A 72,089-nucleotide genomic window follows, 5' to 3' on the forward strand; every position below is an offset into this window, starting at 1 on the left:
AAAGAAATCTTACTCACGTGCACCACAGGCACACTCCAAACCACATCAATGCACAGTAAAAGAGGACAGTTGTAAGTTCTTGTAAAAATCTACATATTGTTTGGAACCAGAACACTGGGGTAGATGCATCTTCATGTCATTCTTCAGATTTTGTAAGAAGCAATGTGGACCATAAGTAAAGAAATAACTGGATCATCAATTCAGAGTTTAAAAGTATATCCCAGTGCAAAGAGTGTTTGATTCTTTCCAAGTTTCATGTACTATTTCCCCAGGCATCTCCTATTTGGTTTCGTCAGCCCTAAGTTTCCAGACACTCAATCTGAGCCAGCCATACATGGTATTATGATACCTGCAGCAGCACGCAGACTATTCAAATATTAATACATATTTACAATACTGAAGACAATTCCAGCAATCTAGCACTTTATTATGGGATACTGTACACCATGTTATTTAATTAGTAGTATCCATGGGAACTGTGCATTAGTTTAATTAGTGGACAGGATCAGATTGTCTGGTTTTGTCATCAGTCCCGTGGAAGTAAGCAAAAGTAGTTTGTATAAGACTAAGCACTGTATCACCCTCATTTGAAGTTTCTGAGAGTGAATGACTAATTTATCTTTTTCCATTTAGCATTCAAGCAGTGAAGAGCATCTAGGGCAATGCAAAACAAAAACATAAAATGTTTGTATGCCAGGGTAAAAATCAATTACAGTGATTTTTTTCTTTTTTTGCTTTATTTCAGATAAGCAGATACATGAATCCGCCCTTTCAAAAACTTGCTGAGCTTTAAGGCACATTGCAAGCAGTTTCTGTTCTCAGTTTGCCCCTGTTCACGGAGAGAATGTTTATAAGCCAATACAACTGCCTTGGAAAACACTTCTCCTCATCACAATCTATGATACCGATCTTTGTGAGTTTCTCTCAGAAATGTCAGCGTTGTCAGTACATCTCTATTGCGATGTTCTTGAACTCTGGGGTTAATATTCATTTATGAATCTTCAAGGTCAGGCAAAGCCAGACAATTTATATGCACATTGGTGGTTTGGTGTTTTGTTTTTTTTTCTTTTGCTTTGTTATTCAGTGAATGAATAGCTGAAATATCTCTCGGCTGGTAAACAATCTAACTTTGTCACCCAGTCCAGGATGTTTTAAAACAAGACTGGTTCTTGTTCCATTCCCTCTTAGCAAAAACTTTTCCCATTTTTGAAAGTAAGTAAGTATGATAAGGAAGAGACTGAGTTTGTCCTTTTAGACAATATTGTACAAGTTCCCAGTGCTGTGTTTTTGCATCTGGGGGAGGCACAAAGTTTCTTCACTGAAGAGAATAACTTAGTAATGTCACATCCAGAAAAACTTTAACAGGGAAGTAACAGATGCCAGAAAAATGCATAAGAAGATGCTGTTGCTGGAGGATTATATTAGAAAAACAATCTAGAAATGAGAAATACATTTTAAATTAGGTGCAGTTACATAACAGTAATGATTGTCATGAAGTAAAGAAACTTGCATTATAGGGACTGACTATGTCCAGTAAAAGCTGAAATGCTACTTCAAATCTCCTTGTCTCAATTACTGCTTTTCCTATTGAATCTTACAATACGTGGTAATTTCTGAAAACCATCCATACCAAGGCCAAGTGATTAAAGTAAGGTCTCAGTTTTCATTAAAAAAGAAAGTTTTAAACTTTCAGCTACAGAGGAAGATTTCATGTACACACCCTGTATTTTCTAAGTTTTATATTAAATGCAAACAAGGATCAGACATTTATTGTGATTATTATTGTGTTATTAACATATTTGGGGATTCTAAGATTAATTGCATCTCTTGATAAAAGAATGCTAGAAGGTTTCTGGACTCTCAGGTAGGCAGTTGCTCAGGGTGGCATTGTTTCTTGCCTCCTGCAAAAGGTCCTCCATCTCCTTCAAATTTTTGTCAAGCTGGTAATGCGTATAATAAATATTAACAGGAACATATTCTCTTCTTCCCATCCGTTTATGGCCCCCTTTACAATTTAATTATCAACGCCAAATGTTTAAAGTCATTAGAGATTTTTATTACAAATTTATGTCTGTAAATCAAAACTGGGCAATTTTAGAGTCTATTATCTCTAAATGAAAGTAAGCACTTGGTACAGGTAAGTACCACCTTAAAAAGAACAGCATCCCAGCGACTTCCTGCAGTGCAGAGCTGCCCTGCTCTTACTGCAAATACTAAAAACACAAACACACACAAATTAAGCTATGACTGTATCATTTTATCATTTATTCCCACTTAGCCATATCAAGAAGCTGTCCGATTGCACAGCCAGGGAGGAAACATGGAGCTCTGTTAATGTGACTTTGACTTTGTCCCAAAGAGCTTCTGGTATGACACAGGGGCTGTGTGTTCTTCCCTAGCCTCACATGTCCTTGCAGTGTGGGCTTGTGTTCACATGGTGCCTGCTTCTCACGCTCCTGGCATCGTAATAGCAGCACTTACTGACATCAAAAGAAAGACATGAGAGATGACAACAATTCAGCCTTCCTGTCACTAGATCTAGGCAAAGGTCTTCTGACCCGGCTACAAGAGGCAAACTGCTTGCTGAAACATCACCTCAAACAGGCATTTCCAGCTCACAGAGCTCAGCACATTATGTGCTTGAGCAGATACCGGAACAGCAAAATGCTCTGCGAGGTCTTGAAGACCTTTATCTCCAAAAAGGAGACGTTCTCCTGCTCTTTGAAAAGTGGCATTTTGGCAGCTGCTCTGGCAACTGTCCTTGAGAAGCCAATGATGGCTGGAAGGGCCAAACACTGAAATCCTGACTGATCTGCACACATTCTTATTACAGACAAGCCCTCCATGAATTAGATGGAAGTTTTGTATGCAGGACAGGGGGAAGGGATTCTTTGCTCTGCAAGTGAAACACTGAGAACACATTTGCAGAGAAAGAGATTGGATTACTGAAGATGTAGACTAGTTCAGAAACAAAGAAAGGCTTCCCCAAAACAGTTGTTTTATATTTATGGAATGATTCTCATTCTGGAGATCGAAAGTACAGTGACCCAATGAAGAAGACCTGCAAAAAGTAATCTGTTTTTTCCCCAAACTAAAGGAAGCCATCAGATGTATCAGATTAATAATTACAGCAACAGAGAATGATTTAGGGTGGAGGCTTTTTTTTCCCCCCCCATCTTCTTTTTGGCACTGTAGGGTGAATTCAGGGTCAGGGAAAATGTAATTTCCCCAACTGGAGCTTGGCCAGGACACATCTTTTACCCTTTGCTTGTGCTGCACCAAGCAACTATTAAGAACAAAATAGGACTGTTTCAATTCTTTGCAATAAATTGTATTCTAATGCTTACCAATAAATCACTTCATAACAGATAGATAGAAGTGCAGTTTTGTTTGCACCACATCACTTCCTATTTTCCACCTACAGTCTGAGTACCTAAGCACGTCTCCTTTGTCTTACACAGAGTTTGGCCATGATTAGAATCTAGTGGAATCCAGAGAAAAATCTCAGTGACCGAGTGGGCTTTGGATAGCAGAGTAATTCCATCTGATATCAATATTTCACGGATATTGAAAACACAGGTCATTTACTTTGGTGATTTTTGCAAAGATTTCATCATAAGGACCTAGCATGTAATAAACAATAATTCCTTTATGTTACTTACAAAAGATGTTTCACAGTTGAACATACATCAAAGTCAGTTGCTGAGGGCATTACATATAATATGCTAAATCTTTAACAGATGGGCTATAGAAGAGGCTGAATAAGTCCTTGATTAGTGTTGTGCCTCTATTGCTCTACAAAACTTCCAGATGCCGTCATGTTGTTAATAATCTAGGGATCTCTCTACACCATATTGGACCCGCTTGTCAGCTCTGCCCAATTAGCAAAGATAGCTCCAAGGTAGGAGCACAATTCCTAGGGCAGTGGTTTTCAACATTTTTCAATTTGTGGACCCTTAAGGATTTATCGCTGGAGACACGGATCTCTGCACAGCAAATGAGAATCTACTGGCAGTGGACATGCAGTTTTTGCTTACCTTCTGTGGTCCCCGTAGTAGTAGTGTCGGGACCCTCAGGAGTCTGCAAACACACCAGACTGAAAAAGACTGTCTTAGGATAACGTGTTTCTCATAAAGAGATTTCTGTTTTTCTTGGGTCTTGGTAGTGGAGATTTGCAGTTTTCTGCCACGTATGAGCAGTAACCTGTCCTAGAAAATCAAAGCCTGTGAATGAAGCAAAGCAAGCACGCTCAAAATGTTTGGGAATAAGATGTTCAAATAACATCTTAAATAATTAGTGCTTTTTCTTTTCTTTTATTTCTTTTCTTCCCCCTCATTTTTGGCTTGACCACAGGAAACATACAGCTTCCTTTAATGTTTTGAAAATATTTTCAGAATGTTCATGAATTCAAAGTGAAATAAATACAGATACCTCAGCAGAGCTGCCATTTAAATCAAATTAACTTTACTAATTAGGGGAAAAAAAATAAGGCATCTCAGTATCAAGCATAATTTGTGCTTATAGAACTTCACACTTCAGGTGATATACTCTGCCTGAGAGATAGCTAAGAGAGCAATGTACCCATCAAAATGGGAAATCAACCATGGCCACTAAATTTTTCAGTTCTCAAAGATTAAAACAAAATAAAAATCCAATTTGCCCAGAGGAATTTTAAGTCTTTAGAAGAAACCAAAGTCATTATATTCAAATGAATGAGTATATAGAATTAGCCACTGATATCAAAATGATTTCTTGTTGGATAGCTGGAAATAATAGATGGAAATGTGCTTGTCATAACACAGTACTTGAGCACACACATTTAATTCACATTTGCCTACACCCTCAAGTTTCTTCCTTTTTGACGGCTGAAACCGTTCAGTGACTTTACCTGCTGGCAGGAGAAAACTTTCAATCATCAGACCACGTGGGAAGAGCCACGAAGCTTGGACACAACCAGAGGCCCCTGCCATCCATCCACATCACAGGCACGTCTGCATCTGTGAGGTCTTCCAGCCCCTCTCTCACTTGGGGCCATGCTGTGCAAAGCACAACCAGTTGGCACCTCACAGCAACATGCCAAGGCATTGCACTGGTCCGTGGTGGTGGGGAGAGGCTGTGGGTGCTGTGTGTATTTGAGAGATAGAGGAGTAGTTAGAGAGAAGCATGAGCATGTGTGAGTCTTGCTTTCAGTGCTTGGGACTTTATGGGTTTTATGGCTGTGTGATAGCATAATGATGCTGTAAATCATGCATAAAGGGCCTCTCGGGAATTTACCTTATGTAAGGAATTTCTCAGGCAGTGCAAAGACATTTCCACAAGGCTTTGGCATATGCAACAGGAGAAAACAGAAGGAGCAGTATAGCTGGTAAGCCATGGCCGATGGCTGTCATTGTTAGCGAGAGTCCTCAAGATGAAAATTGGCCAGAGAACTCCAGTAGCCTGAGAATATGGTGCAAAGGCAGCTTAAAGCCATTATTAACTTCCCTTCTCATTCTGCTCTTGGTTGGTGTACTGAGTCCAGGAAAGGGGAAAAGGAGAATTAGGGAATCTTGCCTCCATAAGCGTGAGCTGATAATGATTTATCCACAAGGTTAAATAGCACAGAAAATAGCAATCAATATCGTAGGGTTGGACCTTAAAAGTGCAAAGGCCACTCATGCTTTCTGGCCTGCCATGTAGGGGGTTACAGCACCATCAATAATTGATGCATAAACTGCGCCTACTTATTCCCAAATGCTACAGTAAGTACATACATGCTGAGGCTCAACTCTGGATAGCCAAAATCCTTTCTTTAGCTTGCAGCTGTTTCATTTTGAAATTGAGCTGATTTTTATTTTTAATTCTGATGGTCTGCCCCTATATTCCTCAAATGTATTAGCTTTCCTTAAGAAACGTCTATCCGCAGTAAGGACAATTACTTGATTTCAGGCTGCAAAATCACTGCAGGTTACCTGTGCCACCCAACTGTGGAAGGCAGAAAAGACCAGACCACCTCAAAGCAGTACTACCAGCCAAAGCAATCCTTCCAACAACACACCATTAGAGACTAGATTTCTGCTTCTTGTGCCAGTTACCAAACATTTCATCGTCACGTACCTGGTAAGTGAGCTTCCCATTTTGACTTTTGATATTAATACAACATGGTAGTAAAATTTAATTATTTTTTTAAATTTTAGTTTTTTTTTTTTTTTTAACAGGAGTGACACTTGAGCTTGGCAGAGAATTTCAGTTAACGATGTCTTTTTGGAGGAAAGCAAAAGAGCCAAGAGTCGGTTACTTATTGAGCTATCCATCACTTTGATAGCGAGACCTGGCCTAAGTCTTTCTTCTTCAAGACATTAATTTTCTACCTCCCCTTCCTTGATCAGAGCAGGACTGATCCTACTCCTGTGGAAATCAATGGCAGAAATCCCACTAATTTCAGTGGATTAGTTCCAGTATCTCAATTTACATGTGATTAACAGTAATTTTGTCTACTCAGTGCCTAAAAAATTCATAATCAAATTTACAATAAGCTGTGCACTGATTTTCTAGGGATCCCAGCTTATTTTATTGGCTTCTAATTTCAACATTTAATCACTTTTGGTTCTAGCCCAACATGCAATCATCTGACCACAGAATGTGTTCTTAAAAGCTTCCCACAAAGTTGCCGGATTTGTAGCTGATGGAATGTTAATTTGTAGGATTTCTTTAATACCGAAGTGCAAGCAGAATTGCTCTGCTCGACAGATAGATATTCGTCCTCTGAACACTCACTGTACTGAAAGCATTTTTGCAGTTTATATTCATTAGTTGAGGTGAATTCAGAGTGATTCACAGCTATAGGATGAGTCCTAGGAATGCAGGGCAAGTGTGGAGCCTGGGTTTTAAGGGTGTGGAGATGTCTTTGCAAAGAACATACTTGCTTAAAATGAGAGGAGATCTGTGTATGTTTATCTAAAATCATCCACGAGACATCTCTCTGGGATGGCCATGACAACATCTTGAACCATGGCAGTCTAATCAATACATTGGCCACGTCACAGGAGTCCCACTCAGAGAGGCAGAATGCTCTCTTTAGGATTGCCCTGTCTGCAGCCTAAGTAGACCCTGAAAACTACCAGCAGGAACCTATATAGACCTGGGAGGATCTATAGGATCTATAGATCTTGTGAGGCGGCCAGAACACTTAAATACTGCTGTGAGTCGATTCCTCACTGTTCCTGCTGCTGGTGGGGAATTGGCAGCACTTCAAAGGATAGAATCACAAGGATAAAATCACAAAATTAAAAAAAGAAGAAAAAAAAAAAGATGTGAGTGACTCTGTTACTCATTCAAATGAGGGACTAATTGCTGTAGTTCAACTCCAGTCAGGTTGTTTCTAAGCAGGTGTTATGCGTGCCTCCCCTGACATCTCAGGCAGTGCACCTGCAAAAGGACTGCCATCCCTGTCTTGTGTCCCTCAGGAGTTACTCTGCAGGAAAGATCACTAACAAGCATTAAGCCTCCTTTAGGGTAGGCTCTTCAGAGAGGTCTGTCTTTTCAGAAACAGCTACCTTCCATCAACCTATGAGAGACCGCTTTCTTTTCTTACTCCAGACATTATATGGGCACAAGTTTCCATCAGTGAAAGGCTATTGTGCGAGGATCAGCAGTGAGCTGTTTCATTAAAGGCTGTCATGTTAACACACCAAAGATTCGTTTGTTATGAGAACTTCCACCTCAAGTTAGGAATTCTGGCCTTTCCATGCCTACCTTTTCCTCTGTGCTGAGCACTACTCTCTGCTGGGCAGCCCTCCAAGCTTCTGTTCCCAAGATGCACCATGGAAACAGCGAGAAACTTTCCAAATCACTTTCTTTCTCTTTTTTTCTTTTTTGCATATGCTTGCCTGGCTAAAAACATTATTTGATACTTATTCTTTAATTTATGGTTGTGAAAAAAAAAAAATATACCAAGCCCTGCACAGCCGAGCTCATTTCTGAGACTCTTTCTGATCGCTTTATCAAATAGAACCCTTTCTTTAAGCTGTTAGCTAAATGTCGCGTGAAGTTCTGAGAACAAATTGTGCTGCTTTGGGACATTAACTTCACATTAATTTGGCTAATCACTTCTACTTGATAGAAGTTTGTTTGAAAAAACAGGATAGTTGGGCTGCAGTGAAACCTGTGCAGAGTTGCTTAATAAGAGCCATCATCTCTGGTAGTGGGCAGTGAAATCTCAGGATGGGTAAATGTGGAGTTAAGTATGGACCCAGGGAGCACCCAGGGAGCATGTTTTACTGGGTGGTTGTGTGTAACAGAATGGAGGTAGGGATCAGCAGGAATTAGAAAAAAAAACAGATTCAACAGAAAGAAATGAAAGCTTCAGTTAGGCTTAACCCTCACTTTCCTGTCTTATTCTTCCTATAGAAAATTCACACAATATTGTCATATTTTACCATCAACCCCACAACACTTGTTGCCTTATTTTTTCTTGCAGCCTCAACCCTTGAAGTCAGAAGACTCATGTGAGTCTTACTCTCTGCCTTCTTCTCCAATAAAGTCTGACACTTACAGGAGACAGCCCAGGAGACCCTTACTCCTGGTGGCTCCAGAGACAGAAGGCACAAAGGATGTGCTGCTTTTCATATCCTGTGATTTTACTGCCAATGTCACGATTAATATGTGCCTGACACACTTATTTCTGAGCAACAAGGATTGCCAGTGTGGTGTGGCTCTCCTCTTTGTCCAAGAGGGAGGCTGAGCAGGAGTGCAAACTGAAGCACCTCTTGCAGCCAGCTCCTCATTGCCTACATAGGAAAGTGTAGCTAAAAGGACAAGGTAGATATTTCAAAGGTTGTTTCAGATCTGTATGTGCATCCAGGCACCCTCCACACTTAACCCTCCGCACTTCTTACCTAGAGAAGTGTAACAGTTGTAAAGATTATCAATGGAAGAGAACTATAAGCATGAGGCAGAAGAAATCTGTTACCGTGCCCAATGTTTTCAGCATGTAGAAGAAAGGAACAGTTCTCCAAAAGCATGAGAATGGCGGGTGACTCTTCCTGACTTCAATCCCCTGGTAAATCACTGTCAGCATGTAAGGGAAGAAAACAACAGCAACATTTCTGTTGAGGTGAAGGCATTTGCCCTGAACTGCTCACTTGACAAACTCTACCTTCCTAATAGCAACAATGCTACGTGATATGCTGGATCAAATCTAATAGGTAAATGATCTCCTCAGGAACACCAACTGGGATAGACTGAAAATGAAAAGAGACAGCCATGAAGAAATAGCATATCAAGGGACTGAATGCAACTCCTTTGTCCTGGGAGAAAGCATCCAAGGTGCTCCAGAACTCTGGTGGCAAGAGGATCCTTTCCTCTTGCCCTTTTTCATAACATGAGGAGCAGGCAGAGCACCCAGCTCTCTTCTCTGTGGTGGAAGGCATGGAAGAGCTGTGTCTCTTCTGAAGCTGAACTCCAAGGTATGTCAAGCACAAAATATTTTTAGAAATGCAGTGTGAGAGAGAAATTCAATTTGTTTTGTTCTTACTGATGTCACTTTCAAACTCTTCAATCAATCACCATGCCAAGGTTTTGGCACTTTGCCTTTTTTGCTTACTGCTTATCTTGTTGCTGAATGTTCTAGACACTGCTGTTATGTTTAGGAAAGTTCTGTAGGTCTCCACCCATTCTTAGTGGCATCTTCTGCAAAACACTGAAGGCTGCTCTTAATGACTCATCACTAGAAATTTCCTTTTCCCACTCACATGCTTTGCCCCCAGAGGCCTCTACTTGCAGTCGCTTTAGGCTGCCCCTGACTCAGCAGCCTGTCCCACAGAGAAATATGCAGACTTCTCCTGCCACCACACTCAGATCCAGTCAGGCCAAGCCACTGATCAAAGCAGGAGCCAGCATCCAGAGCACAGCCAAGGCTAGTCAGCATCTACAGAGTGTCATCCAGCATCTTTTAGAAGCGCCAAGGCTAGGCTCAGGCACATAATTAGTATATGTGAATGGCTCATTATAATATGTAAATGACACGCTAGGTCAGAACTGCACGCCCATTCAAACTAATGGACTGTGCACTTTTTTTTCAGTGGCACTAGTAATTGGGTGCATCATTTTTCTATCGCTGCTAGGCAGAGAATAAGGAAGCCATCTGTAACGACAAGCCAATGTTTGCAGCAATCCCGTTGAGAAGTAAAGGAAAGGACTGCTAATTTCCAAGTGTCCAGCAGGGAACCAGTATTCATGCCTCCAGTCACCATCGTCACAATTCTTAGTATCTGAGCATGTAATTATATGGTCATATTTTTAGAAGGGATCAGCATTTAAGATAACTGTTGAAAACTCCTAGCCAGAGCAGCATGCAGAGATCTGCCTGAGCACCCTCCATCTGAAGCACAGAAAACCTGCATTCTGAATATGCAGCTGCGTGTGGCCTTGCTGCAATGAAGAAAAAATTAATACCTCATTTGTGAGGCCTGTTCTTCCCTTTTAAAGATAAATTCTCCTGTAAAGACTATCACCCAACTTAGTATCACCTCCTAAAAATGGATAGACCATGAAGTCTTGCTAAAACTGATTTATTTCTACCCTAGCAATTGGATTATTTATTTATTCTATTAATTAAAATCCTCGCTTGGCATCTTTATCAAGAATTAATTAATAATCAAAGAACGATTCAAATACCGGTTCACACAGGTTTTTATTTTTAAACTTCAGATACATTTTACAAAGGGATATGACGATTCTTTTATCCCAATTTTAGATATTAAAACAAAGAACTGAAAAAAATAATGTGTTAAATGTCACATTGTAGACAGTCACCAGAGCTTGGAATAGAATTGAAATTGCCTGGCTCTCACTCTCCAGCAGATATTGCCCACAATAGCACTAGAAGTACATTGGTGCAATGTGCTCGGACTCCTAAGCTGACTCTGTACTAGACAGATCTTACTATGACTCCAATTCAGTGTAGTGTCAATGCAAGATATCCCAGACTCAAGTCAGAGCAGGTAACTCCCCACAACACTGCACTGTGTCACATCAAGTTGCTTATTCAGGTTTTTGAAAGCTCACAGATCTCTGCAGCAGGTTCTGGTTTTTGGTGTAGAGGTAACCTTGTCTTTATTAAAGATCCCATCTGCATCCCATCCCATAGAGTTGTTGGATTTGGGATTAGCTCTTTAATGCAGTGATTTTCAGATTCTTGTTTGTTATCTCTCTTGTACGAATTACCTATATATGTGAAGTCATCTGTGTCCTTTACTCTTTTTCTATCTTTCCTATGCTAGAGTGGCATTGTGGGGACACAGCCATGTTATAATGGCATCTCTATTACAACTGATTTAGAAAAGTCATTAAAAATGTCTATTAATCATGATTCACCCCCTCACATAGACATTCTGACAGTGAAGGTATTTCCCTTCTGGCAGTTTTTTGAAGTGAGAGTCAGGCAGCAGCTCTGGGCTTCAGAGTAGCTCTAGAACTGAGGAAGTGCACACCATCTTCGCTAGCCTCAATAGCTTGGTTGCTTAGAGTCCTCTCATGGGTGAACAGTCAATAATGAAGCATGATGACAAAATTAAAAAAAAAAAAAAGAAAGAAAGAAAGAAAAGATGTTTTGACAAAACTGTCTGAGTGTTTAAAGCCAGGATTAGCATTCCCAAGTTCCTTCTGAGGATGTCCAACAGACAGCAGTGAATAGAAAGGGCAACAACTTAACCGCAGTGATTTACTGATGAAAACACAGCAAATTTGACAGAAATCTGCAGATGGAGGTGTTAAACCCTTTGCATATAGTTCTTGCTTTTGATGTCAAGAGAAATATCAAAGAGATTAGGATAAGGCCAAACTTTGTATATAATATCTCTGGACACAGAGTTTTGGTATTAGCATTATAAAAAACATCTTGTGTTCCCCAAACCTAAACACATAATTTGTGAATGGCATAATGTGTTTTCAGCTGGCAGCAAAGTGTGATGTACTTTTAATGTCTTTCTGAAAATGCTAGATGAACAGCTATCAAAACTATTGTCTTCTATTGGCATTCATATAGTACAGTCTAAAAACACTTCAATCTCTCTAAACTAGAGGTTTTACTATTTTTCACATCATTTGAATTTTTATTACATCTAAATAATAAAATCCATTATTAGGATCAATCTAAATCCACAGTATTTGCAATTTTAGGATTTTCTCCACAGATTTGGCTCTACTCGCCAGTATCTAAGCCTTCACTTTACAGAAGTGAACTTTCTCTTGCCCTTCTGGTTTCAGAGGTATCTTGGCAACATTTAAATGCTGCACCTCTCCAATATACGGCTTAGTGCTGAGCACAGAAAGATTGAATTCAAACTTGAAAGCCACATTCCATTTATAAAATGAGGTCTAATAAAAAATGCTTGTTTGGCTGCAGATAAGGTAGTCATGCTAGCAATTATGTTTCAAACTCCTTAGAACATTTGTAGAGCATATTTGAAGGAAAATTAATAGAAAATGAATGCAATAAATGCGTTATTTTCCAGATTCAATGAATTTGAATAATATGTAACAATGTATATGAAAATAATTGCTGCTCTTAATCACAGGTTTTGCTTCAGCACTATCTACTTAAATGACCCTAAGTCATAGAATGCTTTTTAGCGTCTCTTACCGTTTCTTAAAAATTGAATTGCTCTTGCTAAATGACTGGTGGCTGTCTCTATTCCCTCCCCACAGACCACAGAGAATGAGAAAGGAAATATTATCTTGTCTCTATTTCAGAGCCATCAGCTAGCTTTAGAAATCTTTCTGACTATCGACCTATGAGACGCTCTTTTCAGAGAGGCTGCACTGCACCTATCAGGGTGTAAAAGCCAGGTGGATGAATGATGAACTTTCAAATTGTCTCTCTCTTTCACACAGTTTACCCGGAATGATTTGGGAGATGTGAGGGAACATTCTCCCCTTGGGAGCAAATTGCCCCATCACCTCACTAGCAGGGATCAGAGGAGCAATGTCAAATATCTAGAGTGTTGTTGTGTGAGATCTCTTCATGGCCATCAGGCCTTTGGTATCCAGACCTAAATCCTGTCCCACTTCAGCAGCAGCCAGTGCAAGCAGAAACAGATGAAGAAAAGAATGACGATATAGAGATTTCTCAGGGACTTTTGAGGAGTGAAGGGGGCTACAGGGCAGACAAGATTTCCTCTCACTGCAGATATTGCATGTATAGAGCCATCCTCATCTCCACATGGATGAATCTCAATCAGGTGACCTGGGGCAGGATACTACCCAGCAGGGCTCCTGAAGCAGGAGAGAGGACTAAAACCCTCAGATCTCCTGAAAACTCACACCTGAGCCAAAATTCTGGAGCCAAAAGTGGTAATTTCTCTGAAGATAGTATAGTCCTAAATCACAGAGAAGACGGTGCAAAGATACTTACTTAAGCCCACAAAGCTAGATAGCAGTATCAGTTCAGCAACAGTAACTGAGAGTCTTCAAATGGACAAATTTAGCTTGGCCTGGGTTAAGTTTTGCTTTGGTGCATGAGTATAAGCACATAAAGCGTTGTAGTCCAGGGTCTTTCTGCACCCACCATGGTTCTGAGTGGAAAAAGACCCCTTCCCAAACACCCACTAGTGCTCATACATTCTTCAAGATCTCAAGTCCAGTGACACTTAGGGGATTTCAAGTTGCTTTACTATCTTCTGAAAAGCTTTGTCTTGTGCTGTCACAAAAGCTTGCAGCTTGCACTAAAGTAAGGATAAAGTGTAAACCAGAATTTTGTGTCTCCCATTTGGGAAAGTCTTCATGTGCCAGAGCTGCAGGGTCTGACTTGCAGAGAGCTACACTTGAGGCCCTCACAAAGGCAATCCCAGAAGGCCTACAGAAAGCCTGGAGGCCTGGCAGACCCTGTTCATCCAGTGTTGGCTTTGTCCCAGACTATTACTCTTGGCAGTAAAGCGGGCTGTGTGTTTTAATGTGGAGTTTCATTTGTTGAAAGGATTAAACATTTGCAAAATATTTGAAAAAAATCGAACCTTAACACAAATAATCAGGATACGATGGCAAGAATACTGCATATATTCAATAGGGTGAACTTCAAAAAGCAGTTTAGGTCCACAAAGACTGCAAGCTGACACTTTACCATTTTTATTAGCAGAGGTTTCTAAGGACTCTTAAGTGTGTACAAGATGCCACAACAAAACAATACAAAGAGAACTGTAATCCACAAGACTTGCAAATTAGAGTATTGGCAAAGAAACATGCAAATGGGTAGAAAGATAACTGATCAAAGACTGGAGAGTCCCATAAATCTATAATTACAGAGGTATCAAAGTTTGCAGAAAACTGCCATTCCACCCAATCTTGGCCTGTCATGATTATTTCCAGAGAAGCAAGGGCAATTGTTTGTCCTGTGTTTATCATCAGTTTAGGATGACCTACATATTAAAGGGTTTGTATCATCTGCTATGGCTTCCATTAACTGACAGGTGGCAGCCCTCAGACCAAAGAAGTACATAAAGTACTAGATATGTCACTGAATATAAAATACCGATTTTTTTTATTTTGTCTTTAGGAAAGCTAAGATGCACTTAGGTGCATTTAAGTTACATTGCGTGGGACAAAATCAGAAAATATGGTAGAATACCGATATATCAAACCACCTAAGTGGCCAGACAAATGTCATTTACGTTTGTCATATTTACGGCACATGCTTATTTGGGGGAATTCTACAGATCTTCTGTTTTCTAGGAAAAGCTGTGCCAGTATCCATTTGCCTTTTCCTGAGCTGGGGTTTTCAGTGTGTGCTAACTTTGAGCAAATACGATTTGGATAGGTTAGATGCTGTTCATTTCTTCTTTGTTTTACTGTATAATTCTGGGAAAAAGCCAGGTAATAAATACATTGACTAGTCATGCTTCTTACCATCCGTACAAAGTTTATTTCATTTTTCCCTCTTTACTGATTAAATCCCATCAGCTTATCCCTGTCACTCAAGGCTTATGTGAACTAGTGATCCAGCCAGCCTAAGGCTATGAAAAGTAGCCTTTTGGCCCAGTCTGACTTTGGTTGTATTGTGTTACCTGGGATATTCTCCAACCAAGTGAGAATTGCAGAGCTTTTGAGAAGTGGCACATTGGCTCATCCCATCACGGCAGGCTGCTTCCTGAGAAGCTAGCATTTCTAGCCACGCCGAAAATGAAATTCCAATATGGCTTTGGCGGTGCTCCATTGGCATGTCCCCAAATTTACACTAGTATAACCAAGATTAGTGTCTGTGCCAGTGTCTGTATTGTATAAAAGATAAATTGGACAAGATGTGTTCAAATCGGAACCAAACCCAGCAAATAGTAAATGAACTTAGCAAAATAAAATCAGATGGTCTGACTCAATCTCCTTGAGAGATCCCAACAAAATACAGCTTTTCCAGAAGCGTTAATGTGATCTTAATAAAAGATGACACTGAAAGGGCAGGCAGGGAAAATTGACAAAAAGAGGAGTTTTCCTTGTGACTGGATCAGCCTCATAGATCTGATCCCTTCTAAGTGGAAACAGATGAGATACCTCAGCTTCCATCATTGGCATACACAGGATAAAAACATTATATAGGCAGAACACCAGGAGCATGCACAGAAGGTAGGTACCAAACTATAATTTCTTGTTCAAACTACCAAAATGCACCAGTTTAACTGAAAGAATGAGGACATGGTAAGAAACAGGCATAAGCTAAAGCACAAAACACAAGGAATGGCTGGAGCCTGCCCCCTCCTACTTCTAAAAAAGCTGCCTAATCAATAGCCTGGGGAGCCATGCTTTCACTCTCCCTTCCTCCTTCTCTCAGTGAATTCAGACCATTTTTCTGCACAGTGGTGCAGCTTCATGAGGAGTGGCAAAGCATTCTCAGAAAAACCTATAGTCTAATGACTAGAAGTGTGTTTGAATTCTTTCCAACGAGAACAGGAGCTGAATGTGGATTTCCTACTTGCTAACCCCTCGGCTGATGCAAGATGGAAATGGTGGTGGTTGCTTTTCCAGAAGTCTTACAAAAGGAAGTAAAGCCTTTAGACTTTGGCAAGGAACTCAGTCTAGTTAGGCTCTGTTGGGTGTGTTCTGAGAGCATCTCCAGAGCCCCTCAACACACTGCCTGATCCCCTTGTTTGTTCATTACTGTAAAGGGATCGAGAAGCCAGACTACTTTCATATCCTGATGTGTTGCAGGGATGGTGGTTAAGAGAAAGAGAATGTGAACGTAACATTAAAGGGAGATTTCATTTCCTGTCTTCAGAACTACACACAGTATTTTTGGATGGCTGGTAAAGAGGAAGTCATAGCCCTGCTGTGCCACAGTAATTTACTTAATTGTATACTTATCAAGTACTTGGCCAAGTCACTTGAACAGCAATATTCTTTCATGTCTTACGTACATAGCTGTGTGTCTTCTGTATGGGCTGTGTCCTGACTCCTAGGCTCATGCCATCCCTGTAGGGCGCAGCCTCTCTCACAGCATGGCCTAGCTCCCATGGACACAAAGCCCAGGAGCAGCAGCCAGAGTGGGCTTCAAATCATTCCCCTGTGCAGAGGCTGAGCAGTGCACAAGGCACATAGTGCACGGGGACATGGTACACACATGCCATAAGTCAGGGCAAGTGCAGCCAGAGAAGTATCAGTTGTACTTGGTCTCATAAGGAGAAAATTACTTCTTCAGTGGTAAGTACAGCCATGCCAGTAAAGACAGTGTCCATTACAGCTTGTCTTGATGCTGAGTGTAAGGCTGCTCCCAGGTGAACTCTGTCAGCCCTTTATCAAGAAAGTCAAGGAAAGCAAGATTATAACACAAGAAGGCATGAGAAGACCTTTGTAATGGGGTCATTAAGATCAACTTGAGAGTACATTCACAAATATCATGACAACATTGTGGATGCTAAGTGCTATCTAAAAAACACACTCCTGTCTAAGTGCGAGTATTAGACAAGGTGCATCCTTGTCAAATACTGTTTGGTCCAGTAATTGAAAAGGATCATTAAATATTTACTGAAAGTCAAACTGGAAACACATGGATGAATGGAGTTCTACTTGAATACACCATAGCTGTCACTGATACTACAAATTAAGTGGCAGCATATTACAGGTTTCTAGGAGAAGAGAAACAGCCCCTACCCCATGCCTCCCCTCCCTACACAGCAAAGAGAGGCAACAGTGGAGCGGACACTCATGCATACCTGACCTGCCTCTGTGCATGCATATCTATGCTCCTGCCTCAGAGTGCTGACCATCAAGCTGCAGCAAAGCACGGGTGTTGGCACTTGCACTCCATTCATGAGATAAACCTACAGATTTATTGGGCATGAATATTTGATATGACGACAGGTTTGATATCAAGTAAGCGGAGTTTGAATTATTTAATTGTTTTTGTAGAGTATTTTATTTTCATTGTTTAATGAGTGCTGACTTTTGATCAGTGCTGGACAGCCTTGACTCCAATGTGTTCTTGAGCCGAACTTCATTACTTTGAGGAACTCCAGCACCATTCTGACCTTCTGTGTGATGTTGTCTCAATATAGTGTTCAGGACTAACTGGGCCTTCATCAAGATGATGTCTCTTCATTGTGATGGTCTTCAGGCAAAACAAGGCATTGATCAGTCTCACACCCAGGACCAAAGCTGAACCGCTTTCTCCCCACCCCTCTCCAGCTCCTTCACTGCAGCAGATTGAACTTGTGTCAAGATTTGGTGTGGCATATTTAGGATGTGAAAGCAACACAAAGACAAAATTAAAATGTTTGTGATCCATTATGCAGAAGGAGCATATTCTACATGAAAATATTATTTACATGAATTTTCTATTCTAAAACTTGATTTTGTATTCAAGGTTTAAGGTCTCCGTGGATGTGGAAAAAACACTTTGAGACTCTGAGGCTTTGAAATGCCGAATTGCCTTGTATAAGATAAAATCAATATTTTGGGGGGAAAAAAAAAAAGTAAAGTGGAAATTAATGTTCTTGTAATAGGTGAGTAGCTTTTACACAATTATTTCATGGTGATAGACTTGGTTTTGATGTAGCTTAATTAGCAGAATATAAATTATATATGTTTTTTTAAAGATGTGCATATGTATATTACAAGATTTTTTTTTATTTCATTGTGGAGCAAACCATTTGATGTGGCTCTGCAAAAAGCTCTAATACACATCAAAAAGCAATCAACAAACTCTTTGAGTACATCAAGCAGGATAATTTAGATGGTTTTTAATCATGATTATGAAAATATAATTAGGTGGTTTCATGTTGGTTGGTGAGTGCGTAGGGAAAAGCGATTCTCCAAACAGAAAAATATGGATAACATTACCCAGGAGCCAGCAACCAACCACACACACATGCATACACAAACCAAACAAAAAAACCCCAAAAAACACAAAGAAACAACAACAAAAAAAACCTGCTGGCCTGCTTCTCTAGTAGATCAGCAGGTAACATGTTTAAACAGAATGCTATTTCCTTTAGGATGCTGGGAATATTCTTATTTAACACCCAGACTACACAGAAGTAGCTTTGGAAAAATGCCCCTTTTTAATGTGCTAGAAATCATTAGTCTGTGATTGAATAAAATCAAATCCTCTTTTCAGAATGTAGGCAACGAGCAAAAGATGCACTTTGGGTCTAATCAAACAAGACTTTTACTGAAGGAAACAGGTATTGCTGAGTGTGCTATAACTCTACCTGGGCCTCAAGTAATAGAGCCAGTTCCATGAGCCTGTGAGCAGACTTCAGATGAAGACAGCTCTAGATGCTTTTAACCACCTTAAATGTCCACCAAGCCCCAAGAAAGGCTGACAGAGGAGCCCTTATTTCTGACAAGCCCAGGTTACCACTGTCAGCTTGCCAGTATACTAAATCATGAGCCTGATTCAGCAATTACATCTTTATTTCTTTCTTTTTTCTTTTTTTTCTTTTTTTTTTTTTTTTTCCTTGCTATAGTGAAAACTCTTCTTCTGTCCCTTCTCTTTTTCCTCTCTCCTCACTGGCCCTATCTCATGGAGGGCTTTATCTCTTGCTTCAAGGAGTGATTATCACTGCAGTGATGACTAGAGATATCTCAATAATCTCCTCCAATCTCACATGGATCTCTACTAAATAATCTCCGCTCACCACTTCATGCTAAAGGCTACATTTATTTTCAGTAACTCAGTAGAAGTGTATTTCATAGAGTTTTAGGGATAAAATAATAACATCAGATTCTTTTTAAGCACTTTGATCGCTTTGTTTTTTAAATTATTTTTCAATGTGGATGAATGGTTTTGATAGAAACCCCATAGAGTTTTGGTATGGGAAGAGAAAAAAAGATAATAGCAAGCTGAGGAAAGATGTCCAAAAGTGTCAGCTAAACAAAAATGTCCTGTGTGTACTCAGAGACTCTTAGGAAAGGCAGGAGCAGAAGGAACAAGTGTGGATGGCAGACACAACAGTTTTCCTGGGTGCAGTTTCCTTTGAGTAGAACAGCTGCATATGTACAGGTTTGTATACTTGCAGATGTATGTGTGAGGGAGTGACAGTGAAAAAACAGAAGGCACAGAGAAAGCCACCTGCTAGAGTAATAAGCAACAGCGCATTGTCAGGAGGTGAAACCAGAAGATAGTTCTTCCCGTCTGAATGCCCTTGCTACAGTTGCAATTTGCATGCATCCTCTAAAGAAACAAACAAGATCGCTCCAAAGAAATTCTGGGTTCTCACTATTTTTTTCCTCTTCCTAATGCAGCCAGCAAGGCCAGGATTTTGGCTAACTAGTTAGACCATGGGAAGAAAATATTAGCTGGCATCAAAGCCTGCACAAAATAGATCCTCTTATCAAGAGTTAGAAGAACTATCGCTCTCTGCCCGTGTGGCTGGGGTCCATGCATTCCCACATGCTGTCACAGGCAGCACTGCCTCCTTTCCTTCGGAAGACTACTACAAACTCTAGCTTGATCCTGCTTCTGCTGAAGCAAATGGGAGTTCTGCCATTGACTTCAAGGAGACCAGAAGCAGGCCCTCAGCTCACAAATCCTTTATAGTCTTTTCCAGATACTAAATAAAACTGCACTTGGAAGTAATTTGCACGCCAGCAAGTTGGCCCGGTTTGCCATGAAATTCAAAGATGCCCAACAATGTGATGTGTATTAGGATACAATTAAAGTATCTTCTTCACAGTGCAATGTGCAATTTCCTTTCCAATAAAAATATAATCTTGCCGTATGTGCAAACAATTTTAGCATTTCTGTTTTTATGCCATCTTACTGACAAGAAACTCCCAGCTGTTATAATTTGTCTCATCCTTCTCTCCCTTGTAAAACCAGCCTTTGTTCCTTTTTGCAGTGCCAGGGACTTGCTGAGCTCCACCTGATGTGATTTGTCCAGGCATTAATAATGCATCTTCAAGATGCAAGATGCATGAATTCTTCCAGCAGCAGATCCGCCAGCAGACTGCTGCACCGCCTTGTGCTGCTTCCCAAGATGGGGGAGGCAGGAGTGCTACATGGCCACGCACACACACACAAGCACATAAAGGTCACAGGAATGGGAAGCAAGGAGTGTCCTGTTACTACATGGGGGTCACTGTATCCTCCCGCAGAGGTCAGGCTGGGGATTATGGCTATGATATGAGCTGTTCCTGCAGCTGGGAGGCCCTCGACCACCATCCAACAAATCCCAATGGAAAGAAAGACCTGAGATGCCACAAAAGGATGTGTGTGCCCCATTGCCACCCCTCCACATGAAGAAAACAAGTCGACTCAGCCTCCAGACAATCTCCATCGCCTGTCAGCGAGCATCAGGCTTGCCTGTCCTCACAGCCCCCCACGCCCTAAAAAAATAAATAAATAAAAAAATAAAAAAATTAAGAAATAATTCTTTTTAAAAACCTCGTTTAATCGATAGTATCGCTCGCAGGGCTGCGGCTCGGCTCTGCTGAAGTCGCCATAGCAACAGCTCTCGGCTCCCAGCGTCAGGCCCGGCCCTGGCCCCAGCCCCGACCTCGGCCCCGGCCCAGCCCCGCCGGCCTCCCCCACCACCCGGCCCGCTGTAGGCCTGCGAGAGTGCCGAGGCCTGGCCCAGCTCAGCCAGTGTTCCCCGGTGCGAGGGGTGTTGTGAGGAGCCAGGTGTGGAACACCGGCTGTAATTATTTTCTTAACATTTTCGTGGCTCCCGGGACCGGCAGTTGCTGCCGTTAATGATCTGCCAGGTTGCAGGCCCGAGGCAAAGCCCTGGGTCCTCAGCAGCTTTTACCACCCAAACCCATGCACCGTGATGGTCATTATTGCCCAGGCCCCTTCCCAGAAGAAAGCACACAAGCAGGCAAAACAAAAAGCTGTACAAAATATAGCTTTTCTGTATATTCCTATACTCGGGCACTTGTGCACGTGCTGGTGTGAGTGCTGCGATACATAGGTTTCTAAATGTGTCTCCAAACGGTGTTTTCCCCAAATATTTCCCTACCTCATGGATGGCAATGAGGAGCTATCCCCTTCTGTGGGGAACAACCTGCTAGAGAGTCATCAAACAGCTCAGAATTAATGCACTTAATATTGATACCCAACCCATGCTGGCATGTATACAAACACTTATGTTCAACAGCATTTGCTGTGAAATACAGCTGATGTCTATGCAGTCAGAACAGGCAGAGCAAATTCAGTTCAGGTTGCAGTCAGCAGTGACCTCGGGTTAATGGTCTTCAGCCCGGTCTGCTGGAGAATATCTTGTTAGAACTATGCACCCCTGTCTTGGAAAGGCTTTTAAATGCTCCAGGAAAAATATAGAGCTTCTTTTCGCATTCATCTGGCCATGCAGAGTTTCTCAAATAACACTACACTGTGGTTTGTTTTGTTTTGTTTTTAAAAGCATTCCTCCACACCGCATTTGGGAAGAATAGCAAAAGATATTAAGATGTATCTAAGACCAGAGAAGTATTGACAGATGGGTGTGTAATAGGGAGACAGGGAAAGAAAGAAAATTGTTCTTGATCGGTTTCAAGAATTGAGAAAAGACAAAAATTAAGTAAAAACCACTACACACTTAATTAGACACCTATGTAATCCACACTGAACTCTGTGGGATTCTTTCATATTTCACTGCAAATACGTCTGTAGATTTCAATAGGTGCTTTTATTTATTTATTTATTTATTGCATTCAAGTGTACAGGAGAAACTTCTGTTCATAAATTTATATTAAAAAAGACAGTGAAATAAATCCTCCTGTGAATCTGGTTTCCAACACGCTTCCAAACTGTATGCAGAAGTCATCCTGAAATCACTTTATATTTTTGCAAACTATTCACCTAGAGACCAGAAACAATAGACTGGGACTTCATGTACAAACTGAATAGTAAATTACAAAAACGTATATACCATCCAGTTGTAAGCAATACGTAGCCTGAAATATATTCACGTGAATGAGTTGAGTAAGAATTTATACAGTGAATAAAATTAACAGAAATTAAAATGTGGTTGTTGATCAACCACAGTCAGGAAGGAGAGCTAAATCCAACAAATCAGCTGTTTGCAACTAATAGTTTTCCCAGGTCTCATGGTAGATGTGGGTAAATGTTGACTTTCTAATTATGACAACAGAACCAAAGAGAGTGTTGAGAAATCAAAATTAACTAGTACCTTTCCTGAATTAGAGTCAGAATCTATTAGCACACATCTGCATCGTGGCTGTGAAACATCCCAGGTTCAGAGATACGCCTTTTTACAACGTGTAGTTTATGAAAGAGGATGAGATTTTTTTCCTCTTCTCCATGCTATAGGGAAAATAAATTGCTCTTAGTTAATGGCTGAGTTCCGAGCAATTGCAAAAAAGAGTTCCATATGTACTGAAAGATGTCAGGCAATCTTGCTGCCTGTGTCACATACTGAGCCTTGAAATGCGTTGCTTCCACAAATGGAGCACTGAGGCAGCCTTCTGCTGTGGGAAGGGATACTTTGAGCCAGTCATGAAGGCAGCCACAGCCTTACCTGAGAGATCTGGTATGGCACCAAACTCTGTTTAGGCTCAGAAATCATTAGAGACAATATCAACCCCCTCTACCCCCAGCCCCCACCTTTTACTTTGCAGAGAATTTCTGTACATACCAAGGAGTGTTTTGTCCCTGCACACTGCACACTGGCAGAAGTTTTGCAACTGGAAATCTAGATATTCTTCAAGAGCAAAATATGGTTTGACAGCCTACCCTGTTCAACATGATTTTGTTGTTTCTCTGCAAGGCTGGGAAGGAGACTGCAGTATTCCTCATAATAATTCTGGTAAAACTATATTGTGCTTTGAAAAAGGACCTTAACTGTGAATGAAAGAGTGATGGAAAGTGCCTTGTGGTGTTCCAGTGTCACATATTGTGCTATTGAGAAAAGGCTTTCTATGGGAGATTGTGAGATAATGTCCTTTCATGGTCTCAGAAATTTTCCATAAGTCACTAAACTAAGGACATTGTAACATGGATTCAGCTGAATATTTTAATCCTATGTGTTTGTTTTTGTGGTTTTTTTTAATGCAGTTTTCATAAAACTTCAGTAGCCCTAATTTATTGGCAGTTCATTTGTACAGAATGGTTTTACAGTTATCAAACTTTCCTTCCAAAAAGCAACTTCCATAATGATGATTTGATCGAAGTTTTTCCTTTGTGAACACTTCTTACTTTAACAAATCAGCATTTTTCAGATCAGGGAGGAAATGTTAAACATTTTGTCCTTCCAAGAGCTAGTCACATACATGCAAATTGGAGTTCCAGTAACTGGAGACAAGATTCTCACAAAATCCTCATAACTTACATGGTAGCAAACCTTGGGCCATCATCCTCAGTGAGTCCTTTCTGGTCCACTCCAGGAGTCTTCCTAAATCTGCCAAGTGTTTGCCCCCCCCTCCTCCCAGCATGGTCTTACGTGGTCCTTGTGTCACTGTCTGTTGTGACCACAAAATGTTCCTCAGCTCCTCCTCATGCTGAATTAATCCCATGCTTTCTTACTTAGGAGGTATGATTAAAAGTCCTCACCTAATGACACTGCAAAATTCAGTCTTTGGGAGAAGTGAATTCCACAGGAGGACCCACTGCAAGGCATTAGACGAGAGCAGCCCCACAGAAACAGCAACAAGGCACTGACCTAGACCAGCAGCTCCTTTCGCCAGGATGTCTGGACTATTAATGGGCAGTTTAAAGTCTGTCTATGCCCACTTCACTTGCGTACTTCTGGAAGAGTTAGACATAGCTACAACTAAAATGAGGGATATATAATGCTACTGTGGCAGCCCCAACCTGCACGCCGTTGTTCAAGCATAACCCCATGAAAGCCCAGACTTGAGGAGGCACAGCACCTTGCCTCAAGATGTTATGGTATCGATAGTCCCTGGAGCCACCGGCAGGGTAAGCAGCAATAAACTCAAAAACATCATGAACCGGGCAGAACACCTGATTACAGCAGCATGCACCACGTCCCGGCGGTAGCAAAGTCGATGCACTCAGGCAAGGTGATGCAGGTCACTGTTGCTGGGGAAGTGAGGGGAAGATAAGAAATGAGAAGAGCAGCTGTGCTTGCTCTGCGGGCCCATTGGGCAGATAAACTGCATGCACGTGTGGCTGGGAGAGCCTGGCTGGCCCTGGCTGAGGTGGTCTCTCTCCATCCCCGAGGCAGCCTGGGTCACAGAGGAGGGTCTAACCAGCAAGGAGGCAGCTGGCCTTAGCAGGCAAAAAAAGCCAGAGCCTGAGGCAGCAGAAGTGGAGGAGAGCTGGTCTGAGAGCTGTTTATGCAGAGACATCATCTCTGACCCTTCCCCGCAGCTGAAAATGCTATCTGTGTGTGTAGGCGTGTGCCTATTTAGCAAGCTTGATATTTTATCATCAAAAGTTATGGGATTGTAGTGTTTGCTTAACCATACTCTTCTATAAATATTAACAGGCAAGCCGCGTGCAGTTTGACAAAAACAGAGTCTATTCCAGCTTTGAAAAGTCCTAGTGATCCATTTTCCTAGGGTAAGTAATTTCTTTTGATAGGCAAGAATGTTCAGGCTTGCTCATTCACTAAAATTAAGTCTCTACTTTAAAAATAGATAAATAAATAAAATAGAGTTTTAAGCTGCTTTTGCTGCCAAAGCAAATATACTGAATAACTGAGTCCTTTGTCCCTTCAATCATTAAGTTGCTTGTGATCAAGTTATTCTTCATCCTTCAAACAATGTGGAGAGCGCAGGAAGCCTTTTCAGAAATGTTCGCCTCATCCTCCTACTGTCTGTAGTGTCAGATCAGCAAAGCAGTCAAGCATGTGCTTACCTTTAGATATGTACTTAGTGCCCTTAACTTGCTGCTTTCACAGCAGGTTAGAAAGGCTAAGCACATACTTGAAGATACACATACACTTACCTTTTCCCCTTCTTTATTATAGCACTTGTAACCTGTAAAGAACTCTATCTGTAGCCAAATTCCTGTTGCTATTAATTCTGAAAATAAACACAAATATTTATGTAAAACACTAATATGTTTGTCATATCTTATCTTTGGAATAATTACTTTAATTAAAGCAATTTATAAAAACTAACATGACGTCTACAAGCCTTAGCAGTGACATCTGAGAATAATGGCATGTAGAGTGGCTGATTTATTAGTCTTAAAATATGCACTTGGAACTATACACATAAAACTTATAGTTGGGAAACAGTATGAACATTATGCTTTGTAAATGAGACAGATGAGTTGTGTTTACATACAAACGTAGGGCGTACATGAGTTGATTATCATTCAGTATATCGCTCTTGTTTAAATTCTGTAAAATATAAAACTAAATGTAAAACATGTAACTGTACTGCTTCTTAATGGCCATTTGTAATTTGAATTGGCCTTGGATATGGACACCATTAACACAGGAAACATTACGAAGATCTTTAATGCTGTATATAAGTACTAATATTTATTCTTTATACTGTCTGTTTTTATACCTGACAGCAGCTGCTACTACAGCTACTACCATGTCTCTACACACATTGGATGAGTCATACTCCAGTGTTTCCCTCCTCCCCTCTCTCCCCAGAAAACTTTCCTTAATCTGTCTCCAGTGCCTTGCAGTCAGGTGAAGTCTTCATTGACCTCTTCGTAGCCAGCTCTACCCTCCTTAACCTGTGAACATCTTCAGACACTGCTCCTGTAAGTAAACTTGAAATCTTATTTTCCTTTAGCTTCTCTGATTCCTTTTTCCTGTCCTTCTCTCTCTCATTTTTTAGTACATCATAGCACTTTGTGATCACTACTGACTGTGTTACCCCATTCCACCTCCTTGTTAACTTTGACTCCCTTCCAGCACCCATCAGTCATCTCACATTTGGTAAGAGTATTGCAAACACATGGAAAGAACCATCTTTGTCTTCCACATGGATAGAACACTGAGTTGATGTCTAACTGAGGCTAAACATACATTTTGCTTGTTGATTTGTTGAAAGAATTGGCAAAAGAATGGCAATGCATTGTTTACATGTGGTAATTTCATGTCATCTTTATAACATTATCTATCTAGTGTGACTGCATAGCAAAATAAACAATGTCAAATCATGACTTCTATGTAGAGAGGACTAGTCTTTTAGACTAAAAGTTTGGCATATAAGCCAAAACAATACATAATTTAAAAACACTTCAGATACTGCCAGAAAAGTTGTGTGAAATGTGTGAGCTTGAAAGGAAGAAACTACACAGATCTTAAGCAGCATAAGAAAATCTTTCTCTCAGTTGTGATCCTTTCAGAAAAGAAAGGTTTGGGTTTTTTTCCTCTTGTGCTTATGTGTGTGTCTGTTATGTGTACAGCACACAGACTAGAAACATGTACATATTTATTTGTGTCTCCATCTGTTTGGAAAAGCACATAATTGCATTCTGAAGGAAATGCAGTCATGTACTCTGTATAGAAATGCTTTCTGTACCAGGTTCCAATTTAGTCAAGAATACTGCATGGATCATCAATGATCAACACTAATACACTCAAATACCTTCAGTCCTTACCGCCCTGCTCTGCCAGGTGAAGAACCACTACACCAATGAGCTGCTTGGCACGAAGGCAAATGCAAGTTTGCTTGAGTACATCTAGATGTAACTGCATGGAGAAGTTTCATTTGTCAATCAGAGATTTGAAGTTGAGAGAGCACTTTTCTTACATCTGTCCTTTCCAGTGAATTCTGAACAGGTTCATTATAGCATTAATGCTAATAGCAGAGGGAAAGCAGGAGAAAGATGCACATCATGGAGCAAAACAAAATATTCAGATCAGTTGTGATTTAATGTCTGAACTGAACCTCCCTTACGTTATATCATGGAGTTTGAGATGTGCTTTTTCAGTCTTCCAGGATTTTTTTTCTTTTTTTTTTACCACAGGAAAACTTTCCCATAAATTCACAAAATATTCTGGTGCTCGGTATGGTTTTACACCCTGAGAATTTATTATTCATGAAATAGGTCTTTTGAAGTACAATTTCTAAGTATTGATGTTTTATCTTTAAACAGTGAACATGAGCGCTGGCTTAAAGGCCCACTGACAATCACTCAGGAATAGTTCAGCTGCTTGTGTCTAGGCAAGGTCTTCCCCACACAGGGAACCTTTTGTAAATATTAGTTACTAGAATCACAACACTAATACATGTAGTTAATAATTATCACAATGTGCCAAAACTGCACAGTTTGCTCCCTGATTACAATATTAAATTGCTATTGAGCTGTGGTATTTGCTGCAGGCAATACTACTGAGAAGCCTCCAAAGGCTTAGGTTGGCCTCCCCGCACAAGAACAAGAAATGTGTGCCTGCACAGAAAGCACAGGCAGCACTGGGGTTTGCCAGAAAACAAACAAAACTCAGACAATAGAAGGAAAGTTTTATCAGAACTGAAGTGGCCTTCCACTTGGGAACTGTCATTGTGTGAAAGGAAAATACACACACACATGCTCGATTAGAGCTTCTGTGGCAGGCCATTACCACGGGCTCGGTGATTCAAGCTGTTCGTGGAGGCTCTGAAAGCTTTGTTTTAGTTGCTTTTGATGACATCTAAAAAGGAGGTAAGACACTTCAGAAAAGTTCAGAGGTTCCTCCTGACATGTTTGCACATCTCCATCAGTGGGAATTTTTTCCTGTTACCTTTGCCTGTTGCACTGTAGACTGAATAGTTGCTACCTGAGAGCTGAGTTGTAGATGACGAAGATGAGCCACCATTGCTGGTGCCATTTTGCCTTACAAATTTATGGTGATTCTAAACCCATACTCTTAATTCTCACCTTCAGGTCTTAATTCTTTATATTTCTAAACCAACGAACCAAATGTCCCATGCTGAAGAGTCTCCATTGAAAGGTGTGAAAATCAGAAATCAATCAAACCATCTCCATAGAATTCAGGCATTTGGACTGACATCAGCATTCAAGTGAGCTCAGGGAAGGGTCTGAGAGGTATAGTGGTGTCTGAGCCCAGAATGGGTCCTTCATTAAGGATTCTGTTTGAGAATGAGAGCTGGAAAATGCTTCTGCGGTGCAGCTTAATTAATGCTCAGTGATCTGATCCACAGATATGACTGTTATTTGATGGGAGGAGAAAGTGTGATAAATCTTCCAGGAGCAGAGCTTCAGACTCCTTCTTTCCTTGCAACCAGATCACACTGCTTTGATTTTTCTAAAGTGAATGCATTTAAGATTTGGTGAAACACTGAAAGGTGGCATAACCAGAAGAGAGACTGCAGGTATGAGAATATTAATTAGTAGGAGCAGTTAGGGAATGTGGTTTGCAGGTATGAATTCCAACCCTGGCATATACACAAGCTGTTGAAAGAGAGCATGCAGGCTTTTGACTTTCTCTAAAGCAAAGCCAGGTGTTTGCACTTGGAAAGTGCAGGTGTGAGTTTATGTACTGAAGTTTATCAGACCCAGGCTGAAACCATATCCCTTATGAGATCATGTGCCATTGTCCAGCTTCTGCATCGTTAAGGCATGCTGTTCATAGAGGTTCTGGGAGTTACTCTTGCAGTCGATATGCTGGCTTTTCTAACTCATTTCTTTTGTGAGCTTTATGATCTCCTTAAAAGAGCTGTGTGAGTTACATGGGGCAAGGTTTCCATCTTCCTTCAGAAAACATATGTTGAACTGAAACAGTAATAATACCATAACCCCTAAAATAAGAACCAAAGAAGAGCGGGCAAGTGTTTGCTGGCAGCTTCACTAAAACTGCTTGTGGGTACCTTTGCTGAATTCAGTATTTCATTTCAGTATTTGAAGCTTACCTCAGACACTTCCTCAGAGAAGACACTAGTGCTTTTATTTATGCACTTGCTGAATTGCAGAGCATGTATTTCAGGTCTCGGCTGTCAGCCTTATACTGTGAACCTCTTGTCCAGAAAGAAATGTCATTCTTAAATTAAATCACAAAGGTGTAAAAAAGAAAAAAGGAAGGGAAAAATTTCTCTCTAGACTGTTCTCAGGATTCTTCTGAAACCAAGATCATAAAATCAAATAGAAAGAAACTGTTGTGCCATCAAATCTATCCTTCTTGTTTCCTATTGCCTAGTTTATGGGGCATTGTAGTGCCTGATTTTAAATGTCCCTAGCAAAGACTGTGTCTGTGGGTTCTTTTGACTCATGCACGAAACTCAGATAAAGGTGGTCAGATACTTCTGCCGATCCTGTTCTTCCAGGCATCACTGAGATATTTTATATACTGTCAATAACCCACCTTCAAGAATAACCTGAGAAAGTGAGTAGGACATAACAAGTGGTAACGGTCTGCTCTCTTTTTTCCAGTTTCTTCTTTTATAGCAGCTAACGTAGGAAAAGATCAAGGCTTGTCACAGAAAACAAAAAGCAAAGAGCTACCTGGCGCCGTATGTTACGTTGGCAGGTACAATTAATTATTTATGCAGTACCATTGGTACAGCAACAGACAGGTCAGGCTCCCGATTATGCTGTCTGTGGGCATTTTGCTGATGTATGTCAACACGATTCTTGGTCAGGTATTACAGTCCCATACCACTGCTGAGTGTGCCTGTCTTTTATTTGTGAATTACAACTTAAGGAATGGGTTACAGCTGACAGGAAAATGGCATTTCATGCAGCATAAATGTGTTGTAATTCCTGATTGTGCAATAATTTTGATCTGATCTTGCAGTCTGGATTCTGGACAAAATTGATTGGATTTGAAACTGTAACACAAGAACTTGAGTAACTGTATTTAGTATATATTATTCCCACTGGAAAACTGGAAATCTAGAATCTTTAAAAAGGTTAAAATGAAGAGAAAGAGCCAAGCTAGACTGGTATTATTTTGGGATTGTATAAAAGCTTTTCTTCTCACACTCACTAATAAATCTCACTCTCCCACTAACTTCTAGGTGAATTTAGAGAAGGTTTTCTACTCTGTGCAGGGCTGTACCTTTGAAACTCACCTCATGTAATTCACAATCAGCCCACTTATCACTGCAAGCCTGAGCTGAGATGGGCTGTGACTTCCCTACCTGCTCCTCCTAGCAAAGATTTGCCATCAGTGCTGACAAGACAGTAGCAGCCTCGCTAGCTGTAAGTGACATGTCTCCTTGCTGACAAAATATCCCATCAGCCTGTATTAGTCTGGAGAGTGCGTCTCTCCCAAAAAGCCCTCGTAGCCATGAGTCACAATGTGAAAGCCCTACCATCAGGGCACCAGTCAAAATTTATTCTCAGGCTGGCCTCACATGTTAACTTATCACCAAACTAAACTCTGCTGAAAGGCTGGAGCTTGTATTCACATAGGGTGGAAATTGGTTCCACTGGGAGAGCTTCAAAGTCATTTCAGCCATTAAACTGTGGCTGGATGTATCATAAGTACAGGAGAGGTCGAGGCACTGCCTGTGAACCACGGGGACTTGGTAAAGAAGTTCCTGGGAAATTGGCAGAGCTATTGTGTATTCTGTTTCAGTCTGGCTCTGCAGCGGGAGCGAGTCGCGTCTGTACATGAGACTCATTATGCTTCTACTGTTTAACATACCAATTACTTTCTGTATTTACCATGTTTAGAGCGACTTCATGTCAAAAATTAATAACGCTAAAATAAAGAGCAGCGCTGGCGTGTGCTAAAGGGGAAGGAAAGCAGGCTAATAGAATGTGTAATAGAGAAGGAAGGTGAATTTGCAGCTGTAGGGATTGCATCCAGATGAATTTCACGGTGTGCAATGGCAGGGGTCCCACTGAGGCCCCTGTGCTCTTTAAGGCACACTTCAGGCAAAGATAAGTGTATCTTGAGAGGTGCAGTGCCTAAGTAATTTCACCCTGTAAGCAGTGTAAACAAGTAGCAGTGCCAGTCATCCCCTCCATGAGTTTCACTCCTCCACATTTCTTGTGCATGCCTCAATATTGTGCAGAAATGCTTGGGGTTCAGCTGATTAAGCTTGGAGGACAAGATGACGGGTAGTTGTTTTAGGGTTTTTTTAACAGACCCTCGTAGGAGGTTGGGCAAGTGAGGATACCTTGGTTCATCTTTGTTGATTCTAGCAGCAGGTCTCTGATCTCCCTTTTCAAAACTCAAGAGTCCACAAAATACTTTACCCAGATTCCTCAAGGAATCTCACGGTTCTGGTGCATAGCACTTCCTTAAAGTACTGAATTCAGCACCTGTTGGGTAACAGGACTTGAAGCACTGGTCTAAGATTGTAGTAGGCATCGTACACAGAGTAGTGTTCCTTCACTCTAATTGATCACAACAGACAAGAGATTGGATGGCCTCCTGGTGGGAGGTAACTGGAAAAGGACTGTATTGATCAATGGCAGTGGAAGAGTTGTCATTAATAGAGATCATGAAAACAGCTCTAATATTTATAACCAAATCAGATGGAATTTATGTTTTCATTAAAAGAAAGCCTCTCTATGGATCAACCTCAGTAAGCCATAGAGGACCTTAAGCAACCAGTATACAGACATATACTGTTACTTGGATTTTTGCATGCCTCCAATTTCAGCGGGACACCTTCTTCAGACTGAGATGAGAAGGATCCTGGTTTCTGCATCACTTCACTTACTGTTGCAATTGATTCTTTATGGGACACAATGTGAGGGAGAAAGGTGAGAAGCTCTGAATCTGTCTACTTGTTTTGGTAAGCCGAAGGAATATTAAAAAGTTTACTTTCCCATTTTCTTTCAATAGGCAACTGATCCGTTATAATGCAACACCTTTGTGCACATCCTTGTGTTTGGAGAGATGCAAATTCTTCTAAAAGACACCCAGAAACACATTCCTCACTTCACCTTCTTTTGACTTTGTTTTCTTGCTCAGTACTGCTAAAAGGAAGAGAGAGATAGGGGTCCAAGGAGATAGGGGTCCAGCGGTATGACAGCAAAGGATCAGTGTGATTCCCTTGGCTTGCTAACTCTGCTCAGGTACTCAGATGCCCTCAGGCAGCAAGTTCAGGTGCAGATACGGAAGTAATTCTGTGTCATAGCGCAGGTGGCATGTTGTTGGTGCAGGGACTTTTTGTACAAAGCCTGACCAAGGATCTCTGGGTCTGTCTCATACTGTCCCAGTTGTTTTATCCCTTAGTGTTCTGGAGGAGCAGACTCACTGATACGATAAAGCTCACTTTGCACCAGCAGTAATGTATGGTATCTTAACATTTTCATGTTTTTCTTGCTTTGGAAAGCTAATCCAGGCCTAAGCAAACAAGCTTTTCCTACTGTAAAAACACACTCAGTGCTGAGAGTTTGCCTTGCATGTTTGCCCTTTTGTAAAAGATGATCTCTATTAAGAAATCTTTATTTTATAGTCCATTCAGTAAAGGCTTAAGAGATGTGGATAGACTTAGAGCCAAATGCTTAGTTCCTTGCTGACTTCTTTTCCTTTTAAAATCCATTTTCCTTTAGTAGAAGTTTGCTTTTCACCTATTTCTGCTATTAACCCATCATTTCTTTTCCACTGCAAACTTCACTGTGCTCTGAAGGCAAAGCAAGATTCTTTCCTTATAACACATCGCTCACAGGTAATGAAATCTCTGCCAGCAAAGTATGCAAGAATTATTGTCGAGCAAACACTACTGGTCTCTTGTACAAGGAGAAATTCCACTCATGCCAACACTAAAGGTAATAAAGGGAGAGATCCAGGAACACTTGTTAACAATCAGCCATGTGCACTGACTGGTCTGGTAATGGGTAAGGAGTACAGAGTTTTATTAATAATACAATAAAGAGGATCTAGCTCACTTGTCTTGAAGCAGGTTGGTTTTTTTGGGCTAAAAATCATAAACTTTTTAGTTTTGAACACAGGCGGCAATGATTCTCAATACACAACAGGAGCAGATTTGCTGAGTAAGAAGGTACAATTTTTATAACATTGCTTTCAGAACAAGACATACATCAACCTTTTACACTTAAACAAGCTCGGTGTTATTCTTCCAACAGAAAGGTCAAAAATACATGGCATGAAATCTAAATCACTCTGTTGCATTCTGCTTGGACTGTGTGTAGGGCTGTTTGCCTCTCACTGACTGTGTGAAAGGAATATCTCAGGTTTAAATATTCTCCAGAAAGCTTTCTTCTCAAGGCACAGGGAGCAGTGGAGTATGACAGCTAGCAAACAGGGGCTGTAGTCATTCTTTCTGCACCAAGGGAGCACTAAAATGAGCCCCGATATCATGCCAAGCCACTGTGCACAGCCATGGAAGATACTTTGCAATGCTTGGTGAGGTGACATTCACCATGCAGAATCATATAAATAAATTCAACAACCTGAATATCTGTTTTGGTATTTGTTTGCAATTAAAGTAGTGTTATTAAGCACTTTTTGTACTCAAGACACGTCAAAACATTGAACAGAAGGGGACCTGGTGGTTCCAGCATAGATGAACAGGTGAAAGGAGCAGTCAGTCTACTTCTGCTTGGTGACAACACAGAGCTGTGGATGGTTTGTGCTGAGATATTGCTGGAGTCTCTGCTTGCTTTGTGATACAATATCTGAGGCCAGACTCTCTAAGGATATCTCAAAGGGGTTTTCTAGAGTCCATCAGCAATTTCTTGATGTGACAGGCCAATTGACAAAGTACATTTTTTGATGAAAGACCTTTACAGAGGATCTTCCCTGTGTCCTTGTGAAAAATAGTTCAGCCAGTGAGAGCATTCATTGGTACCATAACTTCACTATTTTAGGCAGAGCAGGAATTCTTTGCTCATCCAAGGTGAAAGTTTCCATTGTTTGTGACCTAGAGCAGACCAAAGGTTTTTATAACATCAAAACAGCCATTTCTCTGTATGCTTTAAATTTTTGCTCCCCAAGACGCGCACTAAAAACTATCCACACCAGAAATTATGCTACAAGACCTAGCTTCTGTTCTGGCTGTAATTACAGTATTCAGTTAATAGCAGTAATTTGTAACTGCACTAAGTTATGAATAACTCAATAATTTCAGGGCTCCTCATTGCCTACACCTGTAGAAACCTCCTTCTCTGAATCCTAATAGATATTTTAAAGTAATCTTATCACTTGCCAGCAGCTTAGCAAAAATTATATAACACTGAATGGATGAGCAGAGAGTTTGGAGCATCACTTAAGAATAGCAAAGGTGTGACTGTTTAGGATTCAAGAAAAGAGGAAAATCTTACATATAATATCTGGTAAATAAGGACAAATGGCATTCTACTGATTGTCAGTGTCCTATAATTTGCATAGATCATAGGTCATATCAGGAATGTACAATCTACCTCCTGCAACTCAAGGTAATCAAGGAGTCTGAATCTGTCTCCAGTAAGTAACGTGCACCTTCCTATGTGATAATTGTACAACTTGAGGCCATCTACAAAATACAAACAGAATAATTAATATCTCCCTCGTAACATAAATTGGTGGGATGCACTAATGTTGTTTGATCTCCTTGAGCCTTCTCCTTGTAATAAGCTCTTATTTCATATTGCATTATGCATAGTATTTTCACTCACATCTCACCATTGCACTGTTTTCCACCAAGACAATGAAAATACTGGCCTCCTTTTACATGAACCCACACCACATATTGCCAGAAGTAGCTTACATCTAACCTGAGGCCAACAGCTGCTGGGAAGTAATTAGTTGTAGTGCTGCTATAATCCCTTAGTAAATGTAAGTGTAACTCCTATTTGTGCTGAAGGTGAAATGTTTGTGGTAACAAATGCCCTTTTCTCTGAATAAAAATGTATTTACTTTTAATCAATCAGGGACTCATTATCAGCGTTGTCTTCATCTCCCTAAACCTTGGCCTTTTGTGTATGATTTCAGCACTGGAGGAGAGGGTTTGCAGGTTATTAAGAGAATGTTGCAAAATAACTCTAATGACCTGAATCAGCTAGGGATAGATGGTCAGAAATTACGAGGCAGGCTTATTATCTCCTGGTACCTCTAGGCTCTCATCAGACCCTTGCAGTCCTCAAAACAGGAGGAGGAGGACATTGTTGCCCCTATGATTTAATTAGTGAGTAGCTTGTACTTTTCATGATGTGCGTATGTGTGCAGATAGCATGTATGAAGAGCATCCATTAGATTTCTCCGGCAGTGATGAGCCCACAGCACATCACCACCGTGCAGTGGACAGGGAGCCACCAGTTGGCCTCTCCCCATAGGGCTGACCTTTATCCTGTGCTAGCTGAGCAGTTGTTTTCTTTATTTCCAATATCCTCAATGCATTTATCTTGGCCAAGTTGGGAAATGAAAGTTGCAGGTGTCAGCTACCAGGGTAAGAAATTCCCCAGAGGGCTCCCAGCAGTGTGATCAGGTAGACAGACTTCCAGCAGGATTCTCCAGGTCCTTTGTGAGGAGGAAGGAGGGCCCTGTGCAGGAAGGGGTGTGAATGATGCTCTGCCTCACTCACCTTCACATTCCTCTTGTTCAGTCCCAGAATGGGGCAAAATAGGAGCACCCACTCCAACAAATATTTTACTGGGAACATGAGACTATTGCAAGAAGTGAGAGGAAAATCACTGTGGCAGTCTTCCTGGAAAAAATAAAAGGATTTTCAGACTTCATGACCTCTTCATCTGACTTCAGAACAGTCCCTTCTCCTTGGTTTGGCAGGTCATTTCTCCCTCCTTGTTCTTGGGTGTCCTGAATGTCAAAAAGTGGCACTGACTTTAGATATGGATGAGTACAGTACCTGAAATATTTTTGATACATATGTTTTTTAATTTGTTGAGATGCTGACATTGTTTTTGAAACATTAAGACCAATGAGAAAGAGAAAATATTGACAGAAAGCTCATTTTTTTAGAGGAAATACTTGGAATGAGTGTCTTTTCCCTGTGGAGTTAATCTGTTATCCTTCAGTATCAAGTGAGGCTTCCACAGACAAATGAAATGGCAGTGCAGCGCATCTGTTTGCTATGGAAGGAGCACAGAGTTGTGGTAAGAAGTACATGTATTGCAGGAGGAAATTTTGATTCTGAACATGTGCAGTTAGCTTTTGATATAAAACTACACTGCTACAAACTGCAATCTGGACTCCATTATTACCTGTTTTAAAGATCGCTTTCTATAACATCAGCAATGCTGAACCCAGACAGCAGATTTGACTTACAAGAAGAGCGTTAGCAAAGGGTAAATTGTGACAAAAAATGTCTCCTTCCTCATTTCTTTGTACAGTGCAGATCAAGTGATACACTCTCAGCAGTAATGCAGTCTGATCATTACCGAGCACTCTCCCTGGCATGCCTATGAGCAAACTTTCTATTGTTTCAATTAGATGATCTTGGGCATTCAGGGAATTTAATACTGATCGAGCTCAGCTCCTAAAATCCTAGAAATTAGAGCCTGAGAGAACCTAGGGAATCATCTTGTCCATCCCCTGACAATGCAGATTATTTTCTACTGTATTTTTACTATGTTTTTTTCCAGCCTATTTTTAATGATTCTAGCAATGGGGCTTCCATCATTTTTCCTGGGGGACTATTCCACATTCTAATAGATCTCACTGTTAGGAAAATTTTCCTGATATTCAGTCTAAATTTTCCTTTGCTCAATTTCATCCCATTACCCCTAGATATGCCCAGTAGAGGTGGGTGAAAACTGAAAGTGAGTAGGCAAACCTGACACATAATGTGTGCTCAGAGCCAATTTACAGCAGCGGGTACAGTGATAGAGTCAATTTGCAGCATTCTGTAAGTGACAGAGAGGGTCTTAGGGCATGCACTCTCTGAAAATGGTTCTGAATCTTGATGAAAACCCCAAAGTATAGAAAAATATCCAGAAGCTGTAATGACTTTATATTTTTTTTACAGCGCTCAGTCTGAGCACAACAAGAATCTTCTATGAAGAGATAACGGGTAGGGCACCTTTTTTATGCCAGTGCTACCAATAAAACTTCAATTCATACAGGCATCTTAACATCACACTTTTCCTTTTCACCAAACACTGCAAACTGTCATTTACTTTTTCATGCTAGGCGGAATTGAAATCCAACTTACATTCCTTGAGCTATTACCCACTAGATAATGGATAATGAAACCCATGGCTAAAAATTGCGTTTATATTGTAAATGTTCTTGTGTAAGTATGTCCACCTACCTACTTTCTTTTCTCTTGCTGTATAAAGATCAAATATATTGTCCTTCAATAACACTTATCTCTTTATTCATAGACATACATGTGCCATTTCCACCCCATCATCTTATATTACTTAAAAATTGTTTTGCATCCTACTCCTTGTTTATATCCTTTCTTATACTCACCTTTTCCCCAGTGCATTTTCTGACACTGCCCCAAGACCTACTTCCATCAGTCTTCAGTCAGTACTGTGTCTGATCAAAAATGCAGTGTTCCCCATGATGGGCAGTGCCTCCCTTTATACTGGTTGTGGAAGATGGCGGATAGTTAGTGAAGTAATTCAAATGGGATGCGATATGGCCGCTGTAACAAGAAAGGAAGACGATTTTAACAGCCTCTTGAATGGCATCCCAGCCTTCCTTCACACTGTAAAATGTTTAGCAGACAAAAGAAAACCAAAAGATTGTGTTCATTTTGCTGTAATATGAGGAAATCCACAAGGAGGTGGCCAGAATTGTATCCAGATGCCTGGGTAGTGGCTGAACCTGGCAAACATCAATAAATACATCTGGAAGGAAAAAAAAAGGCACAAGCTGGCTGAGTCACAGTGCATATACTACAGATTCCACTCTTGGGAAGAATTCAACAATAGGGGCAGGCATAGAAAAGAGAGGTTTATGAGAGACTACAAGGAAGTGCCATTATTTAAGAGCCAGGGTATGACAGGGTAAGGAGCAAAAGCTGCTTCTGAGGCTGGTGGGAAGTAGAGAGGGTGATGGATGCCACAGAAAAGGGAAAGATGTGAGATATCAGTGAAAGAAAGTTCAGGTTGGTTGTAGGGGGATACTTTTGACGTCACACTGTGAGTAGCATTGCTGCACATGTCCCTCGTGGTGCTGTCTTTCTAAGACAGGACATCACAAGGGCAGGAGGGAAAGTCATCTTTCCAAGTACTCAGCACAGCCTCAGAAACCAGCTGTTGAAGGATGACTGTAATGCTTCGGCTTTGCTCAAGTGGAAGATTGCTAGACAGGATTACACCCTTTCCTCCTGGCCTAAAGTTTTGTTAATCCCAGTGAATTCTCCTATGGCTCCTGCTTTTCTTTAACAGTCAGTCCAAATACTGCTCCAGATGTCACTTTTTTCTCGCCTGCATTTAATCACATAAAACTACCTTACATTCAGTCCAGACCATTTAGCACTTTTTAGCCTTGTTAGTTGGAATTCAAAACCAAAAATGTTTACATCAATGGGGATCTATTAAATCAAGCTGTTGTCTCTCCCTCTAACAAACTGCCATAAGTGAGGCCAGCAGATGCATCTCAAACTGGTGTCATGTCAATGACTGACACAGCAATCCCCTCCTGTAGGGGACTTCTGTTCTTAAAACTTGCATCTCACCACAGTTCTCTAGAGCTCTATGCATGCCTTACTAGTACTGCCCTTTGGGTTTTCCTTTCCCAGGGGTGAGCAATGTAGCAACACTTATTGTTAGCAGTACTCTTCTACATCTATCATTGTACAGAGCAGGCACCAATCTCTAACTGTATTTAGGAATCAGAAGAAAATGTTACAGCAGTATCAGCTGTCTTCATTGCTCCTTAGGGACCATGTGCAACCTTATCTTTGCTCTCCTTTCATCCTATTTCCCTCACTGATCCCATATTTTTCCCTCTCTGATGACTGCAGTACTCCCTGTGACTCCTTCCTCCACTCTGCTTTCTGCCTCCTTACATGCCATTTGAGTTAGTTTTTCCCATCTCCTTCCTATGTGCCTCGCCTTAAAACTCACAGGAGCATTGTGCTGATCTTCTCACCACTTCTGTTCCCAAGCCGTCTTCTTAACACTGATTGTAATTTGCTTTGTTCTATTAACTGATAAGCTCTTTTGGACAACAGCTTTGACTCTTTGTTTCTTTTGCCACTTGTCAAATATCTTGCTGACTAGCTGATGAAACAGTATACATGTACGTGACTCTAGATACCGAGCTTAAATTTACTTATTCTTCTTCATGTTGAGATATCTAGGAGATAAGACCAGTGCATATCTCCTTAAAAAAGGTAAGACATATGAAGTCTCTGGAGTGTTAACTCTCTAGATGGAAAGTATTTGTTGAGGTAAAGCTCCATGCAGAAGAGACAGAGTGCGAGGAGGAAACTGCAGCAGTCTGAGCAGAACTAATGCACAGTCCTTTCAGCAATGTTGTGGCTGTGCTTTAGGGGGAAAAAGAAGTCTCTTCCCTGGCTGTTGTTTTATGAAGTGTCCCAGAACACACTAACATTTGCAGGAGAATTTGAAACAGTTGTAAAAAGCAAAATGCACTTCCCCAGTGAATGTGCCATAGACTGGCTTACTTCTTTTTCTGTTGGCCAACACTTGGGGCATTTACCATTTGTCCTGCCTGTAACTCTGGCATGGCACAGCTCCTGCTCCATGGGACTGAAGCAGCTTTCTCCTTAAGGTGTTTTTTCCTTTAATGTGAAGATCTGTGACCTTCTCACAAGCTCCATGGGAAGGCTTGCAGGGGGATTTTTTGGAAAGGTTGTGAGCAGAAAGAGCTGTGGGCAAGAAATCTGTGCATGATAACACTTTCCCTAAGAAAGCAAATTAATTACATTATTATAAATTAACAGAATTGTATCAGAAGTATCTCACTCACCAATTTCTCCTTCTAATTGGAATAACCCAATCAGATCATAAGATAAAAAATCGTGGTGTTGACACTGGGACCCCACTCAAGTAGGGCAATTATTAGGTAGTATTCTTCTTGAACCAATAACAAATCTGCTCCCAGAAAACAAAGCTAGCCAAGAGAAATTAAAACAAGACCAGAAGGCGCTAAAACAAGAATTGGAAACTTTACAAAAGGAATTACAGCAGCATCTGGAGGTTTCCCAGGAATGGCTGAAGTGATTTGCAGGCAGAGGTGAACTCTCTGTTGTGGTAATGACTACAAAATGTCTTAACAGACTGAAGGCCAGCTGCAAAACTTCCAGTCTGAACTGGTAAGCCCAAAAAAGTAAATGGCAAGCATACTGTCACAGATCTTTCAGGGTAGGGAGACACCAGCTGGGAATCCACTAGCAGGGATGGAGTGGAACAAGAACACATTGGCTAAATTTCAGCTCCACAAGGAAATCTCTGGTTGCAGACCCATGATGGTAGCCAGCCACCTGGACTTTCAGTTGGGCCAAGCAAGAGCTTAGGAAAAAACATTTACTGCAGTTCTGCGTGACTGGCAAGACACAGAGTCCCATTGGAGAGGCTGGCTTTTCATAGGTCAAATAATGCAAATATCTAATACCTTTTAGGGGAAACTACACTGGAGATTTACTTTTCTAAATGTAAATTCAGGAACTGAATGAAAGTTGGTGAAGGTGGAGGTGCTTGAATAGCCATGCCCTGAGAGCGCTGTAGCTTGGATTTACCAAAGAGACTTCATGCAAACAATTTCTCTTGATTAGAATCATCCATAAATCTGAGTCAATATGGATGCAACTCAAAGCCAGAACAGAAGAAAAAGAGGAAAATAAAAGAAAATCCCACCTGAACAGCAAGAGAACCTGCAGAAACTCGTTTTCTGGCGTGCACAGATGTGAGTGAAGGCTTTCAGGATAAACTGGCAATGGATCAATTCAGAGGTGCTCGACTGGACTTAAGCTTTAACACGAGGGTCAGCGAATTGCAGCCAAGGACACTCTACATGATCTCTGGGGGTTGCAGAGGAAATTGTGATTCTCCCCTTGCAGCCATGGACCAAAGGAGGAAGCAGTTTCTGATGACAAGGGTGAAAGACCAGATCTACAAAATCCCTAAGTACAGTTCCATATCAGGGAAATAGGATACAAATCTGTCCTGCAATGTTATTGAAAAATAATAAAAACTGAAAAACTTGGCCCGGTGAAATTAAATTGAGAACAGTGTCAACTTAACTTGAAATCTGATACCATGAAAAGAAAGTTTGTTATTAATACAGGGCTGCCACAGGCAGACCATCTTTACTTCGTAGAGAAATTCTCTTTCAGCTCAGGAAATGGAAGGACACCAAACTGAAGAATCAAAACTCAGGAAGACATCACAGGACCAGCACACCATTTTTATGTCAGGCTGGACAACTTACAATAAGAAGGGGAATTTTGGCGATTGAATGTGTAATAGAATCAGTGAAATGTGAAAGAATTATAGATGTTGTTTCAAACCTTGCATTTATTAGACTAGACAAGTAAAAAAGACGAGGGATTTGGGAGATCCAAAATGGAATGTCTTAATTGATTTCAAATGGAGAGAATGTCTGAGGAATGTGAAAACATCAAAAACCTGGAAAAACAGATTCTGCAACAGGAGGACCTCTGTAATGTGAACAAGAGGTATGAGCGACTGAGATAACAGATGAGCTAATAACTGAGTTGAGAGTTTATCATATCTCGTAACAGTAGGAAAGTTTTACAGCAAATTGTGTGCCCCGGTGGCGCAGTGGTTGGAATGCCGTGTTGCAACACCGGAGGCCCGGGTTCGAATTTCCCTGTGGCACAAGTGGTAGAAGTGCCGCTCTGCTACACAGGAGCTCGAATCCCAGGGGTTGGACTTGATGATCTCTAAGGTCCCTTCCAACCCGCACGAGACTATTACCTATTACCTAATACCAAACTGGGTGATTGGAAAATCCTTTTAAAGATATGGAGTTGCTGAAACAAATGAAACAAACTATTTTTTTCCTACTTGCGGTAAATAAGCCATCCCATTTCCAAGCTTAGAAGCCACTGGTGCAATTACTGAGAATTCCATTGTACTGGAAAAAGATGAGAATGGCTTCGTCTGGAAAACCGTATAGACCCAGGATTACAGGATACAGGGATTGTACAGGAGAATCTTTAGAGATAACCTTCCATTTGGCAGCTGGAAGAAAACAAATCAAACTTATTGAAGACACTGGGAATGCCTGGTGACGTGAAATTAACTTAATAGAAAGTGTTTTAAAATGCAGGGAGACTTAAGTATTTACTTTAATTTAACTCTGTTAAAATCTCAATAAACATTGTCTTGACTTTGACTGGAATGTGGTGACAGTTTCACAGGGGTGAGCTATGGAGAAGGACATACATCATGTTAAACCCATTTCAGACCAATATGTCTAGCCATCAGCCTGTAAGATAAATGTAAGAGGTAGGTAACCATGTGTTTTCACCAACAGTAAAGACAGCACAGAGAAGAGAGCCTTTTCTCAATATTTAAAAACAAAGAAAAGGAGTGAAAGAGTGTAGAAGATACACTGATTGATATGAAAAGAAAACAGAGGCATCAGCCACTTTTGAAAGAAGTCATGCATGACATGAGAGCAGCAGAAATGACAAAACGTTGCAAAAGATCTTCAAGCAAGAAAATTGCCTGTCTCTGGATCCTTCTTGCATCAAGAAAGTAGAATTTGCCACATTTCTGTAAGCAGAATCATAGAATCATCAAATGGCCTCAGTTGAAAAGGACCACAGTGATCATCTGGTTCAACCCCTCTGCTATGTGCAGGGTTGCCAACCACTAGACCAGCCAGGATCCACATCCAGCCTGGCCTCAAATGAAAAATAAACAGATTTTTATTAAATACACTGTGCTCATCAGCAATTTCTCCTCCTAGATGGAATAATATATACTATTCCTGCTCACATTAGAAGTAATTAGACAGCTTCCTTTATCATAGATGCAGTAAGGTAAAGAAGTGAGGTTTAGGAGGTAATGGGTCCATGTTTTCTAGCAGACAACTCAAAATACAAAGATTCAGACTCGATAGGACCTTCTGCCAGGTTTCCTACAAATTTCTTCCACAAGTTAATTAAAAGTTTAATTCTCAAGAGATTAATCCAGATTTAAACGCATCTTTTTTCTAGTCGCAGAATCTGGAGAGCAGTGTGTTAAGAGCAGGGAAGAAGTTGCAGACACAGTAAAAGTGAACTAGGGCAGCAGGGTAAGGAGAGATAAGGAGAGAGAGAGGATTTTGTTGAGGAAAGCATCATGATCAATAATCAGACACACTTCAAACCGAGTGTCTGTGAGGCATATTGAACGAGAGGAGCAGCACCTTTTGTGGCTTGTTTTCTTTCCTGCTGTATTGCTGGGTTTGCTCTTTGTTTTAAAGTTTTGGATGATATCTGCCTAGTTTTAAGAAGGCTTCTCCGATGTCACACCTATTTATTCCTTTATTTTGCAGGCAGTCTACAGAGAGCAAGATCTGTTCCACAACAGAGGATCCTTTGAGTTGTAGTGTTTACCATGCTATCTCAAGCCCTAACCACTTCATTCTCTGTAATTTGATTATTTGGTCATGCCCTGGAATGCAAAGTACGACTCTGATGTATTTGTATAAGCCTAGCCTCTTCAAGTACAGTTAGTAGCTGAATGATGTATGTTAATGACATGCTCTCAATAATTTTTATAATGCGAGATCTCTGCCCAGATTTAATGTTTAATATCCCTGGGATTCACATTGAAATTATTACACACATTATGTATTCCATTCCTTGGACTTGGAATTAATTTCAAAACAGAGCAAAAGTGCATCCTATTTGTTTTCTTGTGGGACTTTGCATCAGTAACAGTCTATTTATTCTGGAGTTTCTGAAGTTAGAAATACCTTCTCCCTTTGCTATCTTTGATCTATCCTGACGAACTGTGCAGAACATTTCATTTCTTTGTCTTGTCTCAGTTATGCCATTTCCTCATTCACTTGAAAAATATTTATTCTAGCAAAATTTACCTCCTTGAGTAAACGACACGGGTTGTTAGAAAACAGCCTCACTGAATCTTTGACATAAAGCTGTCTGCCAAAAATAAACAGAAAAAAAAAAAGAAAGAAAAAGCTGCTTCTCTAGACTCTTTTTATGGAAGGCTGCATAGGAGGATTCATAATCTGCATCGCTTTGATCGATCATTCAATCTTTGCATTGGTGATGTTTCTAATACAGGGGCTTAGCCTCTGGAATGACTCCAAACAGGATGGAACAAAGCAGCTAAACCTGTGTTAGGTTGCGATCTGAGCGCTCTTAGGCAATAAATCTTTAATTTGCAAGACTGCCAACTAACTCAAAATTAGAATTAAAGGAACATTTAGCATTAGTGATGTTCTCAGTGTTGTCAGGAATTGCTTTCCTAGACATTTTTTGAAAGGCTGGGTGTTACTTGAAAGTATACTTCCAACGTACCCGCTAAACACGTTAAGCCCAACCTTTCATGCCCCTCCCTCTCAAAAATCAAGCATAAAAGGCAGCAGGAAGATGTGGAAGAGGAAAAGGAATTGAAGCTCCCATGTATTATAGTCCCACCAGACAGGATGATTTGCTATGTCTGGGCTTGTATCCATCCTGCTGTACCCAAGCAGATCTTTAATTTTACCAGTGCGGAAGGAAACCCCTAGTGTGAGTTTGTCTGTCTAGGCAAAGGCAGCTTCCTCTCCAGCAGGAGGACAGCACTGTGTTGATGCAATTCAGCAGGGCAGAACCATCCCCCATCAGGACCTGGGGAGGATTACCCACTTACTTGCATAAACCCCAGGTGTGAACAGTTGCTTGGGTACAATGTCTTCCTCAGCTGGAGCTACAGAGAGTTTCTCACCTGATTTTTTCCTTTAGGTGTGCTAAAGCCTTCATGCACATAGCACAAAGCTGTGCTGTTCCCAGCTCTTCCCATTCCGCACAGTGCATCCCTGTGCACAGGTAGGTGCCATGCAGGTGGAATGTTGAGGCAGTGCCACATGTCTCACAGTGAGTGCCAGCATGCTCCTCAGGACATGTTTCCTCCTTACAGAAGGATGCTCTGGTGGGGCACCCCCTGAGCAGCCCCAGAATCACACCAGGTAGCGTGAACAGAGGAGGTGATGCCTCTTCTCATCTCATGACTCCTTAAGGTTTTCATTTTATAGCAGAGCAGGAATTGCAACACTTCAGCTGAATGCCCTAATCCCCCTGCCACGCCTCCATACTTGCTCTCCCTTGCTACTTAATTCTCTCGTATAAAATGGAGATGCTTCACAGGAGAGAAATTGGGAGCAATCCCCTACAGCCCCTGCCCTGTTAGTTACAGCATTCCCCCATGAGATATCAGCTCATAGCTTTTTCCAGTACAGAAGTGAACCAAGGTCTCCTGCAGCCCGACAGCCGTACAGACGCTGAGATACATCTCCCTACCATGAAATGAAGCACATCTCCAAAGGACTGTGTTCCTGCCAATGTATCTTTCCATATGCAATTACCTTCTCCCTTCTTCTGCTTTGGGATGGGGAAGAGGTGGGAATTTGGCCCTGAATGAAAGATTATTAGCTTCTCTCTCAGCAAGGGAAAAGACGGGGACATACAATAAGAATATTAATTTTAATGAGAAACTCAGGCTGGCAAGAGAACTTTATTGTCAGAAGTGAAATTAGCTTTTCTACATAAACAGTTAGTGGCGTCGAGGGACTAGTCATTCATTGCCCAGAAGGAAAAAAAACAAAACAAAACACAAGAGTCTTTAAGGGTCCTTACTCTCAAGAATGCTCTTCGCTGCTTAATGCAGAGAGGATTTGCTTTGTACTTCAGCAGAAATCAAGTATGAAAGATATCGTCCCTTTCCAGTGTTCTGAAGTAGTAAATATCCAACAGGAACCAAGGCTTCTCTCTCAACCCTTCCCCTTCTTCCACACACACACACACGTTCTCACACATTTTACAGATTATTATTGTTTAAACTGTTTCCAAAATCAGGAAAACCATTAAGTGAAAAAATCCTCACATTCATAATCCCACGCAGAATCACTTCTCTTTCAAGCTGTCCTTGCACAACTCACCTTTCCCAACGCTGCTTTTCCTCCTTCCCCCTCCCTCTTGCCACCCTGCCATTGGGTGACAGATCTTGTGGTGACCATTCACTGAGAGTCCAGAAAGAAAGACAGCTTCTTACCGTGTTATCATAGGTGCTAGAATAGCTTCTTCCCTGCTGGGGCACAGCCAGCCACGCAGCCTCGCAGCATCTTCTTAGTAGAATGGGATTTAACCCACAGGGTAAGAAACCATTTTTCTGGAAAGAACCTGTTACGCAGATCACAGATTCCCAGAAGGAAGGTGTTGTTGTGCTCACACCTGATATTGCAAAATAATAACAATAATAGTAACAATGCTTTACGTTTTAGAACTAGAATGCAGTCAGCCTTCCACAGAAAGGTGTTATTTAGTGGAAGTGATCCTATTTTACCCTTGAGAACAGGGCCAACAAGAAAATATCCACTGGGGCATATTTCTTCACAGAAACTGGCCACACTTGGTAATGGTTTGTTGTTGTTGTTTTTCCCCATAGCACAAAAAAAGAAGCAAATATGTGCAAATCCTGCTTCCATTTCCACACTGCCCAGAAGGGATTGTGTGGAAAGAGCTGGCATCCCTCTGCCTTCCTTCCCATTCAGGGCTACTTGCCCTGTTGTGCTGCTGTATCTCATGGGATGTGAAATTAACTGACTCATTGATACCAGCTGAAAAATGGGTTTAGCACATCCATTGACTCATTAGAACACTCTCTGTCAAAGTGAGGTGGCACTGAGGGACATGGGCTAGTGGGCACGGTGGCGATGGGCTGACCATGAGACTAAATGATCCTTGCAGTCTTTTCCAGCCTTAACAATTCTATGGTAGCATATGCTTAAACATCCACAGTGGTTTTTTTTTTTTCTGAGGATAAAGAGAAATATCTTAAACCATACTGCCATGTCCTGGTAATTCTGACAGCATTCAGTTTACACATAGCTTTGCTCATCCTTTTTACCCACTTTCAATTCAGGATAAAAATCTATCTTGAAATATGTTCTGCTTTAATTAAACAAAAACAGACAAGAGTCGGAGCCATCTGCATTTCATACCATACTCCGTAATGTCTCAATATCACAAACTCCAAGGAGTAACACTATACATTAATGGGAACATGTGTCATATCTACTTGCTCTTTATGACTTACGGGCTATCTATATTATCCCCATGTCTCCTAGTCTCTGAAAACAAGTGTAAATAGTAATTCTTATTAACTGCAGAGACACCTGCACCGATATGGACAAATCTGGTCAACAGCAGGTTCCCCTGCTGTTTTACTAAGCCAGCAACATGCTCCTGTCTCTGGCAGATGCTCCTGTTCCGTGTTACTTGTAAGCAGACACCAACTTTATGCACTTTTTGAAATTCCTTTCAGGAACCGATGTCCTTCTGGCTATCAAGGGCCTTTTGCTGCAACAAAGCAATGAAGAGATCAGGAAGGTACCGGGAGACTGAATCGGTCCTCAAAATTACTGGCAGCTTCTGTTAATCTATCTGTATCCCTTCTGCCAGGGATTAGCAGCAGCAAGAAGGATAGGTTTACTGGGGAAGTCTTGTGAATAAACAAATGTTTCCAATCTAAGCATCCACCTCATTAAATTCCAGTTAAATTACCACTTTAAGCACCTAGTACTACTGAATACCTTTCTTGGGCACACTAATTGGTAATACTTCTCTCAAAAACTCTGGGTATTTGTGTGATACGAGAACAGTGTTAAGAGGAAAAGTAACATAACATCAACTTGAGAAAACACAGCGACAAACAAGTCCCAGAGTATGAAGAGTGGAACAGTCCTTTCTGACTGCAGTCTATAGAAACCATGGGCTATGGGGACCTCTGGGGCCATTTAGTGCAAACCCAGGTGATGGCAAGCAACAACTTTATGTTATTCTCTTCTTAAAATTGTGAAGTCCCATCTGAAAACTTTCCAGGGTCCTGTATTTCATCTACAAGACAACTGTACTCAAATCCTGCTGCTATTGGTTTACCCCACACGTGTCTTGTGAGGAGCTACCATCTCCCTTGCAGAGACAGAGTACTGTGTCCCCACATTCTCCTTCAGATCCCAGCCACTTTCCAAATCTTGCAGTCATTGGAAGAGGAATAGATGCCTGCATGGCATTGCTGAGTGAATTATGGAGAATTAAGGAGAGATGTAGCTTGTAGAGCTATGTGGAGCTTTCCTTTGTTCAGAAGCAAGAATAGATCCTATATAGATATACTGACTAGCTGCCTCCGTATCTGAGTAGAAATACAGACCTCTGATGTAGTAAACTAACAGAAGTGTGCCAGGGTAGCAGATTTGAGTGTACATTAAAATGAATATGAGCAGCAAAATTAAAAGGCAGCATTTTTAGAATTGTTAATTTTATGGTAATTGTAAGTCAAAGCAAAGCCTGTTTAAAAATCCAGGATGTCTATGAGGAGTCCTCAGACCAACAGCACATCAACAAAAATTAGAAAAGGAGTCCAGATTTTAATTGTAAATGGGTTACTAATCATTAGCAACGCAGTCTCCCAAGTGTAAGTCAGAGATGGTTGTTTGACATTTTACATTTTACTCTTCACTTCAACAGCAGCTCACCAATGACCTGTATATTGGTAGCTGGTACCGTAACTGGCTGGCATAACAGGCAACTACCTCACATTTAACTAGCTAGCAGGAACATCCATTTAGATAAATGTCCAAAGCCTTTCCTATGAGGGCCTACATGCCAATTTTGTAACCAAGGATTAGCAATCAGGGGTAAAGAAGTCAGCATTTCTTGTGGTTATACCTATTTATTTTTTCTTGCACTTCAGCTTTGCTCAAACACAGGCCAAAGGATTGTCTTTGCAGTCTTTCTTGGGAAGCATCTCAGTTAAAAACCATAGCTAATGTGTGCCGTGTTCAGGGAGGCAATATATTATCAGTTCTCAGATAGCTTTCTCGCATACACAGGGGATGTACAACACATTGTGCTGGGGTCACTTGTAAGGGTTTCACTTTTTCCTTGGAATGATGCTTGGCACACCAAGAACGTGTCCCTGGATACTTAGTCGAAAGGCTCCTGTACACTCTTTAACATGACTACACTCATTGTAGCTGAGAAATTTAACTCCAACTGGAATTTTCAACCAAATGAAGACTACCTACAAGCGGAGCAAGCTCCCATGCTGGTGCTGAGATGAACTTGTCTAGTCTCACCACCAGAGTTCAGTGCACAATAACTCTTTACCTCCTCGAACAGGTAGAACAGCACTGAGTATTTGTGCAGTGACAACAGAAACACATTTGCAGGAGTATTGTCCTTTTAAAGTCACCTTCTGTTATTTCACTCATGAGCAATAGAAGGAAGCCTTCCCATTGCTGAGTGCCATGCAGGAAATTAATCCAGTCTTTTCTTCTTCATTGCTGCTCCTCAGCCCTGGGGAAGCGGAAGGCTCCAGCTCTGCACACAGGATGAGTGTCAATAGCACAACCTCAGTCACTGTGACTGAGTCTCAAGAAAACCTGTGTGTCAGATGAGCTCGGACATCCATCCTGTGGCTACGCCAGCTCCTGCCATCCTCAGCCTCAGAGGCAGTAAAGATCATCATAACCATTACAGTGCAAAGTTTCACCAGACTGTACAGCTCCCAGAGACTCCAAACCAGCATGAGATACATCTGCTAAGGATTTTGCCACAAAATATGTAGATAGCTTGATTTTTTTTTTTCATAAGAGGACTTTATGTGTATCTCTTGTACAGCCTGGGGTAAGCACTCAATGTCAGCAGTCATTCATTCATTTCAATTCCAATTGGCTGTGTACAGCCATCTGGCTATGTATGTACCATTATTCTATACCCATCACCATGGTATCTAAGTGCCCTCTTCATGTGCCTGTTTATATTCATTATTCACGAACCTTTGTGCAAACAGGATTTTGTTCCCCTTGAAGGTTTGGAGAACGACTGCTCTTCATAGAAATGGCCACATTCATATGTTAACGTGGGCATCTGTGCACAACAAAATATTCATTACAAGGCCTGTCTTCTATGTATCATTCATTATTCTTCCATCTCAGATGTTTCCCCATTCCAAGCAAGAGACTTCGGTGACCGCTCACTCAGTGCAAATAGTGAATGGTAGGAAGGAACAACTTGTGAAGACCCCCTGCAATCACAACACTCTTTTAAGACAACACTTAACATAACTAAATCCTGGTCCTTTGCGGCCTTCTCCAAATACCATCCTAGTGTAGCCACAGTGAAAATCCTGAATAAGCAGAAAACAGGGAAAAAGAGTTATTCTGAAAGGAACTGGTTCAAAATATTAGAGAGAACCACATGGCACCATTTTGTTTCTAACCAGGGCTTTTGGTTTGCCAATCCATGCCTATCTCCTTCATTGAGAGGAGCCCAAGGAAGTGGATACATCCTTTGGAAAATGCTCACCGACGGTGAAAAACACACTTTGAGTTCAGAGCATTCAGATGATGTTTTCAAAATAGAAGGACTAGAGCCAAGCCTTCAACAGGGCACCAAGACTGGAGATTTTGTTTGCACAAGTGCAGAGTATTCTGCATCTCCTCAGTCAAATATATAGGATCTGCTCTGCCATCAGAACATTTGTACATAAAGCATCTATTTAGGAACATGACTATTGGCTTTCAAGACTAATTTTTGGCTCCCATTTGCAAATCTTGTTTTGAAATTTTTAGAAATGTTTTAGAAATTGACTGCATAAAATCTAATAAGTGCACGATGTAGATTTGGGTTGGATGTAAGGAAAAAGTCTTCTGCAGAGGTGAGGCACTGGAATAGGTTGCACAGAGAAGTGGTGGGTGCCTCTTCCCTGCAGACTTTTAAGGCAAGGCTGGATCAGGCCCCGGGCAACCTGATCTATCTGCGGTGTTCGTGTTCACTGCAGAGGAGTTGGACTAGTTGGCCTTTCAAGGTCCCTTCTAGCTCTAAGGACTCTGTGATTCTACAGTTCTGTGAATGAATGAGTGCCAAGTGTAATAAAGAACAAAAGAACTCTTCTGGATGCTTAAAACTATGTGTATCCCGTTTGGTAGTACTGTATCTCAGTCCATGTAATTGCCAAAAAATGAGGTGCAATGAAACATTTTCTGAAGTGTAACAGGAGCCTAAAGGGGAGCACAATGTGCTTAAATACAGGAGAAAACTGTTTATCACTTTGAATAACCTGCATAAAATCAGATCAGAGAGAAAGAAAAGCGGAACGCAATAGGAGAGAGCTAAAAGTTGGTTTGGATGTCTTTCTTTATAGTAAACTTACTGCTACCTGTTCGCTTAGTAGTAAGTCGAATCTCCAAATTTGTTTAAAAGGTGACTTTCAAATAATATTTAGCAGGAGGAGATGCTGTGGAATAAAAAAAGTCTTAAATCTTTTGGAGTTACTATCTTCCCTGTGTGAGGGTGCTGTGTGGCCTCTGCAGCCATTCAAAGTGGCAAGTGGTTCCCAGCATGCTCAGGGAAAGCTGACACACTGAACTAATCTTTAATTTATTGATGCACTACTTCGCTGAGAGATGTAGTATATCAATAAATGGCTTTAGTTAAGAAGCGAAGGTCTAAGAAGCAGTGGTAGGAGCTTGCAAAAGTACATCAAAGCTTACAGAAAATAAAATCAAGAGTTTGTGGGAGAAAATTGATGTCTAGCAAGGACAGAAAGAACAAACAAACATCACAAACTTCTCAGTAAGAGTTTTGTACAAGATGGTGTTGCTGGCCATCTTAAACACACAATTTGCAGGCTTTTATCTTGGTTGCTCAGCAGCTTATAAAAATATTATTACAGATATATTATCACCTTTAAGTGATGAACAGTAACAAAAACAGTAACCCGAAGACGAAAGTAGAAATCTCTGTCCTGTCTCATAACTGATGGGTTTTGTGAGATGATATACCTCAAATCACTTAACCTGCTACCACAACAAGCAGTGCTTGGAGATTTGTTTGCCTTGATGATAGGCTCAGCACACACAGAAGGGAATGAAAGCAAATCTGAGTCAGTATTTGTGGCCTTTTCTTGCAACTCCTGTCTTCTTTTCCCCCCCCCCTCTAAAACAGTTAAAAATACAGGATGTGCACATTCTTGACAGCTGCAGGAGCAGGTACCTACCTGCAGCTGGTATCTCTGTATATAGCTGACACAGTCCTATTTTCTATGTGAGCACAGCAGATCATTCCCCATGCCCATTTCATGAAGAACAAAACCAAAGAAGTCAGAAGGACTGGACAGCAGGTGGACCCAGCAGGTCCCTCTCACAACCCTGGGCAATTGAAGGTGTGCATCATACAGACATACATCCTCCCTAGAACAGAGAGAAGGATCTCCCTTTTAAAGGTTGTTAAGCATTGTTTCTTAAATCATCATCTGCAGATGTCAGCCCTTGAATAATACCTCATCCTGTCTGGGTAAAATGCATGGTGCTGAATGGTGACTGGTTCCGGGTGGCAGCTTTCTGCCAGATGCTGCTGCCTCTGAAAGATCCCTTCCCATCCTGGGGAAGAGGACCTGATGGAATAAGGTGGTTCAGGGAGGTTCCCTTGCCAGAGAAAATAAAAATGTGGTAAAATCAGAAGCATTTGTTGTCCTGGGGTCAACTGGTGCTGCTGCTGTTGGCATTGCATGGAAAGCCACTGGAGATAAAGGGGAAGCTGCCTCAGTGGAGGAGCTGGGCCAGGGCACTTGAGGAGGAAGGATTTACTCTTTGCTGATAAGAATACGTAGAAATGTTGAAGTGGAAGAGCACTAGGTCTCATGCACAGTTTCATGCATAACCATCTCAGTGATGAGATCTTTGATTTAGCCAAAAAAGAAAAAAAAAAAAAAAGAAAGAAAATGGTGGTTGCTTTTGGTTCCTCTTCTCCTTCCCCCACTTCAGTGTCCTCTAAATGTTCTTTGAATTTCCCTTCCCTCCCTCCAGCTTTTCCCCTGATGTAGCATTTTCCCCCCAGCCTGTGCCATCTGGAGGATGTTCTATGGGCTCTTCTGGGCTTCCTGCTGCTGCTCCAGCTCCCTCCCTCCAGCTTCTTTTTTTTTTTGGTGTTTTTTTTTTCTCCAAAAGAGCTAACAGAAATGTCAGCTGGGGGAGTGAGATGTATCTCTGTTAACAGCTGCTCCTTAAAAACCTTCAAAACTGGTCAGTCTACAAAGGTCGGTGTAGGTTGTTCACCCAAGGGTAGCAGCTCTGGAGAAGCCCCAGCCCTGTCCTTTTTCTCTCTGATGAATTCATGAACTCCAGTGAAAAATCCTTCACTACATTAATTCTCTATGCCAGACGCATCCCCACTGATGCAAATCACTTATGCCCCAACACATTGTTTTACATTCAAAAAATGCAAAGGCACTCATTTATTGCAGATTTCACTCGCTCACTGCCTGTGTTACTGCTGCAAATTAGTTTAACATGTAGCTCTTAATGTCACAGGCATCCCCTAGCATTTTAGGTAGGACACCCAGATCAGACCTGAGGATGCTCAGCCATACACTTGTCTGACTACGGAGGTCTTTGCTGTCCCGGGCTTTCAGACACATTGCGGTGTCACTGCTCAGGCTTTCACTTTGAATCAAGTCAACAGTTACAGATTTCTATGTCTTTGCAGTTTCAAAGCTTCCTTTTGAATTTTATACTCGAGCAAAGCTGCCAGTGAAAACAATGAGCCGATTGCCTGAGTAATGAGCATAAAATTGGAGCCGAGGTCAGGAAAAATTATTGCAGGAGAAAAGGCTGCGATGGCTGAGTGTATTCAGCACTCCTGTTAGCTCCCTGTCAGAAGACTAAACTTTTCATTCCATAGATCTTTATAAACCCCCCTAGCTTACAATTTTCTCCATAAAACAACCATGGATTAAACGCGGCTTTTAAAGAACAGAAGGAAAGGAAACACCCAGTACCTGATCCGCGTCTGAAAGGCAAAGAGGGAGTTTTATATGAAGAAGAGAAAGTAAGAACTTTTTCATTTCAGTTTTTTTTGGGGTTCTGATTTAAAGTCACAGAGTATTTCAGAGAATCTCATATTCAGCTCTTTTTTTTTCTGGTGGCACATTTTTAATCCTGGATTTCACTAGTAGTTCATTGCTTCTTCTCTCTCTCATTGCCCACCCCAACTCAATGTCAGTGCTTCTGGCTGACTCTATTCACAGCCCCCCTTGCTAAGTTACACTCTGTTCTGAGACTCCCCACAGCTGCAAAGCCAAAATCTTTTATGTAACCTGGGAACCAAGCAAAGTCAGCTGTGAGAGTCCGAGTGGGAGAGAACAAAAGGCACAGGTCATGCGCACTGAGCACTTTGCAGGTGATCATAGCTGGGGTGCCAGCAATTGGAAGAGCAAAAATGCACCTGAAAACGATTTGGGTATTTTAATCACTACATACATATATATATTTAAATATATTGTGTATTATGTTAATTATACAAGATCTGTTGTCCCTATTAGCCATTATCGTAGAATCATTAAGGTTGGACAAGACCTCTAAGACCATCTAGTCCAACCATCAGCCCACCCCCACCATGTTCACTGACCACGTCCCTCAGTGCCACATCCATGCAGTTCTTGAACACCTTTACACAGATAAGATGATCTCCAGCAAAAGCGAGAAAGTTACCTATTCTTGTCCTTAGGAATCAAGTGAAATGAAAGGCAGCTATTAAGAAAAACTGGAAATTCACTCCCACTGTTTCGTTATGACAATAGTCCATGCAGTCCCTGTTTTCCCACATTCTAGGGCACTCTGTAGGATGCCATTTGCAGCACTTTTAGAAGAAGGGCACACAGAGATCAAACAGATCATTATTTTATTTTATTTTATTTTGCAAAAAGACTAGAGGGAAATAATACCTCATTTTAATAGTAGTAATAATTATAATAATACCAATAATGATTTGGAACAACTCTGTAGCAGAAATGCCCAGTGTAGGAAACATAGGAAGCCACACTCACTTTAAAGATCCATGAAAGACCTCTGCTGAAAGTTGGTGCAAATTTGACTTACAAGTCTCCAAAAAAAACCACCCTACTTTTTATCACTGATAATGTTTTCTGAACAACTGGAGGGCAGGCTGAACATGCTGCAGATTTATGTACAGCTGATCTAACCATGTAATAAATGTCTGCACTCCAAAGGTGTAAACAGGGCAGGGATCCCAATGACACACAAGCAATCCGTATCAGAGGAGGTGGCAGAAGCGTTCCCATCACCTCATTGCTTTCAGCCGAGTTCCAGGAGGAAGTGAGCTTTCCACAATCGCGTTGTCTGTCAGTCACTCCTCCCCTAATAATTCTCCAACCCATTAGTGAGTTTCAGACAAATATGAAAAGAGCCATAGAAGTCTGAAAACCACTTCCCCTTGTCCTATCACACAGCATGGAGACCAGCCTGCCCGCCTTCAGAAACACCTGGGCAAAACATGTCTTTTTAACCCCAGTCCTGTTCAGATAAACTCACACAATGAGTCTCAGCTCTGGACAAACTACAACAACATTTTTCAGTGAATAAAGCGGATTCAACCAAAAATTTCTTTGAACTCTTCTTATGGTACTCGATATTTCACGCGGAAGTCTATAAAGCAGCATTTTACCCTAATCTTTTCAGAGCCACCAGGAAAAACAGCTGGGACAACCAAGGCAGGCATGCAAGAGGGAGCTAGGGAAATTCTATTAAAGAGTTCATTAATAATTGATACATAAGAACATTTGCTGGTGGAGGCAGATTAATCTTAAATTCCTTGCAGGAGGAGCACAATTCTGAAGAATGATGAGAACGTTTGGGTGACTTCCCTCAAAAAACGCAAAGGGCAGAGCATAGGTGCCTCACCGTAGAGGGTTTTAATAAGAGATGGAGAGGAATAGAGACTGTTTTTCAGGAGACAGTTATTCAATACGTCTCATACTAACAGTTTGCTGTTCCAGAGGAAGCCTTCGGAGAGAGGAGGGGAGGCAAAAAAAGACCAGCAGCAGTGGTACCAGCGGCAGCAACAGGCTCCCTCTGTCTGGCTGACAGTTCTGGTGAAGCAGGAGCCCCACTGGGGTTAGAATATCTTCAGCTGTTTATGGGGATTTGCTAATTTATGTATTTCTTTTTTGCTCTCCAAAGGGGGTGAACTGCACTCTTTCATTGTTGACTGGAGGACCCACATTTTTATGCAATTCTTGGCAAATTTTGATGCCCAAACAGACTAAGCAGACAATTAATAGGATGTGTATGTGTGAATTGTTTTCCTCATCCCTCATTCAGATTCTGATCCTTTCCCTCATGTAATGTGATTGCTGAGAGGTAAGCACTATGTTAGTGTTTTCTTTCCAGGTAAGACAAAAGAGATATTCTGACCTCCTGGCTGATGGCATTGCCTGGCCCCTTGCTGACCTCTCTGCTGTGGCATACACACTGCTTGGAAAAACAAAGCCACCTTCTGAAACAGGAATCCTTAAGGACCACATGTGGGAAAGGGGATGGGGAAGGGAAGTGCTGTCTCTTAGGTTTTAACGTTTTAACAGCTCAACCAAGTGGAGAGGAGAGACAAAGTTCTGGGAATGTTTAAGGCTAATTTTTTTCTTCAGTGTCAACATTCCTTCTGTTATTCTTCCATAAATTTCTTGTTGTGAGGTCAAAATTGTGGAAATGGGGGGCTAAAATAAAGAGGACAGACTCTTTAGCAGTGTCTGTTGTGACAGGACAATGGGAAGCGGTCTTCAAATAAAGAGGGGAGATCTAGACTGGATATAAGGAAGAAGTTTTCTTCAGTAAGGGTGGTGAGACAGGGCTCTGAGCAGCTGATGTAATTGTAGGTGTCCCTGTTCATTACAGAGGGATTGTACTAGGTGGCCTTTAAGGGTCCTCTCCAACTCAAATGATTCTATTCTTCAGCTATTGTTCATTTGATCACTGTAAGAAAGTACAGGGAGAACCTTCCAGATTAATATTTAACGTATTTTGTATTGAACTTTGAAAAACCATATGCCTTCAGAAACCTCTGGGCAGATGAGGCACATGGACCAAGCCCTCCAGACAGCAAGAGTCAAAGTCCTTTGGAGCACCTTTCCTCATAGCAGCTCCATCAGGATGAGTTTAATCCTCTAGATCTTGGTGCTGCTTTTGCTCTCTTCCCTTAGCGATTGATTGGCATTCCCCAGCTGCCTGTTTTTGGAGATCTTTTCCAGAGAAGGCAATATGAACAACTGCTGGTTTGCCATACCTTTGGCCTGTCCTCCCACCTTCTCAGTTAGCACACCCTCATGCTCCCTCCTGGGCAGTCAGGGACAAAGTGAGACACGAGCAGTGGGTCCATAGATGCCCAGGAACTAGTTTCTATAGCAACAATCCCTACATAAAAGCATTTTGAACTTTCTTTCTACTCATCATACTTTAAGATTTCACGTGTCATACAGACTCCGAACGAGAGAATGTTTACTCCTTTGTAGAGATCTCTGTGCTGCTCTCATCAAAACCAGCTCTGCATTGAGAAGGCTGCTTTTTTTGCACCACTGGAGGTATGGAATTTGCCTGCTGGTGCTCCCCATGAGCAGCATCACCACCACAGAACAGCTGGCTCCACAGTCTTGCTTCTCTGCAGTGGTGCCTTCAGTGGTCACTGTATCATGGCTGTACTACAAATGGTGCTGCCAGAAACACTGGAACAGATGTGAGAATGCTCTCCGTGCTGATACCTGCTCTGCCCTTCTCTGAAAACCCAAGTTCCTTTGTATGTCAGGATGGGGAACAACTAATTTTATCACATGCTAATGTCTGCTTGCAGCGCTAAAGGAGGTTGGGGGGGAGGGGAGAGAGAGAAGAAGAAATATTAAAGGCAATAAAAAAGATATAACTGGTTGGAAAGGGAATAAAAGCACAGAAAGGAAAAGCAACATTGAAAAATCAGGGGATTGGCTTCCCAGTAGTGAGCTCTCATAGGCCATGAAGGTCTCCCAAAGGGAAAGGGTAAGAGCCATATCACCTGGGACATTCAGAAGAAGACACGATGAAACAGCAATAATTATGCAGCAGAGAACAATGCTCTGCAGCTAAGGGAGCAATAGGCAGGGATGATCCAGGAGATGCATTCCACCTTCAGGATCTCTGGTCCACCTGTGTTTTGTTTTTAAAGAACTCACCTGACATGGAAGCACTCCCTGGCGCAGTCTGGGACTGGGAGGCAGAGAGGCATTGTGTAATGCCTTATATTTCATTACCATCAGTTATAATTTAAATGCTGCATTGTTCCAACTGCTTAGTAGCTATGCAATGTATGACGGACTAATAAACACAAAATAATACAAAAATGAGTATTTTATGTGGTATCTTCCTCCCTCAAAACCTTGCAGATGTTTGGGTCCCAGTGATACTTCTTAGAGGATAGAGCTTGCAACTGCTATAATTAAGCAGTGCTGTACCATTAAGTCACTCGAGAGGAAATTAGGAACTAAACTAGTGCTGTGTGCCGAGGAAGCCAAAATTGTGAGCTGAGATCTTTATTCAGTGCCTGAAAGTCTGCCTTTTTCTAGCTTGCTTTCAAAGAGGTGTTATTCCTACTACACACCATCAGAAGATGTAAAAAGTGAATTAAATCTGTATTCAGTGTTTATTTTACATGTAAAGTGGGATCTTAGATGGTGGGAAAAATATGTTTTTGTCAACAGCACTCTCTGTTTTGGTATTACTGTATTAGTTTTTAATGGGCAAAAGAAATGTGCTGATTTGGAGGCTTTCCAGGGGTTTGGCAGTATTCCATTGTGTCATCGCTGAGTAAAAAAGATGTTATTCCTTCTTGTTACAGTAAGAACTGGGTAAAGGTAATGTCACTTCTCTGAGTCATCCTGGCAGAGCTCCATCTGCAGAGAGGCAGTTTGACCAAAACAACCTCATTGTGAGTAGTGGAAATGATACGTGATAGGAGTGAACTCCCAGTAACCTGTTTGGGACAGACACACTGATACAGCTCATACACACTGGCAGAGGAAAGGGCTATCTCCCAGACAACACTGAGTGATTAGACCTTGGATAATCCACTGTCACAGAAGCCTTGCATCAGAGGACCTGCTAGCCCATATGAAGGTTTAAGAAGCAGAAGAAAGCTTTTCTGATCACTGTCTTCAGCATTGATCCTAAGACACACAAGGTTGCCCTTCCTCACAGAGTTCTGCTTGGACATTCCCTTCTGTTTCTTACTGTATCTCTGGTAGACAGCCATCATCTCTATTATCCGCTACCTTGCATCCTCACACAAGCTTTTACTTTGTCTTTCACAGCCTTCAGACAACCTTTCAATTGGACCCTTGACTTTGAAGCTGTGGCTGTCACCCAAAGAACCACAGAGCTTTTCTTATTTCAGAAAATCTTTGCAGACCCCAACTTGTCAAAGAAGTGTTGTCCTTCATCTCTCCTTCTCAGGTGATGTGCTTTTACTCAGCTACACACAGGAACACCAGAAAGGTATTGATGTACGTTTTCAATTTAGTTCTCAGACTGATCTTTCTGCACCTAAATTGCCGCCTCAACAAATTGCTCTTCTCACTGCTGTTGACACATGTCTCCCCTGATCTTGGATTTGGCTACGGTTTGGCAGCCTCTGTAGACGCAGCTATCTATTCTGCTGGTTTCCAGGTCTGCAGTCACTCCTTTTTTCCTCTCCACTTACCTACCTTGACTGGATCGAATTTATGTAAAGGGGAACTTTACATTTGCCAGTGCATACAAGCAGATGAATAATTTTAGCTTCATCTAAGTGATCTCAAAGCTTTGCTTGTGCTCACAAAGCCACTCACGGCACTCCTGAGGCCATATTTCAAGATGGGACTTTATCGAGCAAACTGACTGTGTATCAACTTCAGCTTCCAGCCATCGTGAACATCATCCCATTGTGTACACTGCTGTGCAAAAATATAAAACATAAGAGAGTCCTCTTATTCAGGGCTATGTAGATAAAAAAAAACTTAATTGATGACAAGATACAGCAAAAAAGTCTTATTCAGAGGCTGAGCCCACAGTCAGATTAACCAGTGTATGCTACCTGCTCTGTCTTCCCTTACTAGGAAGTGTCACTGTCATTTTGATGTGTTGCACTGACATATCAGCACAGTTTGGTGATGTAAGTAGTTAGAAAAATAAGGCGAGGCATGAGATGGGGAAGGTGAGGACCTGGACCTCTCTCTGACAAGCAGTGCTGCAGGCCTTCAAGCCCTCTCCTCCTAGAAGGATGCATGTATTTCTACTACAGAAGAAAACAAGTCTTTGTGTAGTGTACAGCAGGACACAAAATACTCCATTATTTGGTGAAGTCAAATTAATCACACCGGTGATTGGAATGCCAAGCACTGCTCAAAGAGTTTTGAAAGGCGAGAACCTGCTTTGTCTCATACAAAGTCTCTGCATAACGGGGGGAAAAAAACCCAGTTTGTCAGCTGCTTCCTTGATTATGTTCAGTAAGAGTACACAGGGCTGGTTTTATTTTCACTTGGCAATTTCTGTGTTGCTATGACTTCACTAATCTCCAGTCCATAAATCATTTGAGTAAACAATACACCAGCAAGCTCAAATCCAGAGGAAATTTCTCCAAGGCAAGTTTTTCATCTTTCTGCTTTTCAAGAGAGAGCTCAGGAGACCCCTCCTACATGGGATGTCACCGCGAGAAAAAATTCCTGACATTCTCGAGCTTTAGCTTTAAATCATATCATTAGGTGGAGGTATTAAAGTGAATAGAGAATAGCACAGTATGGTCAGCTGTATTTCTTTCTCGCTCTGAGTTCTGCTCCCTCTTGACCCTTACATGAGGATCCTTCTGTTGACTAGAGGGTCTCTGTTTCTCTTCCCACTTCAAAACCCTTCCTCCTAGCAACAGAAAAACTATCGATGTGTGCAGGCTTTCAAGGCAGCCCATAGCTGTGCTCCCTTGAATGTCAAAAGGGGTTGGTCTCACAGCTACAAATCAAATGTCATTTTACTTAATAATGTATTTCGTAGCGGTCTGTATCTCGTCCGAGTTGTTTAGTTGCACATCTATCCTTTGAGCTTTCTCTACAGCTGCAATCCAGTGCAAATAACCCTGGGATAGGGGAAACGTGCATCAGCTTTATAACACAACACAACTGAAAAAATAATCCTACTGGGAAACACACTTTATAGGAATCAGAGGCAGAAAAAGCAACATGCAGAGATGCCTGTACATGAACAGATACTCAGCTGGTCTAAGTCTCTGCTGCCTTGTATCTTGCTACTAACACAGTGAGAATGAGCACAGAACACACAGAAAACCATGAAAGATCCAGAAGGGAACATTCACACCATTGCCCACTTTGTGCAAACTTCAGTGGCTACACAATGTGAAAAGCAGAAACGAATGGTGTACCCACTGCTTTGTTCACAAGGGGGATATAGAAAGAGATAACCCTGGGATATAATCAGAATTTGATGAATCTCTTCTGCAGGCTAGGAATGAAGCTTTTCTACACCAGCCTCTGGAATTCCTCATGTGGATGAACCAATGGTGCAATGGACTGACTGGAGAAGGGTGGCAAGGCTGCTTTGTAATCATCTTCTGCTGAGTGAACTGCTCATTTTTTCTTTATAACCAAAGTACTTTCTTAATAGCTGACATGCAAATTGACAGGGGAGTTACTTGATGTATAGGGATCTGTGCTTAGTTATGATATAATGGGATGGCAGCCAGAAGCTTTAATCTCGTAATATTTAGTTTGCCCACCTGTAAAATTGTGCTTTTATTTTTCTCGTAGTCAGTAGTGATGAAGCCTAAGAAGCTTTTTTCATATTGTACATATCTGTCCTGCTAATAGAGTTGAAATATTTTTTGTTTCTAGAGTAAGCACTTTGTCCTGTATTCTCAGTAGAAAAAATATCTCAGGGTTATCATAATGTCAGGATTGGTGCTTTCTTTCTGACCACCAGCTTTCCTAATTCTCTTCCATCAAAGGATCTGCCCTGATTCTTGCAGGGTATCCTGGCTGTTCCTGGCTGTGTGCTGCTTCTTCAGTGCAGCAGGAGGCAGACAGCGAGACAGCCTGTGAGCAGTTCTGTTTTCTTCTCATGACTGTGTGCATGGCTCAATCTCCTTCCTTCTCTGCTCTTGGCTCTCTTCAGCATTGCTCCAGGCTCACCACGCACAGGAGCCAGCGAGGCTTTCTGGCCTGTCAGTTTTTGAGAGAGTTTGCTCAGACGTATCCTTGGGAGAGTCTTCACTTCACTCTAATAACAGTGAGAAATCCCCAGTATGGAGCAATTTAAAGGATGGTAAGAGGGTGGAGACCTGCAACTCAGAAGTCCTCACACAGAACAGGAAGCCCCAAGACACAAATCTCTGTTAGGCATATTTCCCTTTTGCTTCCACTTTCCTTCTTTCACATGAGATGATCTGCCAGAAAATATTTCTTCAACTACCTTCAAATGTTCATCTCCTTTTTTGACTACCCCAGGGGCAAACTCAGTCCCTGTTTTATTATCGCCTTTTCTTTACAACTTTTTTTTTGCCGCAGAGGCAGCATAGAGCACTCTCCAAATAAAAGCACTGTTGTTTTATCTGAAGTTGCCAAAGGAGTGCTTTAGGAAGGAAAACAGGCAGCGGGGGTCCCACTGCAGAGCAAAGCTAAGTGACATGCCTGCAGCCATGCAATGGTGCAGCACAGCTCACCCTCACCCTGTGACTCCTTGGCTGCCAAGCTGAGATCTGTACACTAAGCCAGCACAAACAGGAGAGCCAGGTGGGAAGGTGGTGTTCCTCAGACAGATGACTTCAGTAAGTGTTGTCAAAATACCCAATAGCTCTTCAGGAATAAATTTCCCTATAAAAGATATGAGCTGCTCATTTTGATTTCTAGAAAGAGATTATATGGCCTCGAACTGTGCCAGAGGACTTTCAGGTTGAACGTTAGGAAAAACTTATTATCCAAAGAAATGGTCAGGATCTGGGATGAGCTAGAACAAGGTGCTGGAGTCACTGTCTCTGGAGGTGCTCAAGAAACATCTAGATGTTGTATTAAGGGACATGGCTTAGTGGGAAATACTGGTGGCAGGTGGACAGATGGACTGGATGATCTTTTCCAGCCTTGGTGACTCTGTGACTACACTGTTTTCCCTTTCTGCCATCATCCTGTTTCTCTGAAGACAATTTCTCATATGGAGTGACTTTTATTCTGGGAATCTTACACAGCTTTGCTTAAACAGGCATTGCGCTCAGCATCCCCTGGGGAGCCTGAGGGTGTAAGCAGGATGGAAATTGTTGGCTGCTATGGGCACCAGCCCGGATAAAGGAGAAAGGAATCTTTCAATGAAAACGTCAAGTGCTATTGCTTCCTTCAGGCTTTCTCTCCCATTCTGTTTGAACAATTCCCCTGAATGCTCCCAGTCTTCTTTTCACCCACTTCTCTCAAGACTGGCTCCATCCTACCAAAATAAACCAATGAAAATCAGTTTAAAACCAAATGAAAAATTATTGACAAACAAAAACAAAAGGCATTGAAAGATGTTTATTTCTGTAATGAAGATGGGATGAGATTCTTCTTCCCTGGAAATCTTCCATTGTACAGAATTTTATTGCACGGATAATTTTGGGCACCACAAGAGTCATTCATAAGTCATCTGTAGATCGGTTGGCGGGTAATGTATTTCTAAGTTAAACATGAAGGTATCTTAAAAAAAGAAAGAAACTATTCTTTTCAATATTCACTTTCTAATTGGAATCTGTGGTAAATAGAAGTTTGTTTAAAGACAATTCTAAGGCAGAACTTTGCAAAATTAAAAGAAAAGAAAACACTTGCTTAAAGTCTTGCTTAAAAGACTTATATCCTTCTGGTTCATTAGTATGACTGAGAGCAGTGTATACAAGAGAGAGGGTTGGTGTATGTGTACAGTCAAGTCTTAGTCATATTGCTGCTCACTGTTTGTGAGGCCATTTGTAACTTATGTTCCTTGCTTATCTACTGTTGCTTGGAGCACGTTAGATTTAATTATACGTCCTTAATACCTTAATACGTCGAGGTATTCTCAAGAAGAAGATGCCTGGTCCAAGTAGCTTGTGAATCAAGAACCAGAGCCTAACCCTACTAAAAGGCTGCACCTTGTGCTAGTCATACTGACTCCTAAATGATGAGTAGCTGCACTGCAGTCAGTGGAGCCATGCAGAATAGTGAGCTGTGGTGGCCTTCCTAGAGCATGACCCCATAATGACAGCCACTATCACAGCACCTTTTGGTGGGGCTGATGGTGGTAGGATCCCATCCCAGCACCAGTGAGCAGGTCCTGGGCAGCGAGGTGGGAGAGTGATGGAAACTGAGACAGAGAGTGTTGTGTTGGACAATTAAGCACCAGATTTAAAGCAAACCAAATGTTGTATAATCACCAGCTAATTTAGATATTTGTGCAGTTGATTGAAAATATGCAAGGAAAGCAGCATTACTTAAAATTATTTTTAAATGTTTGGAATTTATTAGAGTTGACTACGGAAAAGAGGTAATTAAGGATTCTAAATATAATTAATGTGCTGAGTTATAAAAAGCACTGCTTAGGTTAGGGGTTTTCCAGCAGTTAGCAAGATGGTTGACACTGTAATAACAATTTTACATTTAAAGATGTTTGCAGTTCACATAAATATGTATTGAAAAACAATTTCGCAGTAGGTGCATGAGAGTTCTCTGCACTCTGTCTTCATTTTAGAACAAGAATAGGGAAGAAGTGAGGCCACAGAACAGAAGAAAGTCCAGACCATCATGTGACATGGATTTCCCTCATCATTGGCATGGCCAGAATCCTTGCTTGAACAGGCAAGGTGAGATGTTCATTCCTAGATGTGTTAAATGTTTATTTTTCAACTAAAAAGTGACATACAAATAGTGCAAAGGAAGTAGAGAAGTGCTTAAACAAAAAAAAAAAGATTTTTTTTTTTTAACCAATTTTTATTATTATATTTTTACATACTGTAATGACTGCGGAAGCAGTGCTTTTTTCACTTTGATTCTCTTGAGAGAATCCTACTCTGAACTTTTGATCCGTCATAGTTTATAGCCCTAGTGGAGGGGAAGCAAGAGGATGGCCAATTTAGGTCCTAGCAAAATGGCAGACATCTTCCTGCTGGAGGTAAAAAAGTGACTTCTGTTTGGTTCCACATACATCCAGTATCAGCCAGCATAAGAAATATTTGGCTTTCAGACCCTTCGCAAAGTTCACCACTGTGTTCTCTCCTTTTCCAGTTCACCTGAAGAGAAATGAGGACAGGGAGGAGGTGGTGCTCTGGGAGGGCAAAGTCAGCCCAGAACTGCATCAGAGCACTGTGCTATCTGGGTTCCAGGCATCATGGACCTTCTGGAAGGCTGTGAAGCTCAGCTGAAGGACATCTGTGATCTTAAAGCCTTTAGACTGAACTTTCAAACCTATGAAACACAGGCTGGCAAAACCAATACCTACTTATTAAACCACCTGAAAAATGCCCAAAGAATTGCAAGAATGAGAACTGTATGGAAAGCTCAAACTTCTCCATCCAGCAGCGATTTCCAGCGGGTTAATAGCCACCTCAGTCTCTGTGCCACCTTTTAAACTGGCATTTGACATATAAAGTTATCCAAATGTGAAGTTTCTCATGAGGTACAGTGAGATATGGTAATGTCAACCATCAGGAGGAGTGGAATTGCCAAATTTCCCCAGCACTGAGCTTTCTAGTCTGGTTGAACACAACGTCCATTGGTCCTCAGGAAGAGTAAATGCAAACTGCACAGAATGCATATGGCACACTGAAGTCTGCAGAAGGAAATTCATTCTTCTCTGAAGGGAAAATGCTAATATTGTAAATAATGTTTCTGTATATCAAGTCAGGTAGGTAAAAAAAAGGAAAAACAATTTTTTTTTTCTGAGTGAATCAGAACTGTGTTTCCTTGGTTTTTGTTTGCTTATGTTTCAAGATCCTAGCTGGGTCTTTGCTATTGCCTGGCTGGCTGCTGCACCTGGAGAGGTTCCCTCATATTTAGGATAACCACTTGGCCTCCTGGAGAACAAGAGCAGTCAGGGTGAGACTTGTGCAACCCTAACAGACTGAAATCAATCCCTCCAGTAGTGGCTTTCCCAATTCTTTGTTTTCCCTATTCTCCAAGGCAAAGAACCTGTCTGAAATCACAGAAAGTGAATTTGATCCACATCTTCATCCCACAGGCATTTCACCACTGTATTTTGGCAGTGGCTGAGGGAGCACAAGAGCTCAGAAGAATGCCAAGCGGCATGGCCCAGGCACTTGTCACATGCAAGTGTTGAGACTCCAAAGAGTCATAGAAGATGTTCAGTTCAGAGAGGATTTTGTTCGCATTCTGTATTAGCTGTACTTCCCTCCCGTCATTGCTGCTTACAAGGATATTGACATACAAACCAGTGTTTGTTTTGCGCAGTTCATTTTTTTTTTCTTCTTACCTATTTCCCCTCTGAAATCAGGAGATGAACTATTTGCAGAAACAATATATTTGACAAATATAGCCCTTTTTTCCTTTTCACAAATTATCTAGGAACAGACATTGATTTTGTATTACTTTGTTCATTATCTAAAGTATTTGTCAAATTGTTTACAGTAATATCCCGTGCACTGTTATCAACCACCTGTCACAGCCATCATTAACCATTTTGACTTGGTGATTTACCTTCTGGAGCTGAATCTCAAATAATTCTTCATGTCACTCCCAAATCCCTAAGACACTGTTAATTTGCTTTGTGGAAGAATCTTCAGTTCCCTGCCATGCATCAGGATCTCACTGCGCTAGGTGCTGCATAAACACAGCTCAGAAAAAGAGCGTGAGTTTGGGAATGGAGGGGTATCATCAGAAAGCCTCGGCACAGAAAGAGGCCTTACGGATGAGTATGAGGGGCACTGGTTGAGCAGTCAAAGAGCTGTCAAACATTTTGTAGGCATCACAGCAGAGCCCTAAGCGAGAGACTAGAAAGACAAGGAGGTATTTTACGTAAGTACTTAAATCATTTTGTTTTAGCCATTTATCTGATCATAAAAGTCCCTTTTATTATTTAGCATTGCTTGAGTTCTTCCCAGACCTCTCAGGCTGGCTGCATGAACAACTCTGGTATCAAAACATCCAGAAAAACAGATGGTACAGATGTTTATGATCTCCTCTGCCACTTTTTCTAATTACATTTTCAGAGAGTAAAAGAGATCACAAGCGCAATCAGAGCAACTACGAGAAAATGTATTTTCTCAACCTTTTCTTTAAAAGATGGTTTTGTAATTTCAGTTGGGAAACATTTACAGCTGTAATACCAACGCACTTACTGTCCAAAAAGGAAAGACTGCATCAAGAGGCAGGGAAAGGCTCTACAAATGAAGAATCTTCCCCATAGTTTTCCTCAAGGAGCTCCGCAGCTCTTTAAAACCGATAATCACTATTTCAATATATAAAATAGAGCTTCGTCAGAATCAGGCCAGGGCACGCCGTACGTGACTGCTAGGATTATATAACGGGAAAGTTCTCATAGATTTTTATAAAGCATCAGATCTCAGAGATCTTTAAAATTAGGCACTGAGGTTGACCCAGTTTGGTGGGAAAAGCTCCCTAGGAAGAGCAGTGCCCAGGGAGAAGTCTCAGGAGGTACCGTTATTTTTAACCTTCTGGACCTACACAACAAAGTGGTAACACTGAAAACTCCGAGTAGAAAAGAGGCATTCAGCCTCAAACTTTTAGAAGCATCTACTCTACCGAATCTTGACCCCAGCAGAAAACTTAAGAACAACTTTTGGTGTAGATCAAAGCTGCCATCTCACTCCTCCCTCCGCAAGTGTTCAAGACAAAAGGAAAACAACATTTCAGGACATTGTTCAACCAAAAATTAGAATATCGAATGCCAGAATAACAAGACAGAAAGGCCTTTCATTTTGACTAGAATTAAGGAAGTTAAACTTGTGAGCAATACTGAATCACAGAATGGCTTGGGTTGGAAGGAGCACAAACAGTGGCATGCCCACACTGTTTAAACAAAAAGATGCATTTTGCTCAGAGTTGGCTTTGGAAACTGTTCTGAAACACGCAGTTTTCTAGCGATTAAAGAGGCCTCATCAGACGATTCAAACAAAATTTGATCTGGGCAAGTATTCCGTTGAAATTGTAATTGAATTTTCCTTTAATCTCATGCAGGTTTCAGCCCTTCTTATAAATGTGACAGGACCATTAGCTGAATAGGTTTTATTGTACATGCTGGACAGCATTTCAGATACAAATTTAATATTACTCCCCTGCAAGTAAACAAACAGGCATTTGTGTTTCAAATCAGGTGGGGATGAGATGCTTATGTTGGTATCTGATCTTATCATATGAGTGCGTATATTTTTAGCTGCTCTGAAATAGGAAGAGGGATGAGTACACATTATATAGACAATCTAGTTATATTGTGCTTGCCATTTATGGATTACAATCCTCACTACCGCTCCAGCATCATCACACCATACCAGAAAAAAGGCTAGACTAAAGCTTCAGCAGTTACCCTTTCCCTGATTCCTAAGGATGGAAAGGCCAGGAAGTACAAAGAAAAGGAGAGGTGGAACACAGATGTATATCTTGGGGCTCATTTCTGAGAACACCTCTAAAACACACAGGATAGGAGCACCCAGTAAGTCCGACCTGACTTACAGCCCGGTGGTCTGGCATCTCATGCAGGCATTTTAAGGCTGCCCTGTACTAGTCAGTGTGGAGGTTTTACAGCATGGGACTTATGGAACTCACAAATCCAGTGGTGTGGCTCAGAAGAAAACATCTGGAAACTGATTTCTCCTCTCCTCAATGCCCTCCTGCCCAGCACAGCCCAAGCTGTTTGCTCCTGGCTCTTGGGATGAGGCAGCCCAACAAGGAGCAGCTCAGGGTAATTGCACCCAAGGGAGTTCTTCTCACTGCCATCTCCTGTTATTGCTACTCATCGGGACTGTAAGGTGTCCCAGGACACTACATGGGACTGTACCGTGAATGCGTGTTGGCATTTACCTTGTTCAATAACAAACAACAGATCAGCAACACAAGCTTTTTCTGTTTTCTGCTAGAGACAGATTAATTTCCTGGTTGCATTCAAGCCTTGGAGCAAACAAGAATGCGGCGATGCACTGTGGTACTGGCAGTAAGCTGTAATGCCTTCAGCTGGTATTGCCAATGAGGACACGGACAATTTCTCAGATGGAAATCATTGGCCTTACAGCCATATTTTGCTAACAGAGCTGAACATTTCTCATTCATAGCAAGCTGGCTTTGTTTGAGTCCTTCTTATTTTCAGAGGAAGAAAAATTATTCTACAGTCAATGCCACAGAAGTTTTCTTGTTCTTTTTCCTTTTTGTTACATAATAATCTTCCCTCTTACAAAGCCCGTACCTACAAATTTTATTGTTATCATCTTTGCCTACAAGCATGAGGTACAAACCTGCCCTGTTGATCCTCCATTGTTTGCTTTCAGAAAGAGGAAATAATGCACACGACAGCAGAGAGGATCTTGGGCAAACTTCATTCTAAGGCAAGAAAGAGTTGGGTTTCATTGATCTACAGCTTGACATTCAGTTCCTGCATCAGATTAGAAAAAAGGCATTTATAACCTATTAAAAACCCAAGGAAGATTTTAGCCTTTTTCTTTTTTTTAAACCATGTTGGAGAAATCAGTCTTTCAGAATAGCCTGGGAGTTGTGAATAAAGAAGAACTTTGCTATGTTTATTTAGAGAACCTAACCCCTTGGAGCCAGCATTTTCACTAATGCATTTTACATTAGCAGGCTGCATCAGGAAATCCTGACTTTTGGTGCCAGGGGGGTAATTAATATCAGATCATGTTTGCAAAATGGTTGTGTTTATGTGGGAATGAGGACTGAGCTCTAACTGTCAGGATTTGGAGTACTCAACTTGGCTATGGAACTTCAACTGTTTTCTAGAGAGAGGGATGGTGAAATTGAAGTATGAGGTCTTGGCGGCTCAGCTGCTGAAGGGAGTGCAGTATAAGACTCCCTTCATAACATAGTTGTGCCAGGCATATTGCCCCACATCATTTCCAAGTTCCTGTGCTCACCAGTTAAGCAATATCCACCTATGGTCAAAAAAATTCTCTCGGCATCCTTGAAAAGATGAAGCACCTGCACTAGTCAGAATGGTCAAGGCAGTAGGTGCGGTGATTAAGTAACTAGTCTAGATGTCTCTTGCTCAGCTGAAGATGGAGGAAGGGTATCCAGTGACCATCCATTAAATTCTTAGTAAGAAAAGCAGAAAAGAAAATCACAGAAGATAATGGTGCTTAAGAACACTCTGTCAAGTAGAGAACCTGGATTCTCACATTCTCTGAGGGCCAGTTTCTCAACACCAATTGGGGGATTTGCACTGATGCTTAGAAGATCATTCAGGAGTATGGGCCCCATTGAATCATAATGACCTCAAAGAATATTTTGAGATTAAGAACATATAATAGTCCATCTGAATATAATGCACTTCACTTACTGGCTTCTAGGTTCTATAACATCCATTTCACTGGGATGTGGCAGCTGGCAGCTCATCTGCAAGACCATGTGTTTACTCCCTTCCCATCAGGTCCTTTGCTGGAAATTCATGGTTCCCTCAGCGGCAGAGGGGATTAAAAGTAAAGATGTAATCTATGTTCGAGCTAATATATGTTTGGTACAATAATGAGCCAATATACTATTATGGATCTTGTGGTCAGCTCACCGTGTTTCATAAATACAATCAATACAATGTTACTCCCCTCTGATATTCACCCACTATCATTTCTCCGTGCTCACCTCTTGCCGGTAGTCATCTGGGGATAATCATCCCCACTAACAACCTACCTCTAATGTGCCCACTGTCTTTCCTCCTGCCACGAATTGATCTGGTATGGGCACTAAAATAACAAATCTGGACGGTATCATTATTATATTACCAGCTTCTTGATCCTAAAACAGTGGCGGCATTCTAATCATGTTCTACAAGTATAGCAAACATGTATGTACGAAATGAATTGTTCCACATCAGGTATTTGTGCAACTGCTTTTACCAAAGTCTGGGATTAATGTCCTAAATTTGAATACACCACAGCAACATTGCCCACAGCTTTTGTTTTCTGTGTAGTAATGGAGAACCTCTCCCTTATCTACCAATCTCTCTGGGTACCTACATCTAAACTTAATCCTTATCCTTTTGGTGCACTTCCTCTTTTGTTGGAAGACACTGATAAGCACTCGATCCCCCCTTGTTAGTGTTTGGTAGGTAACAGAGAACTCAACCATAAACTTAATTCCTCACACTACTGTGTAAAAATAAGCAACAGTGGCTCTGTTCAAAAATTACTTGCTCCTCTCTCCCCTTTGGTTTCTAACAGTGAACTCATATCACCTCATGATCTCTTACTCAGGCCACACACTGAGAGATGACTACTCTTCACTGGTGAGAATGAGCACAGACCTTTTCCATTTGGCTGCTTTCTCCAAAACTTCCATATCAAAGCTATGTTAAGAACCTGCCTTTATTTTGCTGAATTCACTTCCTAGGAGATGCTTGCACAGCTACAATTCCCCATTACCATCAGCACAGATGATTCAGCTTGGTTAGTCACAGAATAACCCCGTGCACCTCAAGCAGGTCTGATTTGAAGTCTATAGCAAACTGACCACAGTGACGGCATTTACTCTCTTCCCATTTATTACTGGCACAAATTCACAATTGATCTGTTGTCTATCTACCTCAGAGAAGACATCCTGCCCGATTCGCTAGCAAAAAAAAAACAAAACGTTTTCTTATTACTTCCTTGTCTTTCCTGGAGAAAAGTTCTGTATATATTAATATTCAACCCTTATAAATAAATCAGGATCTTAGAACAACTTACTTAGGTTG

At 41.3% G+C, this 72,089-nt stretch overlaps 1 long non-coding RNA gene across 2 annotated transcripts; it reads left to right on the forward strand.

The window, feature by feature from the left end:
- Nucleotides 1-24,631: 24,631 nt before the first annotated feature.
- On the forward strand, nt 24,632-44,429 carry LOC116652952. 2 transcript variants are annotated; one of them, XR_004306204.1, is made up of 3 exons: nt 24,632-24,946; nt 25,916-26,110; nt 43,644-44,429. It is a non-coding gene; the product is annotated as an uncharacterized LOC116652952 (long non-coding RNA). The 2 variants fall into 2 exon arrangements; XR_004306205.1 differs by having other exon boundaries at nt 25,998-26,110.
- Nucleotides 44,430-72,089: the final 27,660 nt, after the last annotated feature.

The sequence above is a fragment of the Coturnix japonica genome, chromosome 2 (genome assembly GCF_001577835.2).
Source record: "Coturnix japonica isolate 7356 chromosome 2, Coturnix japonica 2.1, whole genome shotgun sequence".
In the NCBI taxonomy this organism is placed as follows: Eukaryota; Metazoa; Chordata; class Aves; order Galliformes; family Phasianidae; genus Coturnix; species Coturnix japonica.